Source organism: Rhipicephalus sanguineus, chromosome 5 (genome assembly GCF_013339695.2).
Source record: "Rhipicephalus sanguineus isolate Rsan-2018 chromosome 5, BIME_Rsan_1.4, whole genome shotgun sequence".
NCBI lineage: Eukaryota > Metazoa > Arthropoda > Arachnida > Ixodida > Ixodidae > Rhipicephalus > Rhipicephalus sanguineus.
The window spans coordinates 110,053,103-110,125,191 of record NC_051180.1 but is presented as its reverse complement, the minus strand read 5'-3'; the positions used below and the strand labels follow the sequence as shown (position 1 = coordinate 110,125,191).

Sequence of the window (72,089 nt, the reverse complement as noted above, 5' to 3'; positions counted from 1 at the left end):
CCCAGCGTCAATCTCACCAGGTACATCATGTTCGCAGCGGCAGGTAACCCGCCGGCGGCCTCGGCTCCTGAGGCGAGGCGGTTGCGGAATGCATTGTGCTCGTCTACGATGAGCTGCCGGTCAGCCTCGGAGACGCCCTCGTGCAGAGGATGGCACGACTTCGGGGGCCGCACGCACTGCGTGTGTCTACGGCTGTAGCGCCGGTACAGGTCCGGGCAGGCCGCTGCATCGACGTCACTGTCAAAGTGACGTTGAAACGCGCGTGGGATGAGATCCGTATATTCAATCACATAACGCAACCACGAATATAATGCGGAACTCAGAAAAATGACGTGTCTCACAGGAGTCTTGCTGAAGACAAATACGCTTATCGGAAAGTTGGCTCCAGCAGCATACCGTTGTTTAAGAACCGATGATCCCTACAAGAATTGATGTCCATGTGTTCCCTAGTCCTATTTGGCTAAAATAAGGATGTGGTGATTCTATGAGCGTTAGGTTGTAAAGTTCTGCACTGCTGTGGCTGCAGTGCTGTGGGAGTACGATACGAACTGCAGTGTTACAGAAATACTTGCAGAACGGTTAGCATGCGCGCTCCCTTGCCTCATGTTGGTGATAATGATTGCACGTGCCACTGCATATTGAGAAATACGGACAGCGTGCAGCCGTGAGTGCGCAAAGGTGAAGCGTGCTGCAATTGTCAATGCCGCCCTTTTCTTTTCACCACACTTCTAGAAGCCAGAGGCCTTGTACGTGCGGCTCACATAGGGGAAACTACACGGCAACAAAGGCAAGCGTAATACGCTAAATGATGGATGATCACGAGGAGAAACAGCAGACGGAGGGATGCTAATCGTTATAAATATTTCGTTTTGAAATGTGGTGCCTACGATTGGAGTACAGTTTAAGCAACGACTAATCGCAGTCATCGTCACTTCATGGTGGTAACCGAGCACTTCGTTGAAGAGAAAACACTTACATAACTCCATAGTAAACACCACTCTTTCTTTTTGTTCAAGAGCAAAAGTGATATTTAATATTCGTTTATGCGCTCACATATCCCATTTATCGTGGACAGCGAAACCGCCTTGTGTTCTTTTAAGGCAACGCCAAGCGTTCTTAATAAGAAGAACAACTTTATTAATGCATATGGATAGTCCTGGTGCATATAAGCGTTCTTATAAGTCTAAAGTCCGCCCGCCTGAACTGCGATCTGGCATGCCCGCGTCTCCCAAGGACCTCTGAAAACTGTAGCAAGTCGTTAAACAACAAACCGGTTATTGTCTGGTTCTGCAAAGACGAAGTTCGACTATTTAAATGTAGCAAGCAACGCCCATGCAAAACACTTTTTTGCCCACGATGCTGAGACTCCCGCATTTTCTGTTTGGCTCACCATCGGCTTCACCATATTCCTGGGTTTGCATTGTTTCACTGGTGATCACATTCGCATAACGAGTTCGGCCGATTATAACAATATTGTGGACGCACCACAAATACTGTGTAGTAAACATTTTGGAATTGACAAAAGCAGTGCTTTTGAATGTACAGCAGATGTAGCCTAGATATCATAATAAGTTTAGCTTAAATAACGTAGCAGGTACCGTTTGTATAACTCGAACATCGTTATTAGAATACACCAGGGGTCTCAACACTAGGCCCGCGGGCCGCATGCGGCGCGTGGCTCTACAAGGAAAAAGAAATGTTTGTGACTTTGCTAAATTGCTAAATTATTTACTCGCCTGTCGTGTTTAGTAATGCTTTGTTCGGGTAAGCTACAGAGACGGAACTGGTCTCAAGCATCTTTCTTTTTTTTTTTCGTGAGGCACCCCGTTTTGTGACCATGTGTTGGAGCATAACCGTGGAAGAAAATATCTATATTTCAGAACCGGCGTCCCGATTTGAGTCATTCTGCAGATCAGTATCGATATGTTTCTCGCATCCTGACGCGAAATGTCCTTCACAAATCATCCATTTATGAGATATAGGAATGGGCGTTCTCTCAAATGGCAGCGTTAGGTGACATTTTGTTCAACATCCCCTCTCCCTTCCTTCAACCTTGTTCAGTGTCCCGGGCCTTGCGGCACCAAATTTCGTGACTGCGGCCCGCAAGCTGAGGTGAGTTTGAGACCCCCGGAATAGACGATGGCGTGCTCCCCGCTATATATACTGCTATTGTCGAAGTGTTGGTTGCTTTGCTTTCTGGGTACGAGTTCGCTTAATCAAAAGTTCCATTCTTCAATTTCGATGATTCACATTACCGATTCTAATTTTCTTATGACGATTTCACATGAAAGTTATCCAACATCAAACCAACCGAAGCCTAGTACCAGTCTGCATCAGTCTGGCACATAGCCTGATACATGGCTTATTGGTACATGGCGTATTGGTGCAGTCTGGTACATGACTTATTGACAAGTGAAGCTGTTTGCATTTTGTACATCGTAATCGGGAGCGCGTCTGAGTGTTGCGTACCCGTCGGAACCAGGCAGTAATAGGGAGACCAGGCCAGCCACATTTGCCGCGTCCGCCGCCAGAGAGAAGGTTGACGCAACGCAGAACCACACTGCAGCCCAGGCAGCCACTGGACACCGCGGCCTAGCCGAAGGAGCGTCACCTCGGTGCCTGCGATAAGTGCATAGTAGAGTTGTATGCGAACCGGAATCCACCTTTTACATTTTCCTGTACTCCTCTCTGTTGTTTTGGTAGGGGGCAGAGTTTTGCGGGGTGATCCGGGACAACCGGAGTCGCCAGAACAAAAGCCTCAGAGATCGAAAGACGTGGGGAGATCCTTACCACAGCGTTAATTTCGCGACTTTCCCGAAGGACGCATGCGCCGTGGCACTGTGAGAAAGACACATTGTGGTCATTACACCGTCCCGAGAAAGGTTTAGACCGTGAATCGGTCTGTATGTGGTAAAAGAGCTTTACACCCTCGGTGGGGAGGCTTTGTTGACTAGGTAACACCCTATACGTTTAAGACAGTGGTTCTCAAATGGGGGTCCGTGTACCCCAGGGGGGTACGCCAAGCCATTTTAGGTGGTCCGCAAAAACCCATCCTCAAAAAAAAAAAGAAAAAAAAAAAGCGTTTTTGGAGGCGCACTATGTCCCGTGACAACAGCCCCTTCTGATTTTTAATATGCTTCGCCGCATAACATTATTGCATAGCGGCGGAGCTGACTTATGTTCCCCTTCTCTGTGAGATGGTTTTAAAGCTTTTGGTGCAATTTTCTACGACATATGCACGTCAGAATACTTTGCTAGGCTTGCTTATTTGAAGCGCAAACGTAGCTAGAAACAAATTGAATGTTGCTGCCGACCGCACAACTTAGTGACAAGCTGTTGAGATCGAATTGGCGTGGCACTTTAGTTTGACCACTCTTTGCACGTGTTAATTTATGCCCCCCCCCCCCCCCCTTTCACTTCTACAGGTCCACAAGGGGTCCTCGAAACATCCATGGCTGAGAATCACGGGTTGAAGGGCTTAAGTATAATTCGCACGAAAGCGTAATATACCTACAGCGTAATGAGAAACGCCGTAGTTGAAAGCTGTGCGTTAATCCCTATAATCAGTTTCGCACCACAATATTTTAGGTGCGCGAGAGCGACAGCGATAAATATTAAAATTATTTGATGAAGTTTGTGTGCCTGTATGTCACGGCCGTAATCGCGTTTTCGTTTTCTAGCTGATTTCATCGCCCGAATTTTCCTTTAGCATCATCATGTTTACTCGTCACAAATAGTCAATAAAATGTACGTAGCTATCAACGATTCGACCTTATCCATTGTGAATACGCTAGCCACGGGAGAAATCAGGCAGCATTTATACACACATGTGGGTGCTATAAAATTGCCAATGTGTAACGGCCTATCTTAGCATGGCCTGACTATAAACACCGACAAACCCGGCAGTTCGGACGCCCACATTGCAAACCATTTAAAAGCACCGTCCTTTTCATGACTGCGTCGGTTTCCGGACGAATATTACTAACATATATCTGTCTATAACGTCATTATATACTATGAGGGACATGCTCTCGTGTCCACCCCTAAGATGTCGGCGCTGTGACATGAATATTTGTATCGTCTCCTTTCTCTGGAAGTTGAAATGGTGACGGCTTACAATAGGTACATGATACATACATGAAGCGGTGCAACTGATCATGTTGGATATTTCAAATTAACGTGTGCTGAAAAAAAAAAATAAAGAAAAAGAGCTCACGGAAAATAGTGAGAAGTCAGCCGTCCTTGTAATTCTGCTACATTTGCTATTTGTGATTAATGCGGTGTGTACAGTCACATTGGCGCCCTACGAGAACTCTGCAAGATCAGCCAATTACCTCATGTTTAGACGATGGGGTTTCGTTTTGGAAATAAGTACAGTTCTGAACGAAAATCAGTGTTCACGCGATGCAGTTCATTATGTCAGGAAAGATGCAACGGTTGCTGAAGTTAAGCACGAGGTCTCTACATGTGAGAAGACCCGCGTACTTTTGAAAAAGCGTTCGGAAAGTACGAGAGCCAATTTTAAAAGTGTTCTTGAAAAAAAAAAAGACAAAAGAAGAGAGAGAGATCGCTTTACGTTCACCCGCGTCGCCATTAAAACGTGCAGGCTGTCGACCTTCGCGCTTGACATCAGAAGTAACGGCGCGTGCTGGCATTGCATTAGAAGGAGGCAGGCACGTAGCCAGGATTTTTTTTCGGGGAGGGCCCAAGGCCTAATTATTCGAAAGAAAGTCTTTTCATGCAAAAAGAAAAGAAATTGCCCGGGAACATAAAAGGCTGGACGAATTCCGGGGGGGGGGGGGGGCGGGCCCCCCGGGCCCCCCCCTTGCCTACGTGCCTGGAAGGAGGTGTCACCCTCAGCGAGCACCATGGCGCTGTCGTTAAGGGAACGCTCTAAACCTACCGTGATGAGCCTTTTGCCTTCGTCGCACTCATTTTGATGACGTTTATGAGATTCACAGTACATGTAGGTGTTGACAAAACACGCGTGTTAAAGAATCACCTTTACTCAACCTGAAGCGAAGGCGTTCAAATTAAATACTCCGTTGCTGAACTTCCCCGGATAATGCAGCTGCTGCCAGATTCTTGATAAGGCGAATCGTTTTGTGCGTGGCTTACTTCACAGGACCAGCCTTGTTATCCTGCTACGTCAACTTAGTACAGCCGCAAGGTATCTGCATGGTCTGCAGCCGCGAGTGTTTCCTGATTTTCGTGACAAACAGCAACGAGTTTTCGATCTTTCGAACCATTCTGTGTACCACAGAGTTCTGCTTAGCAACTTTCAAAAGCATTGTAATGACCTGAGGAACTTGATTGCACGTACCACCTCAGCGTTACAATAGCGCATGCATTTTGCTAATGCTTTACAGACCAGTGATTGCAACCAAATGACATATCAGTCAACTTTTCGTGCATTTGGAAAACTTAATCACGTACACATCTGACACCTAGTGTTTTTTAAAGTCCATTTCTTTTTGCATGATGTCCGCAGATGGACACGTCTACCCAGCAATTCAAGGTTTAGGACTATGTCCTCGCCACCGGCATCTGTTCAAGCGAGCTTCAGTGGCCGTACGCGAAACGCGCAGCGTGTGATTGAGTGAGAGTTAGTTCATGAACACAGAACAAAGGTCATGATGAAAGAAATGGTATGTTGAGCAGAAGAAGCAAAGGCTGTGGGACGAGATGCTTCGTTGTGATGCATGCTCCCTCCCTATTTAGGAGATTACGCGCCTGCGCGGCTCTTAAGCGATCTTTTAACTTGGCCGGGGTCCGACAGCTCCTTGTGAAAATGCCCAAAGTGTGCGGCTCCATCTTCTAGAGTGTACATTCATCACCTGCGGTATCTCTGACCACAGGTGATGAGGGCTACTTTTGATTGAGGAATCTAAAAGCTGTCGAGATACGATCAAATCAGGCAGACATTTACGGACGTGTTCTCCTGTAAGATAGTTTCACTAAGCCACTACCGCAATTTATTTATGAGCAGGGCCTTCAGGATTTTATTTAGATACATATATCTATACTGCAGTAAACAATAAGTAAAACAATATTGCTGGCGATGATGCTGACTATAGCGACAATGACGGTATTGATGTAACAAGAGCCTCACACTTGCTTCTACTGTTGAATAGATGTAATCAGTTGGTAAATGTTGAGGTAATTGTGACGTTATACTTGATACCGTTTCGCAGTCGCCTTGTTTGTTTAATTGTTTAACGTGGAAGCCGTGAGAAATGCACGAGAAAGCACACAGTGTAAAGGCATAAAATGCCGATTTTCCGAGCCGGGTGAGTAATCGCCACAAAGCGCCAATAAACCATTACATACGCAGTAAATTTAAAGTGGACGCGCTGTTGTACCCCAGTTCGCCTAAGTGGTAACTCAAATTCGCCGGCGTTATAACTTGCTTATTATTTCCAGTATCCCCTAAACATCGACATAGTTTATCCAAACAGAACATTTCAGACGTTTGTTTTGAGTCCAAGTAGGGAGTTTTAATGCATAGCTGTACCGCTGCGGTCTCTTGGCAGGTAAGCTCTCGCACTGTTAAGCTCGGGGACGCGGGTTCGATACCCGACCACGGCATTTCGATGGGGGTGAAATGCAAGAAAAAACACCCTCGTACTTTGATTTAGGTGTACATTAATGAGTCCCACGTAGTCAAAATTAACGAGGAGTCTCCCATTATATACGGCGTACCTCATAATTTAGTTTCGGCATGTCAAATCCCACAAATAATTATTATGGGACATGGTGGAGAATGCAGAGCACTGGTACCTGCATTTAAGCTCGCATAAAGTTGAGGTCGCGAGAAACTTTTCCAATTTACTGCCGTACCAAAAAGTTATGGCATATGCCTAATCGATATCACTCTAAAGAGGTTCTTTATAAAATGGCCTTCACAGCGGCTTTTTATTTTGTGTTTTTTGTTCCATCATATATCGTTCAGCACGACCCACGAATCGGAACAGTGGTCATTACATTTCTTTTGAGGACTGATTCCGTGTACGTCATCCTTCAGTTACTTCCGAGATTTTCCACGGTTCCGTCTTTATGCGCGGAAAAATTTGCGAGCACGACCGTGACCCAGTTATGACGCGCGGCGGGGCAGCGTCCGATGATGTTCATGCGCGCGTATACACAGGCGTCAGAGCGCAATGCGACGGCGCCCACGTTCAAACCACGCCGGGACGACGACGCTGAAGCCGGCGGCAGCTCCGCCTCATGCTCGCGTGCGCGGCGCACGCGCGGGCGATTTCGGGCCGGCATTTTCCGAGCGGAAACCGTGCGAGACCAAAGAAAAAAAAAAACGGTTTCCCTAAAGCGTGGTGTATACATGGTCTCGCCACGATGCCCACGGAGTGCGTGATAGTACGTTATCGTGTTGTTGTTCTGCTGTCGTGCCTCTTCTTCGGTTACGTATGGCCACTTCCCTTCCCCACTCCCAATTGACGGCCAGAGAAAGCAAGAGAGAGAGAGAGAGAGAGCTTGGCTGAATGTAGCACGGCGGCGGCGGCGGCGGCGGCAGTGCTGCCGCCTCGGCGTCCGTCCTTGCTTTTGTTTACTGTTTGGAAACCGTGTCGCGATCTCGGAGCGGAAACCAGAGCCTCCGGCTGCCCCAGTCCAGAGAGATTCACTCTTTCCTTACATATTCACGAGATATCGCACGAAGGGCACTCTTTAAAAAAAGCCAGATAGTTGCTTGTCCTATTTGTTTCTGTTAGCGTTCAGAAGCACTATTAACTGTCTGGACAGTTAAAAACGTTCCCAAATATACTGATGTAGCAACGCGCTTACAGGTTCGGTTTTCATACTTTGTGGGGTTTTACGTCCCAAACCACGATATGATTGTGAGGGACGCCGTATAGTGGAGGGCTCCGGAAAATTTTTAACATCGGGTATTCTTTAACGTACACCTAAATCTAAGAACACGGGCCTCAAGCAATTTGCCTCCACCAAAATGTGGCCTCCGCGGCCGGGATTCAATCCCGCGACCTTCGGGTCAGCAGTCGAGCAGCCTAACCACTAGACCCCCTTGGCGGGTCACAGGTTCGATTTTCAGCGACTAAAGTCGGCCGCTTACAGAGCTTGTATAAACTCTCGCAAACCATCTGAAATAGAGCACTCGGCTTTGCTCCCGGGATTCCATGTCTTAATTAAGAGATGTCCCAAGATTCCATGTCTCCCGAAATTCCATGACACAAGTCAATAAGGGCGACCTCCAGGGGAATATAAAAGCTTGAAGAGATGAAAAGTAATTCAACAGGGGGTGTCGCTTTCGCACTTGCTCTCTTCTCCTCCTCGCCTTCCGTGGTTGGGGGAGAAGGATCAGGAGTGCTAAGGAAGGCAGTTGCTGCTTTGACGAGGACAAGTCCGCTTGTCGAAACGTCGGCGCCAGCGACATTCCCTCGAAGGATTTATCATCAACCCAAGTCATCATGCGACAAAAACACGAAGTAATTTCTCCTCATCGTACATATAAGATACAGGATACATCATCGTGTCACATATAAATTCACCTGCACGATCAAAGAGGGTAAAAAGTCTCAAGATATTGAGTCTCAAACGAAAAAGGTGTAGTGGAAACGATAATAAGGTTAGTAAAATAATATTCTAAGAATAACTGTGTCTGCTTTGTTACTTTAGACGATATTCTAAGTACAAATTAAAAGCTAGATGTTGCCGACGAAAGTGTTACCTTTGGCTTAAAATTGATGGCGTCATCTCCGATAAAGCGAGTCAAGGCGTTCAGGCTTTAAGCTAAACCCATGTGACTCAAAGTTGGACGGACCACCAGTACATGCACATCAAACTGCGCCACATTGAGCATTTTTTTTTTTGTTAACACGAAAGTGTTTTATGCCGGGGTCCACCAAGACTTCAGTGACGTATTTCAGTCACGGAAATGACGTCGAAAAATTTACACGATCACATGGCAAGAAAAAAGTTCCGTTAACGGGCATCGAACCCACGACTGCTCGGTCCGCAACAACGGATGCCGGGCACGCTATCCACTGCGCCACGGTCACAGACTAGAGGCTTTACAAACGCGCCTTTTATATCTACCACTCTCCAGATCGGCGGGGTGGTGTTGCCCTCTGGGAGCGGTAAAGTAAAGTAATTCGTCATTACTGTGGCCTCCGCTATTAGCATCCGCAACGCGTTACACGTCCGTCCCATTCGGCGCGTTTTCAATACAAGTTCAATTTTGTCAACACACCGCTAGGTAGCGATCGTAGCCCAAGCGTCGCAAAAGCGTTGACCTCGCTCATAGCACCACGCTAATCCAAACCGAAAATAGCCCTGCGACGCACGCCTGCCTCACCTGACTGTAACACCGCGTTCCCCACTCACGCGCTCGCCCCGAGGAAGATTGCGTCCGAGCTACCAGGTCGGCACGACGCGCTTTGCGTTTCCGCTAGTCCGGCCGCGGTGTTCAATCACATTTTAACATGCCGCGGGGTGGCGACCCAGTTCTGCGTCCAATATGCGACGCTCTTCTGGCTATCACACCTCGTTCTCTGATTACGCTTGCACCGTTAACTACTACAGCTACCACAAGGGTCTGTTTAACCATTTAACATGGACGTCAGTCGTCGGTATGGAGACGTACCACCAATCATCAAAGTGGGTGCATCCACGTTAAATGCCAGACATCAATATACATTGTACAAACTCTCTTATATCAATGTACAGTAAACATTCAGTTACTTCTGTAAGGGCACGCTTTACTTTCATGTTATTCCGATTCCTATGCAGCCGAGAGGTTCCGTATTAAGTCCAAAGTCCAAATTGATAACAACGTAGCCCGTGTCGTATCTTATATGTGCGAGTGAAAGCGTGTGAGGGTAGCCGACGATCGCGACTCAAGTGGAGAGGAAACTCGCCGGTTATCTTCGCCCCGCGAAAGGCGCATGGGGTTCTGGATGGGAGGCTGCGTGGTGCTTACAGGAACTGCGTGCCTTGAGCGGCAGTGCGCACCTTCTCTTGACAGGGATCAGTCGACGGCTCATACCTTTGTACATGCTGCGTTCTCACCGCTCAGTTTACGTTGAAGCAACAAACAGCACGAAAGTAGCTTCGCTCGCTGGAGCGGCTGCTCTTCCTCTGCGCCATAATTCTGTGGAGTTATGCCAAGTCGGATGCTAAAAGAGTTAGCTGAGGGGGGGGGGGTCCCATTAGCGCATGGGGGGTCCCGGGTGGGAGACTGCGAGGTTCTTAGAAGAATTGCGTGCCTTGAGCGGCCGTGCTCACCTTCTCTTGACAACGATCAGTCGACGGCTCATACCTTTGTACATGCTGCGTTCTCACCGCTCTGTTTACGTTGAAGCAACAAACAGCACGAAAGTAGCTTCGCTCGCTGAAGCGGCTGCGCTTCCTTTACGCCAGAATTCTGCGGAGTTACGCCAGGTCGGATGCTAAAACAGTGAGCTGCTGGCCTTAATTACTTTGTATAACATTCCAATTTGTCGCTATCGCGTTCATTGCTTCGCTCTTGCGAAGAAACTATGACATTTTTAACAAATGAGCTGCTTAAGCTTGATGTAAAGCCGTGTGGAGCGTGTCAAAAAAATTGGCCGCGTATCTGCGTGCTTCGCTGCAAATGTCGTCTAAAGACGATAGAAGAGGCGCTGCGTGAGATATGAACGCCATCTGGCAATACGTCGGGAAACGTGAATGCTGTGTTGCGGGCTGGTAGTCCCGGCACAGCAGCAGGCAAGACCGGCGGTGACCAACGCGACCGGCGGGGACGCCAGCCAGCCCGAACACGCGGTTTGGCGCGAAGCGCCGAAGCAGAAGAAACGTCCGCACTCAACGAGTACTCTCCACACACTCTTTTAGATGCGAAGTATCTTAGCGGAGCTCAATCCGGTGGTGGTGGTGTGCGGCGTGACCACCCTTACTGCGCATGCGCATTAGTGATGCAGAACTATCGATGGTACTATCGATACTATCGATAGCTGAGTCACTATCGAACTATCGATGGTAAAAGATACTCTCGATAGCACTATCGATAGTAAGTACTATCGATAGTTTGAAATCAACAGCGCGCACTCATTGCAGAATAAACTTGGTTCCCCGTGCGTGTGGTACATAGTGCAGCCGGAGGAGCAGGCTGAAGGGCAAGAAAGTTGACATGCTTGAGTTCTTCACCAGAGTGCTTTGCTGACACATGGTCATAAAGTCAAACTATTCAGCTGTAGCGGAAAAGAAGCCGTTACATGCGGTGGGACTCCGCGGCTTGAGATTTATATTGTATTTCATGATTTCAAAATTAAACAATTATCAAGAACTAAGTTTGTTATTTATAAGATGTAACTGGTTGCTTTTAAATGTTAATTTATCGATGGACATATGCCGCCAATTTCACTGCGCGAAAAATTTCTCTCGCCAAAAATTTGCTCATAAATTAAGCGAAGCTGATAGTAGGCTATCGCGAATATTTTGGCAGTTTGGCCAGCCAGCAACAGCATCGTTATTCGTAACACTATATGGATAGTTTTTCACGTGGCTGTGAGGGTGAAGAATGCTGCAGCAAGACAGGGAAATACGAAGCTCTTTGTTTGGTCGAACTTGTGCCCAGAAAATCAAAACTCAACACACAAGCGATACACGCTGCGCACTGATAGCGGCGAGAACAGTCGCCGGCCGTCGAGTATAATCTGATAATCGGTGGAACGCTTCGTCTTTTATACATCAGTCATCAAACCTTCCAGTGTTATCGCTGGTGCTGGCGTAGGCTATCGAATAAACTTGACTATTCGCGTCCGGTGCTTAATTGTTGCAATGATCTCAAACAATCGCCAAGCTTCTCAAACATTGCGGCGCGGTCTGCGTCAAAAGCTGCTCTGTGGGTGACACCCGAATACATCAAAACAAAGCAATAAACGCGCGTGGCAGTAATATCGCTCGTAATATTACCGATGGTACTACCGATTCGACTATCGATCGTTTATCGATAGTTTGTTTACACTATCGATAGTCCCAAAGAAACTATCGATACTATCGATAGTCAAATTACCGATAGTTCTGTATCACTAATGCGCATACCCTCTCCACACACCTCCTCTCCACTCACCCTCTCCACTTTTCCTCTCCCCTTCCACTCTCCACTGTCCCTCTCCCCTCCCCATCTGCCATACCCCTCTCCCCTCCCCCTTTCCACTGTTCCTCTGAAACGAGGGCTAGACATGCCGAAATTCTCTCCTGCGCAACGCCGCGATGAGCTCGAGCGCATGCGCGTCCCCTCCCCTTCTCTCTCCTCTCCTACGCTGCCCCCCTCTCGACCGCCTGTCGACCGCGTTCCCCGCTCGCCCTGTGAGAATTAACGGCCAGGCTAGATGGAAGATACGACGCGCGTAGCGTCCCTCTTCGCGTTCCACGACGCGAGGTCGGTAGCATGCCCAACGAACGCCAACGGAACGCGATCGTGCAAGTGCTCCGGCTTCGCATCGCCTCATGGTCCCCTTTAGCGGGAGATGGTGTAAAGTTTTTATATTCACGTCGCCTGGGTAAAGCAGGAATGCCAGAGCGGCGTCCCATGGCACTAGTACAGTGCAATACTGAACTGAAACCGAAACACAACAATGAGCTCGCGCAGAGGGCACGGAGGAAGTGAAGTTTCGGCGCAGTCGCATTTTCAGCGCAGCTTAAGAAACTAGGGTCTCTAAAATTACGTATCTATGTATTTTCTATTAAAGGAACACACCACCTAATACTTACCTAGTGATGTTGCGCCTCAGATATGCGTAATGTTTGTTTTTTGATCAACCATGTACACAAGTATGAACCTAGTGAGCCGTTCACGATGGCTGGCCCTTGTGCAAGTGGTTCAACTTTGGCCGAGTGGCTGAATCGAGGTACGTGCCGACAAACAGAAAGACAGACAGAAGGACAGACAGAAAGACAGACCAAAATTTCTGCGTTTAAGTTCCCCCAAGAAAGACTATCGTCTTTAAAACTCGGAGGGTATGCGCCATAGCAAGTGGGTATGTGCCAAACAGCTCCTAGCATAGAATAGCCATGTGTAGTATAATATAGTAACGGAAGTGAGAATGAGGGCGACTGATGTGAGGATGAGATGGAACAAAAGGAGGTGAGGGATGGTAAAGTGGCATAGCCTCGTATAGTATACAGTAGGTACGTACCAAGCGGCTCCTAGCATAGCATAGCCATGCATAGTATAGTATAGCAAGGGAGTGGGAGAGGGTAGTGATAGTGTGGAGGAAGGAAAGGAGGAGGGTAGAGCATGGCATAGCCTTACATATAGCTTAGCAAGGGGATAGGAAAGGGATGTGGGAGTGAGGAGGACTGATCTAAGGGTGGGGAGAAGGAAAAGGAGCAGGTGAAAGGGTAAACCATAGCATAGCCATGTACAGTATAGTATAGCAAGGGGTGGGAAAGAGACGTGAGGGCGAGGAGGAGGGAAAGAAGGAGAGAGGGAAATATAGAAAAGAAGTAAATAAAGAAAGACAAATGAAAGAAAGAAGAAGATGATGAAGAAAGAACTCATTCTGCGTTCGCCAGGTGGTGGCGCTTACTTGCCGGCTCCGCTGTTTAAATTCCACAGGTGTGGAACTGGCTTTAATTTTTTCTGCACACCTGTGGTACTTTGAACAGCATTGTCATTTCATACCAGCGGCAACTCAACGCTCTCGCAACGTACAGCACACGGTGCTCCAAACCTTTCCATTTTTTCTCAACATATGGACAACTTACCGCAGCTTAACACTGTCCCGTAGTACAGTATGCAGTACTCTAAACCATTTCTTTTTTTTTTTCTAAACACGCTTTCGAATAGTAGAGTACACAGTCCGCCATCGGAGAATGTATGGTGTAGAATTGTTTGGAAGGTCTTATTTGCATGCACAGCTGCTTACAGCTCTCCCTTGGCAGAGTACATGTAGTACTCCAAAGCGTTTTCAGTTTTTCTAAAAACACGGTACTTTAAATCGTTCCCCTTTCATCTAAACATAAAATAACGCAAATAACTGAACCTTCAGAATTTGTACTTGACAGTAAGAGAGACAGCTCACCGTTTCCCAGAGTAAGGTATACCAAAGTCTATATTCGTTATGAAAAGTCACAGTTTCGCCGCAAGGGCGAAGCAACGATTGCGGTAGCAACAAATTGGGATGTTATACGAAGTAAGGCTAGCAGCTAGCTTTTTTTTTTGTATAGATGTCGCGTAACTCAACAAAACGCTGGTTTAAGGGAGTACGGGCGCTCCAGGGACCGAAGCAGTTTTCTTGCTGTCAATTTTCTAAACGCGAAGAAAGCGTTGAGAAGCACATCAGGTTTTCGAGCCGTCTCCTGATTTCTGTCGAGATGGCGCTCGCGACCGCACCCTTATGAGCAAAGTTCGAAGTTTATGTTCGAGCGACGCAGCCCCCCCCCTCTCCTCCCCTCCCTCCCACCGAAGCTCCTTCGCCCGAGTGAATGCGGCTGGGGCGTTTTTCAGGAGCCATCGACTACAGACCTTGCACGCGGGGCGATGTTATCGCATGAACCCTTCGTGCGACGGAGGTGATTGGCTCGTTCCATCTCTGTTTCAGGCGCGTTTGTCCCCAGCGCTTGCGTGCTTTTACTCGCACGTAGAGCATATACGATGCGCAGGGCGTGGTATCGATTTTGACTTTATATGGAACTTGATGGCGACGACAACAGGAAAAACCCGCCGAGTGTCTATATAATTGCTATCGCAATAAAAGAATGGCCTTGCGAGTGCCACCTCTTTGGACTCTTTGTGATTAGCATGGGGCTCTCCCATGTATAGTAGAGCGCACAGTATTCTAAATCGTTTCCCTTTTCCAAACGCACACAACGAATTGCCCAATTCTGCAGTGAAACAGCATAGAGGACAACTAGTCCTGCAGTGCTATTGGTCAATGTAGAAGCTATGCCGTATGTTGGCTAGATGATGCATCAGTGTTTGCTATTGTAGGCTAGTTCTTGTTATAACAGAGATCTCTTCTTTTTTCATTCTCACTTAAATGGCGCTCGAGCACGGACAACATAGGCAACAACCTGACTCGGGGCTGTCCGACTTTCTCGGTGCTTATATATGGTAACTCTACGCTGATGCAAATGACACTTGCACCTCGTGCAAACTATACGTTTGCGGACCGTGTTCGTGGGCTACGTCATCTGCGTGCCTCTCGATGAAATGCGTCGCTTCATTTTTACCGGCTTAGCTGAGGTCGGAGGAGCATCAAGCAACCGTGGAGTAAGCTAGTGAAGAATAAGGACTCCGTCGGCTAGATGGTGCCAATGGCGTAGTCAGAGGAGGGCGCACCAGGCCCGTGCACCCCCCCCCCCACCCCCAGAAATTTTTTTCTGCAATGGGATACACAGCACAATAGGACACTCGACCACACTTACCTGCCCGGATCCCACGTCGGATCAAGAGCGTGCCCCACCCCCCGAAAAATGTTTCTGCCTACGCCACGGGATGGTGCCTATGCTTGCTTAACGTGTTATTCGTGGCTTAAAGTTCGAAACATGAAAAGGAAAAGGGAAAAGGAAGTGATGAAAGCTCCATACCTTCCCAGTCCTTTTTTCATGTTTCAAAGTTTTCGTCTGAAACGCAACATGTTAAGATAGTGGAGAATAAAGTGCAAGTGCGTATTCGTTGCCATGCCCTCTTCGCCACGCTGTCATAATGCCACCCTCCCTATCTTTCCGCTTGTTTCTTCTTTCCTTCGCTGCGCCAGCATCATCGCCATCGTTCTCAGTCGTGCATAGATGTGACGTCACGGTGTCGTATCGTTTCGCCGTTATGATGGCATGGCGTCTACCAAGACATATAGGGAATAACTTGTTCCGCTCGCCATCATCACGAATCATGAATTTTTGACGTCAATATACATAAGTAGTATCGCTAGCGTGATGAAATTTTTTGTTCATAAACAAGTAAGCAAGCTGGTAGAAAAGGGTCGTATTCACAGTGGTGGAGTACACTTGTGGCAGTAAATAAAGAGTTTAAGGTCCAAGGCCGGCTAATTCAAGGCAGTCGCTTTTAAATGAGCGAGGGAGCTGAGGCTGTCCGAAGCCACAACCTTGCACGTAAACTAACAGACAATGAAGCCACAGAAAACTTATAAGAAGGTAATTGTTATAGGCAGTTGCTATACTTAACTGAAAGGGAAAAGTCCATGCAGCACCATGCTGCTCACTTAACCCACACTTATACACCACTCCTTGTCTCGAAAGCTTTGCAAGCGAAATCCTGCTACTTCTTGAGGTTTTACGTGCCAAAACCACAATGGAATTATGAGGCACACCTTAGTCAGAGGCTCCGGAGTAATTTTTGACCACCCCTGGGGTTTATTAACGTACACCTAAATCTGAGTACACGGGTGTTCTTGCACTTAGCCCCCTGAAATGCTGGCCCCTGTGGTCGGGAGTCGAACCCGCGTCCTCGAGGTTAGCACTCCAACAGCTTAGCCACTAAGCTACCATGGCGGGATATTTGCAGGTATCTCCAGCTTGTGGTACTCAGTGATGTCTGCCGAGCTCATTCAAGATATCGCGCCGAGCCCAACGCTGCCAAGTTGTGCAATTTAACCAATCCGTTTAATCTAGCTTCCATAAACCGTCACACACACGCCATGCCATTCAAAGTTTCCAAGTGACATCACGAGCGAAATATTATATTGTCGTCTTTCTTTCTTTCTTTCTTTCTTTCTTTCTTTCTTTCTTTCTTTCTTTCTTTCTTTCTTTCTTTCTTTCTTTCTTTCTTTCTTTCTTTCTTTCTTTCTTTCTTTCTTTCTTTCTTTCTTTCTTTCTTTCTTTCTTTTTCATTTTTCTGCTTTGCTTACTCGAGCTCTGGAGCTTTATCCGCTGTTTGTGGCACGGTTAAGTGAAGGGCAAAAAATCCTATGACAGGAAACCTAATGAAATAAAGGTAAATCTGTTTTATCAAAGAAAGAAAGAAAGAAAGAAAGAAAGAAAGAAAGAAAGAAAGAAAGAAAGAAAGAAAGAAAGAAAGAAAGAAAGAAAGAAAGAAAGAAAGAAAGAAAGAAAGAAAGAAAGCCCAGGATCAGTATTTCTGGATCTCTTTCCGTTTGTCTTATCACGATTCAATCGGCCAACTGGCAGCGGTAGTTGGCGATCTGGCGCCACTCGTGCCGAGTTCTCGGCTGACAGCGCGTATCGTTTTCGCGCTTTCTGGCTGCGGTTCATTTTTCACGTTGGGCGCCGGAGCCCGCTTCATGCTCTGGAAATGGCGGCAAGCTACCTTGACCCTCACATGACAGGCAGACTATATTCTTTCTCTTCTTCCTTTTAGTCAGCGAGTTTGAAGGCGGGCCCCTATATCGCCTCACAACTTGACACGAGCCTATAGTCGCAATCAAGCAAGCGCTAAGTTGTTACCGATAAACGACCAGTTACTGCCAACGCGTACCGGCTGGCACGGGTTGTTAACAGCTCGTGTCAACCAGTGCGTGAAACAAGATGCCTAAAAAGAAAACACGTTAATGAAATTGAAAAGAATCACTCTATAACAACGTCGTTTGCCTGTTACGCTGACTTGAGTCAGTAAAGCTTCTGCAGTAGTTGTGAGAAAACTCAAGTGTATTGACTAGCATTCGTTCAGGGCCTATTGTGTTCTGTAGGCATGCTATGGTTGCATTCGTGAGTCTACCAGCCCATAAACTTAATCAGGCTCAAAACGGCCTGCTTGTAATCCACTAACTGAAAGAAAGCGATCGACGTATAGCATCTCTTGAAGGGACACTAAAGAACAAAACGATTTTTGTCGCATATATATAGTAAAGTGGTCTTCCACGATACCAAAAACACCACGCTTGCTGCAAGAAGACGCTTAATAAGCGAGAAAACGCGCAAAAAGAAAATACAGGTGGCGACGCCACCTTGGAATTCTCGCACCATTTGCCGTGACGTCACATATTTTTGACGGCGCCTGCTTGGGCCTACGTAGTTCCTAATCGGTTAAATCGAAGTACCGCCTCTGAGGGTCCTCTGAGGTCCCTCACAGGCGGTACTTCTGAGGTCCTCTGAGGGGACCTCTGAGGGGGCCAGAGACTCTGAGGTCCTCTGAGGGGGCCAGAGACTTGACAAAACGAGTTTGTGGAAATTTCGTCGAGCCCGTGGCGCCAAAATACGTTAAATGCTCTTTGAAATCTTTTACGTCCCGAATTACAAAGTTCGACGCGAAATTTAAAAAACCATACTTTGAACTTGGTTTTTCTCCGCTAATAATAAACCTATGGTGGTGAAATAAACTACACAAGAGTTCTCCGAGCACACTTTATCAATCTAAACCAATTCATTGTTTCTCTTTAGTGTCCCTTTAAAGCTGGTTAAGCTGTCCAAACGTATGAGCAATTAGTTACAGATCCAGAAGACGGTCAGAATGTGTGTTTGACAAAATGGTTGATGATTTAGACTCGAGCATACTGGGTACAGTATGCGCACAAATTGAAGCACGACATCGTTTTTTTTTTCTTTCTTATAGTATAACGATTGCTATTAGCAATCGATCGTGATAACCGCGTCACGTCGCTGCAAATCGGGCCGCTCGCTCTGGCGTAAGTGTTAGAGTCAAAACTACGCCGATATGACATGATCTGTTGACGCCGGCAAGGAAAGTATACGTACATTCAATAGACAAATTTTCGCGTTTCAATCCGTGGGCACTGTACTCTATTAAGAGAGTAGTTAGCGGTCCCGAAAAATACTAACAAAGAACGTAAAAAGCGTTTATGTAGAATAGCACACTGGTCAGAAAAGAGGTAAACTATATAAGAGTACTTTGCCATGGCCGCTACCCGGTAGACCACTACCACCCACTACCTCGTAAAGGACGTCAACTTTGAAGCGATGTATAGTGCGCCATAACAGAATTAAGCCCGCCGATACTTAGTAAGTTGTCTGTGTGCTTCGCTACAAATTTACAGAGTAGTTCTCCCGTATAGATCACACAGAACCTAACAATAACTGTGCTTGCTGCATAACGCACGTTTCCTTTATCTGAAAACATTATGAGGACCGCCTCGGACGTTAACATAACTGGAAAACATGCTTTTCTAGTGGCATATAGGTGACCAGGACTTGGGGCAGGAAGTTCCATGGGGCGGGTAGCAGGCGCACTGCTGCGGGCGCGCGCGCAATATTGCGTAGGTTGTGGGTTTGGGCTTGTTGGCGCCGCTAATCCATAACTTCGTTTTTGCACCAAATCAAAGTGGCCAGGAACACAGAAAACCGAAGCGCGCACAAGCGCTTGTGCACAAGTGCATAGCGTTTGTGCGCGTTTCGTCTTCATGTGTTGCTGTCTTTACCCGCCGCGGTGTTACTGGTAATTATGGTGCTCGACTGCTGACCCGACGGTCGCTGGATCGAATGCCGGCTGCTGCCGCCGCATTTCGATATAGGCTAAATGCGAGAGGCCCGCGTGCTTAGATTTAGGGGCACGTTACAGAGCACCAGCAGGTATAGTAGAAACTACCGGAGCCTTCCAGTACGGCGTCCCTCATATTCATAGCGTGGTTTTGGGATGCGAAACATTAACCGTTATCGTTGTTTATTGCTGTCCACTTTGATTTGGCGCAAAAACGAAGTTAGGAAATATTGCGTAACCAACAAACTTGCGTTGTGGTCGTGTGTTTAAAGGCATCCTCGGCAAATTGCAACCGTGCTAAAGCCTCCACCCCCTCATTTCTGTTCCTTTTATCCTTCGAGGGATGTGCAATGCCCTTAATCCCTCAATCTATTTGTAATTAGAGCATTTAGCGATGCTTGTTAACTCCAGCGGTGCTTGTTCTATTTTAGTTAGTGGAAGAGTGGTAAGCGCGACTAGACAGTGACGAAGAAAGAAAACAGACAAGGACACAGCGCTGTGTCCTTGTTTGTTTTCTTTCTTCGTCCCTGTCTAGTCGCGCTTACCACTCTTCATGGATTCAAACCAACTAGCCCGCCAACGTGTTTTAGTTAGTAGAGTTGCGTATATGCTCCCTACATGGGAACATATATCAAACAGGGGGCTTATGATCAACGAGACCGATAACCCGTATTTTAATAATATTATCTAGGGTTTCGCGTACCAAAACCCCGATATGATTATGAGGGACGGCGTAGTGGAGAGCTCCGGAAATTTTAATACGAAAGTGTTTTATGCCGGGGTCCACCAAGACTTTCATGGCGCATTTCCGTCACGGAAACACGTCAGCAAAATGAACGTCATCAGATGGCAAAAAAAATCACAGCATATCCACGGAGTGAATGATGATGAGTGGGCGAAGCTGCGGAGGTTCATCGGTAAACCCTGAATCTTCCGTGAATTCTGCCCAGTACATCATCACCGACGTGAGATCGGGCGCGTTTATACTAAAGGTTCGATGAGTTATGACGACTTGCAGCTCACTTTAATTTTACATGTACGCTGTGAATTTTCATTGTTTAGAAAACTATTGCTTTAGAAAACATCTGGCGTCTTTCGTTAAGCAGCTGGCGTCTTTTCGTTTTGCTTTAGAAACATCTGGTGTTCTTTCGTTTTGCTTTTAGAAAACATCTGGCGTCTTTCGTTGGTTTATTTCATCAATCAACGGCGTTTTGAACAAAATTTTTATTGTTTAATCACGCACAGGATAAATCTCACCAGGCACTACCTTGGAGGTAAACAATGGCTGCTAATGGGAATGAGAGACAGGAGAAGTCGGCTTTTAGCTAACACTTACACTTCTACTAACGTTTTCTACTGGAACATGCCAATGGCTGCTAATGGGGAATGAGAGACAGAAGAATTCCGCTTTTAGTTAACGCGCACGCTGCGAATTTTTTATTGTTCAACAACGCACATGAAAAATCTCCCACCGGCACCACCTTGGAGGTCAAGATCTGGTACTAGCGTTACGACTGGTTACGCACTACTACTACTACTGCTACTACGACTACGAGGGACGAACGGGTGCCGCCTTAAGGAGCTTCGCCTCTAAAAAAACGTAAGAAAAAGTTGCGTTCACAGGAGTCGAAACCGTGACCTCTCGGTCCACCGATGGCTGGCGGGCGTTTAGCCCACTGAGCTACCGCCAACCACATAACGGAGGCTACATGAACGCGCATTTTATCTTTCACACTTTCCTTTCACAGCGCTATTGGATGGATTGATGCTATGAGCGTTCCCTTTATAACGGGGCGTTGACATGTGTTCCATCAGGCTCAAAAAAAAAAAAAAACAAAGAAAACGCGCCGTTGCTACAACCGTCCCTTTCGGCGCCCAATAGAAGTGTACTTTCGTCAACGCTTTAACACACCGCGAGGTGGTGGCTTTAGCACAGGCCTTTAAAGCCTCGCTCATGGCATCCACCCATATCGAAAATTAGCTCTCCGACGCTCGTCTGGCTGTCACACCGCGTTCCCCGCTCGCCCTGTGAAAATTACCGTATTTAATCGAATTTAGGCTGGCCCTGATTCTAAGCCGACCCCCAAAATTCGCAAGGCCAGAAAAAAGAAAAAAAAACCTTAATCATTGTACTCGAATCTAAGCCGACCCCCCCCCCCCCCCACTTTCTCACATCGTTTTTTTTTTTCGAAAAAAAAAAAACATCGGCTTATAGATTCGAATAAATACAGTAACGTCCAGGCTAGAGGGAAGACACGACGCTCGTCGCGCTTCTCTTCGCGTTTCACGACGCTTTAGAGGAGTGCATATCGAGTATCAGTGTTTATTATGTGCTTGTTGGTGCCATATTCGCGCGGGATTCACCATATGCGGTGTCCACGTATATGTTAAGAACTTCAGCTACCGCGAAGGTTAAATCATGATCATGGGCGTTAGTGGTCGGTACGGAGATGTGCCACTGGGCATCAACGTGAGTGCGTCCACATAAAGCGGTGCTATATCTGCCAAACAGTATACATTGTACGAGCTCTCATATACCAATGCACTATAAACAATCAGTTACTTCTGTGACGACACGTTTCACTTTCGTGTTATACCGATTCCTATGACAGAGGGATCAACCATCTTTTTTTTTACTATCTGGTGTTATTTAACGTGCACTGACATTGCACAGTACACGGGCCTCCATAGCATTTCGCTTCCATCGAGATGCGACTGCCGTGGCAGGGATCGAACCCACGACTTTTGGGTCGGCAGCCGAGCGCCGTAACCACTGGAGCGCCGAGGCGGACAATAACCTGTATTTTCTCAGGTGTCCGGTTTTCAACACTGGTGCAGTAGTTGCTCCTGTTACATTTACCCACGCATTGACGCTCAGCCGAGGCTTTGCTTGGTGGGGGCACCTGGGGTTCGGCTGAGTGCCAATCTGTTTGTATGATAAAGCCTCGGCTTCACAACAGTTGAGCAACAGCTAAGTTCACACGACGCTCGTGTCGCTATAGTCTCTGTTTCTGTGTTATGCCGTGAAACGTCCTCTTTAAAACAAAGAGTCATCGCGGTAAACCAGTGCGGCTTTAACGCGGTGTATATTGCTATGCTTCAGCGCAAATTCTCGCACGTAATGTGGTCGCGGGCATTCCGAGGACACGTGTGGCTATACCACTCCAAAGTCTGGGAGCCAATCCACTGAAAGTCGAGATGTGCTGGTTTCGAGTGAAATGATCCACAACAATAAAAAGGAAACGAACAAGAATAAACGGCTTTATCGATGGACAGTTAGTTTTGTATGTCAACTGACCCTGAACTCGACACAAACCGAGATCCGAACGCGGCTATCGAAAACACCAACAGACAACAAACAGGGAATGCGGCCAGTTGGACTTTTACCCAAAACGGGTTTTCCTACGCTAGAAGCAATCAACAGGAAAACGCGACAGCCTGCAAGCTACACAACGAAGTCAGTCATAGCTGGTGCCAACCGCGATGACAATTGTTAGTGTTTAGGTTCAGCGCGCGCGATTAGATTGCCGGTCTCTCTCGCAGACTCCGAGGGACCTGCGAAGTTGGGAAGTCCCTGCAGGGGCTACTACATGGTGATAACACGACTCGGCATCGAATGGTCGTGATACCGCCGAGTAAATCTGGCAGTTGGCAATGACGGCGGGCTACGCGAGCAGATCGTTTGTCTTCTTCAAATGAAGTACAAGAAACACATGGGCTCCATGTGGTCGGCTGGTGTAGGGGATATGCGGCATTCTGGAGCTGGTACAAGATGTTCAGGGGCAAACAAGCTCGTGTCTATAGAGTGCATTACACTGGATGTGGAATAATAACGCCAAGTGGTCGAAGCAACCTGGATTCTAACGCTATGGCTATAGCGAACTTGTACACAGTACATAAATGAAGGAGCTGATTAAAACTACCAATTACTGCCTCATAAATGTAACTGATAAATTACCAAAATGTGATCAATTACTGATAGGTTACTTTACTTCCAATTTTATGCGATAAGAATATATTCGCCTATTGACGCCAGAAAATCAGTTTATGACGTGATCTGACGGCTCACACTTAGAGAAAATTACTAGTTTGACGGTGCAGTGTATCGTACGAGCTAACGCCGATAAGCGGCTTCTCTTGCAACTGTGACCGGGCTGCTTGTGAACAATCGCGCAAAGTCTGCGCCCGGAATAAAAACCCACGTGAAGGATTGGTATTTATATCGACGTCGATGAGAAACGAATGTACTGCGAATTAAAAAAAAAACACCGCTTATCAAAGGTTCCCACGTGTTTGACCCTGCTGGGACAAACCGGGTTGCGAGACACCGAATGTACGGTCAACCGCACTGCAGGTGTCCAGGACTGTTGCGAGACTGGTACACATGTCGAGAACACACTGTAGCCCGCACACTTCGTTAATCTTCGCCGTATATACGTGAGCATTCGCGACACATCGAACGAAAGAAGATTAATCTTTAGGCTTACCCCTGGCGGCGGCTCATTGTCCTTATCTTCGTCTTCGTTTCAGAGATCGTGTCAATAAATCCTTGCTCGCGGAATTCTCACGCTTGGGCTCCGTTTTCGTATTTCTAACGGTGTCAAAAAAAAATTGCCGCCACAAACAGTTCTATAGTGCATAAGTTCGTTTTTATTTCTTAGATTGAACAATTCCGTGGTGTTTTAACGTGTTTATGTCCTTTTTTTTTATGCGGCCGTTATTGGGCGATGGTGTCATTGAAGTCCCATCTCTCAGAAGCCATCCGAACTAGTGGATGAGATTCATAGAACACCTGCATTTAAATTCAATGAAAAGAAGACAGCTAAAGAAACCACGTTTTCTTGTTCTCAGCGCTCGTTTCTCCGTTGATGTAGACTAAACACGCCTTCTCACTACGAGGCTGGCATACGGTCAGTGTGCCATGCGCTTTGAGTCAATACTAGCCTAGCATACAAGCCGAGCGAGAAAGCGGTGTACAAGAACAGAAACGTGGTTTTACTGGATACTCCTTTTCTACTCTGCCAAATAAACTCCTATCTAGTTTTCACTCGCTGTAATGTTTGCACCGGTCCAGAGGGCCGTAGCGCTTCGTCACTGGGCCTTGCTGGACTCTGGACTTGCTGGACTCTGGTCCACTGCTTTAACGAAGCTCCGCGGCGCGGTGAATTGATGTACTACTTGGACAACGTCGAGATTTTATTTTCCTTTTTTTAACGCAGATACGACGACGTTGGATCTTCGACGTTGGATGCCATCCATGAAAGTCGGAGAAGCCGAGTCGAGAAGCTGTTATGCATGAATGCTGCGATGTATTGCTCGTGACTTCGTGCGGTGGAAGTCACACTTCCACAGCACTACCTTTCATGACATCGATTACTTACTTTCAAATTTGCATTAATATGTTCATATTGTCGTTATGACTATCATGTGACAAATTAATGGCCCAGGATACCCAGGGAATCGTTTGGGTTCACTCGGTTAGTCAGGTTACGCTTCAACTGTGCAGTATGCCCCAGTACTTCGATAAAGCGGATCAGCTTGTGTCATGCAGGGGATTTCATTTAACCATTGAACAGCCGAATATATATGCTGGAAAATATTTAGCTACAAGGCGATTGAGGACAGTGCCTCGTTAGTTGCATGAGGAATGAATTCTAGATATCCCTGCAGAGACCTCTAAGTTAGCAGAGCACAAAAAAAAGAAAGAAAGGAAAAAAAGGCACGGACAAGGGGCAAGACAAACGCTCTCATCTCGTGTAACCTCTTCCGCTCTGTCGTATCTCAGATACTGAACCAACCCGTCCATCAGCGTATCTTGTTATGTTCGCTCACAAAAAGGCATTCGGCATGATGACGCTGAGCCCACATACAGCGTTAAGAATGCCTCGTTCTTGACATTGGCAAATGTAGATAAATATTTACTGTTATATCCTGGGCACCGTTCGATGAAGAATTTTTGAGTCATGAAATGATACCCTAATTTGCGGTATTTCCCTCTGGTGAAATAGCTCAGGTAATACAGGACTAAGGAATAAACTGCTACGAGATTGAAAAAACAGGGATACGTCATATTTGAGACTACAATTCATGAGATGCTCAGGCGGAACAGTTGCCAGCGATGTGTGCCAGGCTACCCTCGCCTGCTCCAACATCACCGCCAGCACCACTAAACGAGGCTCTTCTCCTTGCTGTTTTATCTAATCAACTATAGCTGGGTCCTCCTAAAACTTTGCTCCATTTGTCGAAAAATATTTATTCGGACAGCGAGGTTTCCATAGACTTAAATGCCGAAGGTCAGTGCTTGGTTCCCAAAGGCCTAAGGTCGGTTAACTGCCTGTATTTGTCTGACACATTTGCAGGGGCTATCCCTGCCCGTGTCACTGTGGACGCTTCTAAGGCGGCGCTGGTGTAAGGAAGCACTACAGCCATACATGACCGCGGAAGACGGCGTGACTCTTCTGAAGTGTTTCTCACGACCACTTCTTTGTTCCGTGGCCCCACAAAAGAATATGTCATTAAGGAAGGAGCGGGTTGTCGGGACAAGGCGGAAGAAAAGCTACACGTACACAAAGCTGACCACCAGTTGTTCGCTGCATCCGTCGTACCATCGCGAGCCTCCGTTTTATTCTTAAGAGCCATCACTGCTACGGTTACGTTGCCCAGAAATTGACGTGGCTATGAATCTTCAGAAACCTCTAATGTACCGGTTACAATGCTCAGTAGTTGGCACGGGCTGTCTTTTTATTATTCTTTCTGTCAGGAGTTCATACGTAATGACGTAACTGACAAATACACAGACATCCTGTCTACACAATGTGCCGTTTAGTTTTGGCTTTCAGTCCCGGGGGCAAGGACGTCCCAAATGGGCAATCGAATCGTCCGCATCGTTTTCTAGTTCACGCAGCGTTATCCGTGCAGGGCGGGCAACGTAACGAGGAGGGGCGGGTGTGCGGAAGGGCGATGGGGAGGAGTAGATTTCACCTCCTCACGAGTAACGGTGCAAGCCCCTTGGGGGGTAGGCGTCTGGCCGACTCTTGTCCACTGCCGGCCGCAGGTGTTGCTGAATGGCCGTCCTTGGCCGTGACCTTCCCGGGCTGGAAAGTGCATGATCCGGCTGACCTGGAAACGGACAGACGCGTACCTCTCCCTCTCCTCCTCATCTTCCTCCCCCTCCTTCCCCCCGGGGCGCTCTGCCGACCCAGGGAGCGACGACCTCACCCGAACTGGTTTCCGGAAGCAGCGGTTCCTATCCCTCCCCCCGCCCCTCCCTCCCCTACCTCTAGTCGCCGCAGTTTTTTGTGTGTGTGCACGTGAACCACCGACGCGCCGCCACCAGCTCTCGACTCTCAGCTGCTGCCCCCGACGCTGCTAGCGCATCCGGCTGCAGTGCTGCGCGCGAATCGCAGCAGCAGTCCCTGCATCAGGACGCTGTCTGGGTGTCTCAGCATGGCTCGGACACTCGCCAACCTACCAGCCAAGATGTTCCTATTTCCGTTGGCTCTCCTGGCGATCACTTGCGTTCAAGCACAGGACACGTCTGCCATACTCTCGGGTAAGGTGTCTTGTTTGTGATTTTAGCACGAAATGAAACGTCGCCACAGTATATCAGTTATGCGAAAAGCCGGCTTTGATTGTCGACACCCCAGTTAAAACAAAAACTCTACTCCTCTGGCACGTGACGAAGTCTTCAGGAACACGAAACTAAGCACTAACCATGCCGTCTATGAAGGCGTGCTTTGCACCATAAAGTGAACGTCATGTCCGGTACGTTTTTTGTAGTATTATAGCAACCAGATAATTTGCATGGTCACAATATATGATTATCTATGAAGGCGTAGGCCTGTGTCTCATGCTCGTGATTAGTCTTTCACTCGCCTGAACATGACGTATATCCAATAGTCCTATCAGCTACGATGTTTTGTTATCTAGCGATAAGCTTGCATTATCTGACTTGCGCCGCGATCGCAATAGTACGCAAGATAACTTACTTTATGTACGTTATAATACAATGGGTATGCGTTTTGTCGTTAGTACTTGACGAATCATTCGGGCTTTGAATGTGTGCATGAATAATATATTCCTCACACTGACACCAGTATTTGATACTTTCTCTTTTGCTGCTAGGAATATTGGGTTCCCTTACATCCACAAGCAAAGCTCGGGGGTGTCCAGGAGAATGTGTGCACGCCATCACCGCCCTCTTGTGCGACCAAGTAGTGGACGAGATTCAGTGCGGCGCCAGCTATTTGCGTTGCTGCGTGCCTAAGGAGTTTAGCCTGGGCGGCACTGCAGTCGAGACCTCGGCGCCCTTAGCCGAAGACGAAATGGTTCCTGCCACTTCACCTGCCACTGCAGTTGACGAAGACAGCAACGCCACCGTCCCTACTCCGCTCCCTCCGGTAACACCAGCAGTGGAAGCACCGCCACAGCCGCAGCAGCAGCGCCCGTCGTCAACGCCACCACCACCACCACCATCGCCCACGCAGGTTCCGACGCAGCGTGACGTGTGTACTGGTGTATGCGTCGGCAACGGACTGTCCCAGTACTGCCACCGCGTTCTTTCCTCGCCATCCTGCGGTCCTGACGCCGTGTGCTGCACTTCCGCGGATGGTCCCCCTCAGGCTGAACAACCGCACGACGGCACGCTTCAGCAGCAGCAACAGCAGCCAGATCACTCTCCGTCCCGCGATGCAGCCCAGGAACCGAAGCTTCCGGAATGTCCCGGATCGTGCGTGTCCCCGCTTCTCAGCATCCTTTGCGACCACGTGTCTACGGTTCACTCGTGCCCGACGGGCGGTTCTTGCTGCGTCAGCGCGGCGGCCACGACCACAGAGCCTCCCATACCGGCTTGCGACGGCCGCTGTCTTCCCCCCTTTTTGAGCGGCGTTTGTCAGAAGCCCGCGCAGCTCGTGCTTCGCACTACGACGTGTCCCAGCGGCACCATCTGCTGCTCGCAGCCCGAGCGCGACCAGAGACCCGGAAACGGCTTTTTCGCGACGCAGCATGGGACTCCAATGCGTCAGCAGAGACCGCCGATGCAGCAACAAAGGCCCTTCGGCGCCATAATACCGCAAGAGCGTCCGTACCAAAACCACCCGCAGGCGCACGACCAGCTGAATGCGGTGATACCCGTCGATCAGGCCATGATGGATCAGCTTGCCCTGGAGAGTGGCGGCGGAGGACACCGGCGACCGCAGCACGAGCACCTCGGATCACCGCAGCAAGGCCGACCGGACGGTCCACGCAGGGAACCTCCTCAGCCGCCCCCGCAGGGACTGCCACAAGGTGGTGTTCGGCCGGTCAAACAGGGACTTGGTCCGCCGAAGCGATTGAGGCCGTCCCAACATCACCCTCCTGGTTCCCTGCAGCGCCCGGGTAAGCGTGACGCATGTACTGATCTTACGAAGTGCCCACGGTATCGTTTTCTTTTTCAGTAGACTTAGGGAGAAAATGTTGCAAAAGCCATACGTTCATGTGAGCAATCTTACCTTTCATCATTGATCGATTGCCTTCACTAGTGATTGGGTTCCCATCGCGAGTGTCTGCCGCCTGATCTTACTGTATATGCTACCTAAAGGTAGCATATACAGTAAGTTTAAATGTGGGGTCCTGTCGGCGACGCCTATACCTACACCAACACGAAGCTCCACCCGTGCCCAGTTCGATTAAAGCGCGGTCATATTACTATTGCGAGCATCACGTCATCGGTGAGCGCCTTTGGTGAAGGGGCGCTCAGATTATGCGGTTCGCGCGAAGGTGAAGTAGTATCGCAACTAAGCACGTGCCGAGTCTCGCGTTAGTGTAGGTAGGCATCGCTGATTGCACCGTGCGGCACTCGCTCCCGTGTTCACGCTAAGCGTGGTCACAAGTGTGCATGCTTGAGCAAACATTGAGTTCATTTTCGTGGCTTGAATACGCACTTTTTAAGCTTATTTCTTTTTCTGGAAAACAGAGAATACATTATTGCTCACAACAAGGCCCTTGCCTTCGTGCAAGGAGGTGCAGTATAAACGGCGCCAACTGTACTGCATGTGTTTCATAGAGCTCAGACGTCAACCTTCATCAATATATGCGCGTAAACAATGGAGCAATGAACTTTCCTCGCAGGACCCCGACCTCCCAGTCCCAGCAGCATGGACTTTCAAGGGGACAACCAGCACGGTCCGCCCCCGATCGGCTTGGCTAATGACGAGTCGAACCAGCCGATGCTCAGGCCATTGAGGCCCTCCAACTCCGACGAGAGGCCGGGAGGCGGGGAGTCCAATGCTCTTCCCGCTGCGCCGCATCCACAACATCAGCAGCACCAGCAGCAGCAGCAACAACATCAGAGAGCTCCTCCGTGCCCGGGCAACTGCATTTCGAGTTACCTGCGTTTCGCCTGCTTCGGCGAGAACGCCATCCATCCGAGGCTTTTGTGCCCGCAGGAAGGGCTCGTGTGCTGTGCTAACGTCGCTCAAGTGCAGAGGATTGCGGAAGAAGCCGCGGCCGCCTCCCCAGCTGTCAGTGAAGACCAGTCGAGGCCGGAGAATCCCCCGCCGCCTCCGCCGTCGCAACCCCCGCCACGGGCAGCCTTGAACCCTGACCCGGGATCTCGACCTCCGCCACCGCCACCGCGGCAGGTGCCACGACCCGAGGCTCAGCAGCCGCCCGAGCGACAGCAGCGACCCAAGCCCGCAGCCGCTGCTCCTCCAAGGAAGATGCTTCAGCAGCCGAACCTCTTGCTCCAAGACGCCGAGATCGCGACCGCATTGCCTTCCAGCACAACGAGTAAGTAACACGTGTCCTTTTACTGTAGAGCTGCGTGCGTGCTTGATTTTTGTGTTTGTTTCTTTCGAACGCTCTTGAATCGCCGAAATCGTATTCCTAACGCACAGTCTGAAGTTACATCTGTAGAATGAAAAACCAGGTGGTCATGAACTATGTTTAACTATTAGAAAACAAGTGCACTACAGTTTTTCTGCACCCTTGGATCCTGAGTTCGGTTATTTCACACAGTCCATGCAAATGGTCTTTTTTTTTTGACGTTGCTCTCAATGCATCAGTATGGAGGAGCAAATAAACAAAGCAGAAAGCAAGGAGGTTAACCGGAAAAGTGCCCGGTTGTCTACCCAACTTTGACGGAATGGGAAAGGGGAATAGAAAGATGAGAGAGAGAGCAGGGAAGGAAATAAGTAAATGAGCAGTGAATGCGCTGACGTGTGTGGGATTGCACCGCTAGTCAGAGGCGTTCGCGCAGATTAGGGACAATAGCGAGTTTTAGTATAGCGGAAAACAGCAAACGCAAGGGTTTAGCGTTAGCGTTAGCGTTGCGTGCTCCTAACTGCGCATGAGCAGAACGTAAACGTAGCCCGAGCTCTTACGTACGAACGCTATTTCTGGAATATAGCGTTCAACGCTAACGCACGCAAGAGATCCCGTACGTAAGGCAAGATGGCGGTGCCTGTTGAAGTGAGAGCCGTCCACTTCGAATCTTTGTAGCCGTCGTCCTGCATTATTAAACTTGTTCATTCCCTAATAATGTTCGTGTTTGATTTAGATTTGAGTAATGAGGCTTCGCCAACCGTGTACCGCCGATAAAATAGCTCCGTTTTTGAGATACAATGTGGATTTGCGCTGCAGAAGGCTTAGCAAGATTTGTTTGCAAGGTTCGCTCATGTTTTCTGTAGCAGCGCAGAGATGGCGACGCTGTCTTTAGTCGCCTCTTTCCAAGATACGGCCACAGGTGAAGCAGATACATGTCAGGCGTCGTTTCCCTTCATGCCTTTCGCGGCAGTGCATGAATGTGATGCGTGATGCGTCCCAGCTTAAAAAGGCCAAGTAATAGGGGTGTTGAAGAATTCTCGAACGCGGCATGTCGACAGAAACCAGTGTGTCAGAACTCAACACTTCTGCAAACGCGACATCGAGACGCAACAGTCGTGACTTTGGATCAGCTCGACTTGGTGGCGCTTTTGTGGATTCTACAGTGCATTTAGTGTTTTTATGTCTAGATGGCGCCGTATGTGCTTGCGTTAGCGTTAGCGGGAATGCCTTCCGCTGTACTAAAAGACCACCAGTTGGCACGCAGCGCGTTCTGTTTTAGCGTTAGCGTTGAGACGCACGCTAACGCTAACGTAAGCGTTTATAGCGAGTTTTAGTATAGCGGGAAACACTTACGTTAGCGTTAGCGTGCGTCTCAACGCTAACGCTAAAACAGAACGCGCTGCGTGCCAACTGGTGGTCTTTTAGTACAGCGGAAGGCATTCCCGCTAACGCTACCGCAAGCACATACGGCGCCATCTAGACATAAAACACTAAATGCACTGTAGAAGCCACAAAAAGCGCCACCAAGTCGAGCTGATCCAAAGTCACCACTGTTGCGTCTCCAAACGCAGAAGTGTTGAGTTCTGACACACTGTTTTCTGTCGACATGCCGCGTTCGAGAATTCTTCAAGACCCCTATTACTTGGCCTTTTTAAGCTGGGACGCATCACGCGTCACATTCATGCACTGCCGCGAAAGGCATGAAGGGAAACGACGCCTGACATGTATCTGCTTGATTTGTGGCCGTATCTTGGAAAGAGGCGACTAAAGACAGCGTCGCCATCTCTGCGCTTCTACAGAAAACATGAGCGAACCTTGCAAACAAATCTTGCTAAGCCTTCTGCAGCGCAAATCCACTTTGTATCTCAAAAACGGAGCTATTTTATTGGCGGTACACGGTTGGCGAAGCCTCATTACTCAAATCTAAATCAAACACGAACATTATTAGGGAATGAATAAGTTTAATAATGCAGGACGACGGCTACAAAGATTCGAAGTGGACGGCTCTCGCTTCAACAGGCACCGCCATCTTTCCTTACGTACGGGATCTCTTGCGTGCGTTAGCGTTGAACGCTATATTCCAGAAATAGCGTTCGTACGTAAGAGCTCGGGCTACGTTTACGTTCTGCTCATGCGCAGTTAGGAGCACGCAACGCTAACGCTAACGCTAAACCCTTGCGTTTGCTGTTTTCCGCTATACTAAAACTCGCTAATGTCACGTCGCTTTATGTTTCTCTGTATTACCCTAGAACCAAAGCAAAGACAAATATGAGTTTGAAGATATTGGGTTCCATACACCAACTTTGTATTAGTTTTCGTCGATTTTTTTTCTCACCATCCTTGTTTCGTCGCCAACAGAGAGCTATATAAACGTGGCAACCAAACCACGCAGTTATCTATACCGGATCATTATAGCCAAACAAGTTTGTCGTCCATAGGCCTCTAACGTCCCGTCGTCAGGCCGCCCACTGTGCATAGCGCTGTTACTTGGCTGGTTTCAAACATTCGCTAAGCAAAGCTTTTTTAAGACTCCTTGGTCGGAACATATTTTCACCCTGGAACGTAACAACACACGATATCAGAGAGTTTTAGTGCCGGGGCCCCAAAGCGGCTTGCGTACGTAAGCCCTTGCGTTCTTTTGTATTCTCCGTTGATGCGGCTGGGAGTACAAAGGAACGCAAGAGCATGCGTACGCAGGCGGTTTGGGGTCCCCGGCACTAAAACTCTCTATTGTATACGCTGCAGACGTAGCGACGCTGCAAATGCGTCTCATGTTGTTGCCACACTGTCGCTACTAAGGAGTTGGACGCAACAGTTACTACATTTCCAAGCGTCCTTTGACGTTTATATCAAGACGGCTTTTTTTTCCGTGCCTGTTCCGGCGATGGGGACGCCACGTGACTACGTTGGTACGCCTAAAGGAAAGGGAGGAGATCGTCGTAGGAGAAGGAAGCAGGAAGGTGTGCCTCCCCCACCCCCTTCCCCGCCTGCCATCTAGTTAACAGAGCGCGCAGCATGTCGCGAGTGGGCGTCGAAGAGAGCGTGCGTGCCAAGGGCAGGAAGGGACCCAGTTGTGCTCACGTTTTGCATAACCTGGTGACACACCGTGGCTCGGCGAAAAATAAAATGCGCTCTCCCGCCTCCTTCTCGGCATAGTGACCCGATTTGGGCGAGCACCATTGCGAATCGCGCATTTAAAGAGTGAGAAATGTGAAGGGTTCGCTCCGATACAGGATGTACCTCATTTTTTTTTTCGCACGCTTCATAAGGCCGACGCATGGCTTTCCACGTGCAAGGTAATCCGATAACCAGTATTTTAAGAAGATAGGCAAATAGATACACATACGCAGCATGGATATGTGGGCGAACCAAGGATAGCGAGAAAAACTTCAAGGGAAACCTATACAAAGTAGGTGTATGGAACCCAATATATTCAAACTCGTCTTCGTCCTTGCTTTGGTTTTAGGGTATGATTCTTCCGGCGTTCCCCTGCCGTCAAACGCAGACTTCGGCGCGGTCATCTTACCTCCAGATAAAAACGAAGGAGGAGGAGGTATATACGAAAAGTTGGTCATAAGAAGCACTCCATGTCACCCGAAGTTCTCCGGGCGTGCGGCGTTAAAAAGAGCGGTGCTTAAACACGCTCATTTTGCATTCGGCGGTACCTAATTACCTTGTTTTAACACTGTGAAATACTTACCTTGTTTTAACACTGCGAAAAGATTGAACAAAAATGTGACTGTTATGTGAGCGTAATGTCCTTCCGTAACGTCCTTGATTCTGCTGTCAGACAGCTGTCTGCCTATTAATCATAATTGTTGGGGTTTCACGTCCCAGAACAGCGATATGATTATTAGACACGCCGTAGCGGAAGGCTCCGGAAATTTCGACAACCTGGGATTCTCTAACGTGCACCTAAATCTAAGCACACAGTCCTCTAGCATTTTGCCTCCATCGAAATGCGACCGCTGCGACCGAGATTTGATCCCGCGACCTTCGGGTCAGCCGTCAAGCACCATAACCACTAGACCTTAATCATGTGGAATATTTATTAAGCACTGTGTGCGGTATTGTCAGCTGGGCAGATTGATGTAGCTGTCCGCTGCACCAGTGAAGATTAGTAAGCTCGTTGTTATGTTTCTTTCTTTGACGATGACGGATGCGTTGTTCCGGGCTATGACGTGGTCGCCGTTGCGCGCACGCTTTACCAGTGTGTTGGGACAATGATTGTTTTAAATGCGAAGCATTTCTTAGCGAACTTCTGCGACTTTAAGCGTATCTATCTATCTATCTATCTATCTATCTATCTATCTATCTATCTATCTATCTATCTATCTATCTATCTATCTATCTATCTATCTATCTATCTATCTATCTATCTATCTATCTATCTATCTATCTATCTATCTATCTATCTATCTATCTATCTATCTATCTATCTATCTATCTATCTATCCTACGAATCTGTGCTGTCCTGTCCGTTTCGTTAGTATACGAAAATTGGTATGGCATAACATGACTGTATGACGAACATAAATGACAGGTCATAACATAACAATCACGACAAGCATGTCATGAAATATATGATTTATATCCCATGGTCTTGGTACTCTTGCGGCCGTTTTGTTTATTTGATATATATCAAAATTGGTACGGCGTGACAAGAGTGTATGACGAACATAAGTGACTGGTCCTAACGTGCACATCACGACAGGCATGTCATGTACAACATGATTTATATGACATGGTCTCGGGGAGCTCGTGGCCGTTTAAATAAATGGATATATACCAAAAGTGGTATGACGAAGCATTTCTGTATCTCGAACATAAATGGCAGGAGGTAACATGAAAATCACAACATGCACGTCATCTACGGCATGACTTACATTCCACGCTCAAGGTGCGCTTGCGGCTGATTCGCTAGTTTGATATACACCAAATTGGTATTGCGCGACGTGACTGTATGACGAACATAAACTACAGGTGGTAATATGAATATAATGATAAGCATATCATGTATACGACACGATTTACATGCCAAGCCCATGGTGCGCTTGCGGCCGGTTCGCTGGCTTGATGTATACCAACATTGGTATTGCTCGACGTGACTGTACGAGGAACACAAATGACAGGTACTAACATGCAAATCATGACATGCGTGTCATGAACGACATGATTTACATGACACTGTCTTGGTGTGCTTCCGGCCGTTTCGTTTACTGGATATATACCAAAATTAGTATGACATGACATGAGTGCCTGACGAGCATAAACGACAGGTCATGCCTTGTACATATCGAAATACACGTTTCATAAGCATGTTATGCACCACATTGTATGCGCATGCAAGTCTGACAAACATGCGCTATATAGTGAACTGGAAGTCATCACATGAATGACTTGATGTGCCTTAAAGACAAACACGGCGATGTATGCAGCTCTTTGCTGGCTGCTTCGCATTGCATGGATTCCCACAGTGCGTGGGATCTGCCAGTTCTTTTTACACGTGTCGAGCTTTCGATCTTACGGTCGTCTCTGGAATTTACTGGTTTCTCCGATGTATAGCTGCAGCTGTGTTCAGCGCAGGGAATTTTGGAAACTCTGAGAAGATTTTCGTCGTCAACTAACCAAGAGTTGGTGTTTACAAACATTTGTATCTTGCTAAAACTATCAAAGAATGGAACAAACTTAACTCGGGCATGTTTGGATGTGCCAATTTGCTCGGGAGTTCTGAAAAAAAAAAAAAGAAGATGCAATTTACGTGTTTTATTTCGATGTTCTTTATTTTTGTGCACATTAGCACTACATCGTTTCTATGCTGCGCTTTTCTATGTTATTATATGCTCTTTATGCATTGTTGCTCTAAGTTTGCATTGTGCTATTTGTATTATACTGTTTTGCATGCTTCTATTGTGCCGTATATTTGCTCTCAGTGTTGTAAATTTTCCGACCCTGTAAGAGCCCGAAAGGGCTCGCGGTATTGAAAAAAACATATAACGAACTGTAAAATAAATTCTGACTTAGTAAGTGACCAGAAGTCTTCGTGTTCTTATTATCTTTCTGACCCATTGCAGGGGCCCCTTCTGTGGCAAAGGGCCGCCGCCCGCCGCGCCCCTCTACGTGCGGCGTCAAAGGGGGCGGATCAGGCTCCGGGCCCGACCGGCGTCATGCGGCGCGGATCACGGGGGGCAAGGACTCTGTCCCTGGAGAGTGGTGTTGGCAAGTGAGTACAGTTTGGTTGCGTTGACGTCACTGCAGTGGCCGACATCTTGGAGTACTAGAAGGTCCACAAGCCATACGTGAGCAAGAAACGTGAAAACCAGCGGGGAGAGGCGCGTGTTGCGTCCGAGCGTCGAATCAATAACAGCGATGGACCCGGCGAACAATGGTACTCTTCTATGAGCGCAACCAGATTAACGCAACATACAATTTAATTAATTTCAATTTACGTAATAATTACTACACTACACTTAAATACAGCAATTAATCTCCCCCAGGCTTTACCTGGCCCAATTGTCTGTTGGGTTCATTCGTTTGTGTCTGACATAGAAATGAGCCCCTCGAAAAAAAGATTCTTTCTTGTGTAGGTCTTGGTCTTGGCCCGTGTGCTTAGATAATCAGATCTTAGTTTTGGGACATTAAACGCCAACAATTATATATATATATATATATATATATATATATATATATATATATATATATATATATATATATATATATATATATATATATATATATATACAAGCACACGGGCCAAAGATAATCAGATCTTAGTTTTGGAACGTTAAACGCCAACAATTATATATATATATATATATATATATATATATATATATATATATATATATATATATATATATATATATATATATATATATATATATTATCTTTCGTGCTTCTGTGAGTACGCGTGATAGGTAGCTGCCTTTGGGTGCTAGCACTGCTACGCGGCACCCGTGTCGTCGCGCGAGACCTTTATCTATACGAAGTGGACGATACGGAGAAGAAGGGGAGGAAGAATGTGTGTTTGTGTGAGGAGGGGGGATCGACACTTTCTGCACTTCGGCGTCACTCAAGCTGCCCGGAAAGTGTTTGTCTTTGTAAGTGCGCTATGCGCTTCGCGCAAGCAAAGGTTATAGTGACAAGCAAAGCCTCTCTTTCGCCTCGTTTGCGACGAGGAAGTTTGACCAATAAATTATTTAAAGATTACAAAACTGCACGTTTATTCTCTCGGTTAAGAAGGATATGAACGAGGGGCGTGCACCTCGAAGTGATCGCTAGAGATTTCGATGCATTTGGCGCCATCTTTCCATAATATTGCTGGTTAAAAGAGCGGTGTCTCAGCTATTCCCCTCAGAATAGCTAAACTTTCGTTTTTTTTTTCTGCTCTTATATTCGGTTTTTTTAACGCTTGAAATTAGATGCAGTGATCGCACCTCTTTATAAACACAGCCGTGGCCCTGTATACAAGTCTTACTGAGCCATCGTCATCGTCGTCGTCAGTCCGACTACACCCACTACAGGGCCTCTCACACTTTATCCCGCAAACTTTGTAATCTCATCTGCCCAACTAACTTACTGCCTCCCCCTTGTGCGCTTACCTTCTCTTGAAATCCCGTCCGCCACTCTTGGTCAGTTGCGAATCAACTTGGTCAGTCATAGTCATTCATGGTCAGTTGCGAACTGACCATGAATGACCATGAACGGCCATGGTGACCATGAATGACCAGGAAATGGCCAAGCAACTGACCATGGCGGCCAGACCTGTGACGCAGTGGATGGTGCTAAGAATCTCTGGGTGCGAACAGGCCGCCATTAAAATCTACCTTATTGAGCATACTCACATTATTAAGGCGAAAGCGTTACTTATAGTCGAATACAACTGACCCAAGCGCGGCAGCCGATCGCCTCCGCGACTATAGTCCCGCTCATGCACTCGGCGATATTCTCCGAAGGCGAAGTCACCGGCCGTCCGGCTCATGACGTCAGTCTGGACTGCACCCCCATTGGTGCAGGCGTGGTGTGCATCCGCCTTTGAGGAGGAAATGCTGCGGTCTTCTAAAGTTGTATCCGACTATAGATGCCTTATCAAACGAGTATATATGTCGGCGTCGTCCGAGGCGTCAACAAGAGTGATGCAAAAAATCTGATGACATTACCATATGACGTCATGGAGACGTCGCAAGTCGCCAAAATTTGTGACGTCATTGTGACGTCATGTGATTACGTCATCACATGAATCCGTCGCTTAGTTCAAAGGTGGGCCGATCCTGGAGGCACTGCAAAACCACGTGAGGTTCAGGAAGCTTCGAATGCCTCGAATGCCTCCGCTCACGGGGGCAGTGCGATACTACGTTGGATGCAGAAAGCTTTCGGGAGAATCAAAAGAAGAAGATGGCTTTCTCATGCGAGTCGCTTTAGGCAAAGGAATAAGGAACCATGTGACTTTTTTCACAACCACAACCATTCTCTCACAACCTTTGAAAGCAGTGAGAGCGACATCTCGCCTATAGTGGAAGCAAACTGTTTTTCAGTCATTGTGAACCCAAATTTAAGCACGTTTTGCCAATAAATCATTCGGACGGAACGATAACAAGGTCTCGAGGACCAAACGTAATCTGATACTTCGCGTTCTCTAAAGAGCTCTCGCTTAAAGGCCTCGCGACGTCTGGACGTTAGAGTATGATTATTCCTTGTCTTCTTTACGGAGTCCTGTAACGGAAGCTCGCGATCTATTTTTACTACGTGTTTGTCACTTGGCCATTCAGAGAAGATAAAAACGAGCGTATGTGAAAAAGTGAGAATGCAGATTAAGAGAACTTTGGATAAGCGTCCAATGTGCTCAGAAAAAAAGCTTCGGCGTATGGTTATTTGAAAAAAAAAAAAGACACTAATGAAACACGGCGATAAACACACGTCATAGATTCTTGAGAAGTAAATAACTTGATAAGAATATCTTCGTCTTTCGCTTAATTGCTTTGAGAATTTCTTTTTAACGCCGCAACGTTGTTTCAAATAATGTGTGGTAATGTTATTGTGCGTATTCGTTGCTATTTCTTTAACTGTATGTATAGGACAACAAAACTACGTGCCTAAGTGTATATCGCACATCGATAGAGCAGAATGAATGTATAAACGTTAATCAAGCTGACCTTGTAGTTTTCAACTGACCACGTTACATTATTTGCATACTAGTTTTCTTTATCCGGAATTCTACAATGTGCTTGTTTCCGTTCTTTTTCCTTTAATTTTTGGGACTTTTGTTCACGTGCAATCAGTTTCTAATGTGACAGCCATCAAACATGTCGCTAGCTCCATTCTAAGAACATTCATGCTCTATTATCGTTAAATTTTTAATGTCACTGCGTTAAGAAAATTCCTTGCGACATTCGCAGAGGTGCGTGCATTAGGTTAGAAAATTGGAATCACCGATTCCGCTCATAGGTTCCAACATCTCTCTTAGACAAAGCTAAGCCTGTGCAGACGCAATTAATCCCAGCATGAAAATGGAGCTATTACATGAAACCAAAGCTGTACAATGTTCTCATATGCTAATGATGTAGTAGGGGTAGCCTCGGTACGCCACTACTTTGAACCTACCCAAGAATTTGCAAACGCTATCTAAACATTCAGAGCAATTTTTGTCTCTGTATTTGTTCCTGCAAACGCTTTCCATTACTGTTTCAACGTGCGACGCATGCTCCGACGCCGGCGGCCGGCAGCGAGTTCAGCATTGAGGAAATAATACGGGCTACTAAATGCGAACAACTTTTTTGGTAAACCAAAGGCAATTTTACAGTATACACCCATCCATCCCGACTGATCAGACAGCCGACCGACTGCGTGGCCTCCGCGATAAACTCCACGGATCTCAGAGGCCACGTACAAAGAAGCGCGTGGTTGAGACCTGCTCCACCAGGTGCCCCAACGGTCCCAGCTGTTCGCAAGAAAGCCGCGAGCTCTTTCAGTTAACTCATTCAGTTAATTATCCTAGCAGTTAATTGGCCCTTATCACAACTTTTACTCCGATATCATATGTTGTTGTTGTTGTTAAAAATTTTATTTATTGTCCTATACAGGACGCACAGGGCAATATGTATCCAATACAACTCTTAACTTGTACAATTACGTCCTTTTTATATGAGTTTTTATGCTTTATTGTGGTTTCATAACATTCGAGCCAACGCTCAACTTACGGTTGGCTGGGGGCGAATTCCGGTGTGCTCCTTGAAGAACATAATGTCACTAGGCGCTAGCGCCGTAAAAGTGTTTGACGATCTTGAAGCTGTCCCTAAATGTATGTGTGAGCCGCAGTTATTCATCATCGCGTGTGCTTAGAAAAAGTTATTATATCATAGGCGGTTAACATCAATAACAATTCAGCATAACATTTGCTTACTAGATACTTTTACGAGAATGACAATACAAACTTCAGTTACATGGACATAAATCAAAACATGAAATGACGCGGAGGCAACACTTGCAATCGATGTTTCACACATATACACACACATACAAATTCGTCACAAAAAAATTACACAACCACAATCTCGTAAGTCGCATAAGTGAAACGGAAACTGGATGCGCACCCCCCGCGATGCTTTCGCATCCCATCATAGGTGCCCGTAGGGGGAGATGATGTGTAATTTTTTAGTGGACCGGTGGTGAGTGGTGGCGTTTGCCCAATTTGTATCGCACATGCGTGTTTGTTGACGCACAGTGAAAATACATGGAACCCTAGCCTTATGGAACCCTAGCCTTTCCAGGCGCTCCGTAGCGCGGCCTCATGATTGAGGCTGCTGCTACGGTTTCCATCAAAGGAAGCACCTGCCTCCCGGCCTTTGGGATCAAAGGCCTTGAGGAGGCACTCGTGCTGTTATCCCGTTTTTCACTTGTAAATACCATGATCACTCGTCATTTATCCCACAACCATAGATCACACCACTTGTCACTGCCATAATTTTAGACTGTATACACATTTTTTACGCTTCTTTATAGCGCGTGATTTTAGGCCTCTATACAGCCACAATACACCCTATCATCGTAATCACTGGTCATCGCTAACACCACATAAAAGACATGGCGCTCTTTGGCCACCCATGGCCCTTGCGCCAAAAAACCCCACTAATCAATCTAGCCTTATAAAGCTTCGATGTAAAATTAGAGAACGCCGTCAATGGCCAACGCACAACATCGTGGGGATTTTTTTTTTCGTGACAGAGGAGTTATTTATGCCAGCCGTTGGTTGTAATCCGTCAACAGAAAACTATCATAATCGCGAACCGGCACGCGCTACCTCCTTCCTCTACGTGTTCTTCTACTTCGTTCCCAGAACACGTGCGCCGATTTGTCCGGCGAGGGATGGAATAATTTTGATGGGAGAGAGAGAGAGAGAGAAGGAGATAAATTCTTGGCAAAACAAATTCCTTGACGAGGCGGGATTCGAACCCGCGTACCCACGATCCGAAGGTGAGCGTCGTAACCACTCGGCTATCCAGGTACGCTAGCAGAGCATAACATGGCCTTGTATAGCATAGTATACCAAGGGGTTGGGAAAGGGAAGTGACGGTGAGTAGGAGGGAAAGGAGAAGGGGAGAGAGTAAAACGTAGCATAGAAAGAAACAGAGAGAAATAGAGAGAAAGAAAGGAAAGAAAAACAGAAAGATAAAGAAAAAAGAGAATGAAAAAAGAGAGAGATGTACATATAGACAGAAAGAGAACGAGTTGAAAGGAAAGAGGAAGTGAGAAATAGACAGAGAGAAAGAAAAGGAACAAAGAGAAAGAAAGTTAGAAGGAGCTAGAAATAGAAAGAAATATATCGAGAGAGAAAGAAAGAAATAGACATTAACAAAGACAAAAAGACATAGAAAAATAGAGAGAAGAGAGAAAAAGAAAGAGATGAAGAAATAAAAATAAAGAGAAACAAACATGGCCGCCCAGCTCCGCCGTTCCGGCACCACTAGTGCGGAGCTGTCTTAGTTTTTTTTTAATTTATTATTATTTATTTTTAATTTATTGTTTGCAGGCGGCTTTGATCAACTCACAGAACCAGTACCTATGCGGAGGAGCTCTGATCGGCACGCAATGGGTTCTAACGGCAGCGCATTGCGTCACTAGGTAAGTACAGCACGCATGGCAAGCGGTTTTTGGCAAGCTCACGGCGACGCATTTTCGGAAAGCCAGCATTACTGGCTATATCGATTAATGGCTAAATGGTTATGGCGTGCTGCTCTCGAGCGTGAGAGGGCGGCTTCTATATTCTCCATACTGCGGCTGCGACGTTCCGTTAGCCGAAGAATTCAGAAATGCTAGCGTGCTCGCACTCATGTCCATTGTGAACTACAAGTGGTCCGTGTGATATTTAAGTGCTGGGATGTACGAGACGCATTAGAGTGCTTTCGGTTTAAAGACTCCCTCTGCAAGTTAACAAAAAAAAAAAAAAAACACTGCACGCGACTTGTAAATATCGCGGGTGCTGCTTCCATGCCCTAATTTTAACAAAAGAGATGAGCTAGATGAAATACGTCAGCTTGACGTATTTGTTTAATGCGAATAACATTTTTTGCTACCGACCGTCTGTTAACGTAACCGCTAGTGACGTCACACACACACGTGCGCGCACACAAGCGCTCGAGTCCTCAACACAGCGCATTTAATTTGTAACACCGACTAAGTTTATGGGAGGGCCTGATAGCTACTCTACTTGAAGGTATACGATCAAAAATTAAGGGGTGCGTCAGAACCTCCCCCCCCTCCCCCTATCCCTCTGGATCTTCCCGTAGTTAAAACAAACGCTACAGTTGAGAAAAGAGCCGTCGGATGTTCACATACTCAAGTTCTGCATGCTATACAATATAAATGTTCACACAACAAAAGGCTTCTCAAAGTATAGACGTCTTTCGGCAGCTGCAGTTGCGCGTATTACCACCCTGGCTAATAATGCTGGCTGATTGATGGCTAGCGGTGATTGATGTTCGCTACCGCTGTTTCAACGGCAATGTCGTCTTTATGCATTCAACATCAGTTGAATGGCTCGGCTACAAGATAGGTGGTTTGTTAGGAGAGCGGCGGAAAGAAACAATTACCAAGGAAGGTGAACGGGGATAGCGAAAGTGACAGTGAGCACAATAAAGAAAGGGCTCTTAATTATTTTTAATTTTCGCTAACCAAGGGATTAAGTTAACAGCGTTTGTTACTGCGCGCTTGTGCAGCTTGGTACGCAACGGGGAGCCCGTGTTTGTGCGCGTCGGCGACCACGACCTGGGCAGTGAGCGGGCGCACCCGGGAGCGCAGACGCGCCGCGTAGCTACTACCTACATACACCACAACCACAACGGCCAGACGCTGGACAACGACATCGCGCTGCTCAAGCTCCAGGGTGCCGTCCAGCTCAACCCACGCACCTGCCTCGTCTGCCTGCCCGCCCGCGGAGCGGCGCCGGCTCCCGGGGATCGGTGCACCGTCACTGGATACGGCTACGTGGGTGAAGGTACGCATTCCTGTAGTATTCAAGGGACCATAATTCCTGCCTGCCTGTTTTGCGTGAGCTCGCGTCATTCCAGCGACGCAGGCGGCGCCACGCGGCCCTCCTTCGAAGCTGGAACACGGTGATGTGACCGGCGCTGAACGTCGCTTCGCCTTCATTCAAACATCTTTGCGTTTCTTTAGCGATAGAAAGTAACGTCTGCAGCGAAACTAGAGGGCCTGACGAGCTTCGCTGCTCGACACGCGCACGCTTGCGAGCAGGGGCGTAGGCAAGGGGGGGGTTGGGGGGGTTCAAACCCCCCCCCGAAATTTTTCAGTTTTGCTTGCGTATATAGGCTCGCACACACACAAACGCACGCACGAACATACATAAAGTATGGTTGAACCCCCCCCGAAAAAAATTTCTGGCTACGCCCCTGCTTGTGAGATTGCCTCATCACCGTCTCGTCCGCCATTTTGACCGACCGTGGCGCCGCCTATAGTCGCCGGAACGATCCAATACCTAGATGAACACTAACTTCTCAAAATCGGCATGGGTAGAGAGTGAAAGAGGAACGGAGGAAACAGAAAGTCAGAAGGCAGGGAGATTAACCAAAAACATGTCCGGTTGGCTATACCTGTGCTGGGAAAATGGCAAAGGGGAATAGAAAGATGAGAGAGGAGAGAATGAGTGAACGCTAATAAAGTGAAGGAGAATGTTGCAACAATTTGCAGGCCACATCAGCCGCACTTAAACTGAAAGTAAATCTTGCGGAGGGTGCTTTTCTTGAAGACATTGTTAATTCTTCTGAAGCTTTCTTTCTTTCTTTCTTTCTTTCTTTCTTTCTTTCTTTCTTTCTTTCTTTCTTTCTTTCTTTCTTTCTTTCTTTCTTTAAATTTCAACTGTCCCCCACGAATTCTAAGGCCGGGCGCCGGTACCGCTCGCTCACTACTCGTAGACATCCGCCAGGCATGTCTGAATAATAGTAATAATAATAATAATAATAATAATAATAATAATAATAATAATAATAATAATAATAATAATAATAATAATAATAATAAACCCAAAACAACGATATCACTATGACGGACGCCCTAGTATAGCGCCCCGAATATTTTGACCATCTGGTTTTCTTTAACGTGTACCTAAATTTAAAGACAGGGGCCTCTAGCATGCCACGCATTTTTTAAAATGATTAAAACTCGTTCACATTCCAGTCCCGTGGACCGCAAGCGCTTACCACGCATGCGCTTAGCAAATTTGTTGATATCCACTGTGGTAGAGAGCACCAGACCGTGCCTGCGCAGCAGTGTCAGACACGTGCTTATTTACTCACTATAAGACAAGAAAACGAGAGGCTCGCAAACTGTGCTGAACATACGTGGACAACTGATCCATAAGGATAGCGAAGCGCTAAGCTGAAGAGTAGGTTCTCACCTGCCACTAGCAACGGACGATTTGCGAGTGGTGACCAAAAGCGACTCGAGGCGACCGATCTTCACTTCTGCGTGCAGCTTATACCCCATTTGGCGTAGCGCAACACGACAGGTACAGATAGGAAGGACACATACACAGCGCTGTCCTTCTTCTCTGTCCCTGTCGTGTTGCGCCATATGCCACGCCATATCAATTATGCCACATCAATTACGAATACTAACCAGCTGGCCCGGCAACGTGTCGTGGACGTATATACTCGCTGCTACACAGAATTCACCTCTGTTCGCGTGTTGCTCGCAGTGTCATTGCCCCGTAAAATAAGCTGACGTCCTATTCCTGCGCATGTGATTGGTTCAGAGGTATGCGACCACATTCCTGCGACTGAAAAATCGAGTAGCGAGCGACTGAGCCTAAGCAGTCGCTTTGCGACCAAACCGGTCGGTTATGGTCGCAAAGCGACCGCTTATGCCGGGTATAAGCAGCCGGTTATGGTCGCAAAGTGACCGGTTATGCCGGTTATGCCGGTTACAAGCAGCCGGTTATGGTAGCAAAGCTACCGGTTATACCGGTTATGATCGCAAAGCGACTAACTTGGTTGCGCAACCGTGCTAGCCGCAGGTGTGAACGAGCCTTTAGTTTCTCAACTATTCGGAATTTCGCGGGCTCGTGGAGACGCTGCCGGGCACGTGACGTCGACCTATACTTCTCCACGTATCTTTTGCTTCAGGTGGACCCATCGCGCTGCGTGTTCGTGAAGCAGTGCTGCCTGTCGTCGAGGACCGCGACTGCACGGCCAAGATCAACGCGGTGACCGAGAAGCAGTTCCTGATGCCGGCCAGCTCGTATTGCGCCGGCGGGGAGAAGGGTGACGATGCCTGCCAGGTGAGCATGTGCTTTCAGCGCATCGCGCTGGGTCCATTACAGTGCACGGGTAAAGAGTGATTTACTTTCAGGCATCGGGCTCGGCTACGTTCGAAATAGTAAAACACTGACAACTGACGCTAACGTTTAACTATTTTTGAACATGATGTCCTCCTGGACAAGCTTCCATGCTCTTTCTATGATGGGATATGGTGCTGTCATCCACGATAACTTATGACTTAATTCAAATACCGTAATTGCTCGCGTGGAATCAGCATTAGCTAATGTTTGCCAACTGGTGACCTATGTTGACTGCGGCAGGCTGTTTGCTGGTTTTACAGCAACATCGATCCCATGATTCAGACCCACTTCAGTGATTGATTTGTTTTTCATTCATTAGTATTTCTTGTATTCTTCAGCCGCTGAGATGGTGCCATTAACATACCTATAGTTGTGGATGTACGACGCTCGCAGCTATGAGGTACAAACAATATATGTTTTATTACTTGAACTGCACATCATTCACGATGTGATAATAGCTGTTCGCTTATTTACTAAGCATCGACGACGTTTAGATCTGCATATATGACTGGCTCAGTACTATCTATGCAAGGACTACTGACGGCCTAGTGGGTTCATCATGACAGAAAACAAAAACAGCACTTCAAGACTGAACGCGAGGAAAGAACCACACGTTATGGGACGGTTTTTTTTCTCCGAAAATAGTTCTTTTTTGTAAAAATACTGTGAGATTAAGGCACCTATCATAATCAGTGGCTAATTATTAGTCGAGGCCGAAAATACTTTTCCGCTGTTAAAGTTACATTTCAATGACCCATTAGCAAAACATGTTATGTAACCTTGAATTACCAACTTGATGTCAAAGAAGATTACTTTTAAGGGCTCGTTTTTCGTTGTTAGACACAATATTAATGAGAACTAACAGACAATAATGCCACGGAAAGCATAGGGGATGTTATTTGTAGTAATTAGGACATAAATGTGAAGAAATTAAAGTTGACGAAAAGATGGCTTGCCGTCGGCAGGCACCGAACCTGCGACCTTCGCAGGTTCGGTCTGGCAGACCTGGTGTTCTGGCAGACTTGGTGCATTCAGGTAGTATGCGAGGGATAATTGGTCAGCTGCCAGCTCGTAATAAGTTCACGTGCTACGTGGCGCCAACAGGCAGAAAAAGAGTGTTCCACACTCGCCGATATGGCTGCGATCGGCGCTGACTAACACTCCTGGGTTTAAATGCACATATATACCCCATAAATTGGACGGGAGGATGACCGCCGCCGTAGCTCAGTGGTAGAGCATCGGACGCGTTATTCGAACGTCGCAGGTTCGGTCCTTGCAGGCGGCAAGTTATCTTTTCGTCCACTTTACTTTCTTCACATTTATATCCTAATTACTACAAATAACATCCCCTATACTTTCCGTGGCATTATTGTCTGTTAGTTCTCATCAACTTGATGTCAGTTGTTCATATGAGGATATTGTAGGGCGTCATAATTTATGGCATAATCATTATTAAGATATCCACAAAAAAAAAGCGCCGATATCGAAACCGAACCCTCCGGGCGTGCAGGAGAGGCACTCGCTCTGCTAAGTCAGACTGGAACTTCCTGTGACGAAGACGCGACGAAATTTGAATGAAGGCGCGTCGCAGCAGAATCTGGTCAGGAAAAACGGCAAGTCGTCTGAAACGCACAAGTGTGCCGCTTGTCCTTAGCGTGTGATGTGGGGTGCTTATGCGTTTCTTTCATTGAGCTATGCGCAGAGAATTCCGCCTGTAGGACTGTCTGCAAGAAGAGGCGCCGCAGTGGTCGCCCCGGTGCTTAATGCTGTGCAGTGAAAGAAAAGGTGGAGATTGCGCTTTCCATGCGCACAGGGCGAAAGAAACAGATGAGCGCCAAAGATATATATGACGTAGAGGTCTGGCGGCCTGTTTGTGAGAGTGAGAAGGCTTGCCGCTTCCCACCATAAGATACTGCCGCGGCACGCCTTCATTCGACGTTTATCGCTGCCTCTTCGTCACGGGAAATTGCAGTCTTATGCAACACAGCGGCCGCCACTCTGTTTTGACATCGGGGTCTCTTGAATCAACGACAAGTATATCTCAAATTACGGTCAATTTCTTTTTCTATATATATATATATATATATATATATATATATATATATATATATATATATATATATATATATATATATATATATATATATATATATATACACGAGGGTTATGAGGGTTATTCAAAAAGTAAGAGCCGTTTGGTCCCCCCAAAATAAATATTCCTTATTAAAAGTTTTCATTGGCTGGTTTAGTTTACCACAAAACTACTTCACTTTTCTACATAATCACCGTTAAATTCTAAGAGCTTTTCGTACCGCTGCGCCAGTTTCTTTAGTCCCTCTGCATAGAAGTTCGCCGCCTGGGAATTCTTTGCTAATTGAGTTGGTCGGTAAGCATTTTTAGTAGTTACCTTGCACACACTATGTGATATCTGAGCTTTTCAGTTACAATCGTACAAACTGTAGTGCGGCTGACAAGAGGAAATTCATACGGCAGACGACTAACTGCAGTCATCGATCTAATCGCAGTTTCCGGTCCCCTTGTTGAACAGTTTCATTGTTCTGGATTCTGGCCCTTCCACTCCGCTCTTCGTCGTGCACATTTGTGCGGCCATTTGTGAATTGTCGCGACACCATTTTATGACCTTTCTTTCACTCATCACTTCATGTCCATAAACTAGGTAGAACTCCGCATAAATTTGAGAGGCTGATGATCCTCCTGCAAGCAAAAATCGAATTACAGCTCGCACTTCTCAACAGGCGCGAGCAACGCGATTTTCGCAGACAATGTCGTTTGCATTCCCCGACACGCAAACGACTACTGAGTCAGAACAATAATTTAAGTGCGTTCGCGAACAATTAACAGATGGAGCTGCACAAATTTATTCTGACATGTAAATATTTAAACATCAGCAAACGGCCCTTACGTTTCGAATAGCCCTCGTATATATATAATGATGTGTGTATCGTACGCCAGGGTGTCCCCTGCCGCGAGTACTCTGTGGCGAACGCTGCGGTGAACAACTGGCACCAGTGATCGTTACAATAAGACACCGAATGGGTTGCGCATGGCTGACCGAGCGTTGCGGCCGTTACGTCGGTTGCAGCTGATCCGATCGAGGACGTGTGCGCTGAGGAGGAAAAGAGACACGGGAAGCATGGCTAGGAAATGCGTCTTCGCCGTCCAGTCAGGAAGTTTTATAGACTCCCTCTTCATATACAAACACTAAGTAAGTTTGGACAGGCGCTCAAAATGCTTTCCAATCTCTTACTTCCACTCATACGGGTAGCGAGAAGATTATTGCGATATCAATTATGTGGACAGTCCACGCAAATCTCTGCCGTCGTCATCGCGGCGATATTATGCGTATGTGCACGGAGTCGCCTGTCCGTATCAGTGGAGCGAGCGCCCAGCGCTACGCTAACTCCCTGTGCGATGTCATTACAGACGATAACGCTTTTTACGCCGCGCAGAGTGTTAGAAAACACGCTGTGAGTGTCAAAGAATGATGTTTTAAATGGTTTCGTACACTACAACTCTGTTCAATAACAAAGCGACAACTTTTATTTTCATAAGGGGCTCGGTCAGTTCATAAAAGCGTAAGAAACCCAATTAGACTTGTGCGCCGCCGCCGCCTGTTTTTGCTCACGCCGCTCGCGCCGCCGCCGCGCCGCCGTTACTATTTTCTTTTAAACCGAACGGGGAACATCGACATGAGATACATCACTTCGCCGGGGGAGCTGCTCTCGATTGTTCGTTTCAGCCGCCGTTGATAGGCGGGACCTCGTAAAGTCCATGGGACCTTAGGACCTCGGGGAGCAGCGCGCCCCCTGCTTCCGGTTCTTGTTCTGCAGCATCGTCTTGACGTCACGAAGCTTTCACAATTCTCGACACAAATGAGAGGGACGGAATGCGCTTCAACGCAACGAACGCAACCCCAAGAGATCCGCTTTTGGGCGCGGACCCACCATGGTGGTCTAGTGGTTAAGGTGCTCGACTGCTGACCCGCAGGTCTCGGGATCGAATCCTGGCCGCGGCGGCCGCATTTTCGATGGAGGCGAAAATGTCAGAGGCCCGTGTACTTAGATTTAGCGACACGTTAAAGAGCCCCAGTTGGTCAAAAATTTCCGGAGCCCTCCACTACGGCGTCTTTCATAATCATATCGTGTTTTTAGGGCGTTAAACCCCAACAATTTTTATTTTGGGCACACATCTCGGAGTCCGTGCATGAATTCCGATCGCGTTAGCCGTCGATTTAGGTTTAATGCAGCCGCCCGTCTAACGCACCTTTGAAGATCGGTACGCATTCTGCATCGTTCTCAAACATCTGCGGGACACATTCATATGCAAGTTCAGACTTGACAAGTTCCCGTTTCTTTACATTTCATCCACTTTCTTCTTACGCTGTGAATGTGCTGGCGGGTTCGGTGCGTCGACGTGGTCAAGATCGAGGTGGCATCACGGCTCACTGCCTTTTCGAGTAACTGAATGCGCTCTGCCGAAATGAATTGACATATCATTTGGATTGACACATCGAGAATAGCTCTCCGGAAGTTGACGTCTCCTCCAGAAGTCTCACGAGTACAGCCTGGCCTCAACGCTGCTGCGTAATCCAGCCTTAAAGGGTGACGACCCAACTCGTTGGATGGCATATTCTTGGAGTCTTAGAGCTAGTACACTGTGCATGTATAACTAAAATAGATAGGTAATATATATATCGATGTGTTAGTACACTTTTTTCCTTCCATTCTTACTCGAGTAAATCGATAAATAAATATAGAATAAAGACAATGAAAAACTTAGAATATAACTGAGTTAGTTGGTGGGTGTTCATGTTAAAAAGACAGGGCGTGCAAGCACGGACACAACAAAAAAGTCAAGATAATGAACAGCGATCTGTCGTGTAGACCACCACGCGCACCAGTTTGGTAGATATCGCCTCTTGCGTTACGATAAGCGTTTGTGTCTACCTTTTTTTCCGCCACTGTATGATTTTTCACTCGTCAGCGGTGTTTCTGGTGTCTTCACTACTCTCTTGTGTTCTGGTTTGGACGTCCTGTTTCTTAAAGGGCCCCAAAAACAGCCTCTGAAAATACAGAAAAAAAAAAACGAACGCGTTATTTTCTCTTAGCGTTTCTCGTCTTTTTGATGCACTTCGCGACGCCAGAACCGTGATTCACGTGATATCATGAGGGTACAACTCTCGACTGCCCACCCGCTTCTTTCTTGAGAATGGTGAAACTACACCTCTGATGTGATGTCAGGGATTTTTACAGCTTGAGCTTGTCTCCAATCTGCTTAATGGAAATGTGTATATCGCTTCTTTAATCGCTTGAAGGTCGGCTGTTCAGAGCGTTTAAAATTAAGTAGTCTGTATCAGTGAAGGGCTACATTACATGCTGACGGAACCAATGACTCAACAAAACCCCAATTGGCGTGTCGCTGACGCGCGTGTGGGCGTGCTATTCGAAGTTATAAAGTATGTGTTATATTTTGGAAACTGGAACGTCGAAACGGGTTAAAGAAGAAAAAAAATGCTTCAATATCTGTGGTGTTATGCCGGCATACCGGCAATGAGGTTTCGGCTGTTATTAAAGAGGAAATTTTGTTTTAATTTGCTGCAGTAATAACGTTTCATCGGCAAATGAAGGAAAATGGGGTTTTTGAACAGTACCTCATCAGTGGAAACACGTTAAATCTTCCTATTCCTTCAAGTAGAACTGACGTAGTTGCTTTTCTTATCCCGTGTGAGTACGACGAATGCCAGCGTGTTATTCACACGGCTAATGAGGCATGCCTAGGAGTCTATGAATCTTTAATAAGCAACAACCAATTTATCTAACCATTCCAACCACGTACGCTGTTCAACCGCGACATTCTTTTTTTTTTCTTTTCTAATGTCGTCTTGAATCTTTGTACTGTTTGTTTTTTCAGCTGTCGAATCTGTTTTCTTGTGTTATTTGTTACTAATACCTTACTGTTGTGCATCAGTGTAAAGCAGTGGGAAAAGAAGCGCTGGCGGCTGATGGTTCCTTATAACTTCTTTGCACAAACTTTCATTTCTGGATGGCCGGCCGGCCATGGCGAACTTCGCGATGTGCTGGAAAAACGCACTGCTTTTCTTTACAGGAGCTCCAACAGCCAGTGTTGAAACTAATGTTGACCCGTCTGAAAGCCGACGGTCCGTATCGCGGAGCATAATACACTCCAGAACTTGTTTCCGTGTCAGCCCACGCTCCTCTTCTGCGGCCGTCATCGCTTTCGGTTACAGACAGGCGTACACCTTTATGGAAGACACGCGCGCTCTCCGCAGGGACCTCGGAGCGGGGCTCGCGTTCACGAGATAGCCGCGAGGCGAGGGAACAACGACGGCGAGGACGTAAAAAAGAAGCCGCGGACGAGCATCTCTGCGTGTCCTCCATTTCACGCGGCGCCGTCGAAGTCGGCCTTGTAAACCGCACGTGTCGCGCGTGGGTTTCAAGGCCATCGACGGGGCGCGTTCGGCGCTCCTGTTTCTCTCTTTCTCTCTGGGAGACGTTCACGCTGCGCCGGAGTTTGCGCGTCACAACCGTTGCCGTGTCAACGCAGCCCCGGCCGGCCGATGACAGTTTACTTCAGGGGTCTCAAACTCACGACAGCTAGCGGGCCGCTGTCACGAAATTTGGTCCCACACGGGCCGGGACAGTGTGGATGATGGGAGCAGGGAGGAGGGGAGAGAGTTTGAACAAAATGTCACCTAACGTTTCCATTTGAAATAACGCCTTTCCCGTATCTCATATATGGGTCATCTCAAGGGGACTTGGCGTCATGTTTTGACAAACATGTCAATACTGATTTCCACAATGACTAAAACCTAGGCGCCGATTCTTAAATACAGAGTTTTCGTTTTACGGTGATGTTATGTTTCAACTTATAGTGACCACATGGGGTGCCTCGCGAAAAAAAAAAAGCGGAAAAATGCTTGAGACCAGTCCCGTCACTGTTGCTTACCCGAACAAAGCTCTATTAATTGCAATAGGCGAGAAAATAATGCGAGTACTTTTTAGCAAAGTCACAAAACCCCCGGTTCACTTCGTTGCATCGTCTGGCACGTGCTTACTCGAACACCTCACCATTTCGCAGACAAGGAACTCTCTCCTTCGACACCCCTCACGCTCTATACTGTCACTTACTGTATCTATCCTCCTTCCAGGGCACAGAGGTTTGCTCCTTACTTTCTGAGCTTTTAAAGACCGCCTCTCCTGTTCCCCTCTCACCTCTCACCTCTTTCTTCTTTATTGGAGGGGGGGGGGGGTAACCGTTAATGACGTGCAATCAACCCGCGTCTGACCATGATATTCGCCCTTGTCTGCCTGCGAAAGTGGCGGGTGGAATGTTGTATATATATATATATATATATATATATATATATATATATATATATACATGCTACTTCCCACGATTATCTCCGTTTGCTGGCGGACGCGCGGCCGACCTTTAAATGCACCTGAAATGGTTGGTGGTGGTTGTGGACGTCATCCTCTTGCGAAAGGGAATGTGCTTCGTGCATGTGCGTCGCGTGAGGAGGTCTGTATCAAGGAACCTCGACCCTCGCGTCGACTGCTTTGCCGCTCGCACGTGATGGCATTTAGCTTGTTTTGCGCAGCAAAGGCCGTCATCAGGCCAATTTGTGCTTCCCCGTGAGCAATTGCGGAGGTTCTGGCACATGCAGAGAAATATACGCATATAAGCTACATATGGGGGCGCAGCCGCTGTGGGTTACGTGAATCGCCCTGTGCGTGCTGCTGAGGTCATATGGGTAACTAGAGTACAGAAGATAATGCAACCAAATACACCAGCGTCACGTATTAAAAAGCTTACATGCTTGAATTGTGATACGACCAGTGGGGTTGTGCCAGTGCCGTAGCCAGGAATTTTTTTCGGGGGGGGGGGGGGGGGGGGTAGGGGGCACTTACTGAAAACCCTGACTTTTTGAGAAAACACCTATTTTTATTATTTATTTTTGTTAAAAACACCTACTTCACCAAACTTTCGGAGGGGGGGGGGGGCTCTAGCCCCCCCCCCCCCTCCCCGGCTACGGGCCTGGGCTGTGCTGTTCCGGCAAAAAATACGCTCCGTATCCCGTATCTTAGAGAGGATCGGCAGATGACTCATGTGTAGGTTTGTAAGTGTTGAGCTCTCATCTCAAAGCTTGCTTGAAGGCATAGACAGCACTAAGATCACTTCGCTCGCTCCCGCAGCCGCGTTTCCTAAAGGAGTGAGCTTCAAGCTCATTTTTTTCAGGGGCGGGGGGGGGGGGTTCAACCATACTTTATGTATGTTCGTGTGTGCGTATATACACACGCAAAATTGAAAATTTTCGGCGGTTTTCAACAACCCCAACGCTCACGGGCCACCGGCTACACCAGTGTCGTATATAACATATTGAGCTTAGGAATTTCAAGTTTTCAAGCTTCCCGTTCTCGACACACATGCACATTTCATGCCTGGTCACGCATTTCTGGCATCTATGACGCTCATACAAAACAGAAGCAAGGGCGCTTGTGTTCTAGCGCTGGCACTGTAGTTGGCGATCTTTGAAACCAGAAGGCCACCTGTTTAAACTCCATTGTACATAACCAGGTGGCGGAAGGCCGGTTCGCTGGCGCTGCGCGCGCAAAGTTGCAATTTATTGGTTCCTCAAGCGCGTATTTCAAAGGGATAAAACGGAGCCGTGAAGCGGAGCGGTGGGCGGTATTTGCCCCGCCACCCACCGTGGGGAGAATCCTGCTCACAACACAACACTTCATAATAAGGGTGTGTGCGAAAACGTAACCGTGTGAAGAGAGGCATTACAGTATATCTGAAAACTTCAGACATTTTTTGTTCAGACCAAAGTTTTTTGCTATACTTACAACGAAAACATGGAGATTCTGTCTTCTTAGGAAGCTGCATGCTAAGGTGGTTTGTATAAAATAAGGTTCAGTTACGCGACAAAAAAAAAAATGAAACTAATTTTAGTTCCTAGCAAAAAAAAAAAATAATAAAATTGACTAAGCTGTCGACCTACTGAAAAAAAGGAACAAAATATAGAAATTTGACTTCTTTGGGAAATCCAAACAGTTCTCAGAACTTGCTTCTTGACGAAAACAGGTGTCGCAATAGAGAGCAACTGCGAAAAAAAAAGAAGAAAAAACAAGCAGGGAGAAACCTGACCGATACGAGAAATCTCTCGCATCGCAGTGGAGGATGCCCGACTCCTCTCTTTAAGGGAAACGTTTGATAAAAGCAACACAACGTTGTCTACCATCTCTGTTTCGAAGCTTGATGGACACTTTTTAGCTTTCGGGTCTACTTGGCGCTGCGGGTCTTTATTGGAAAAAATTGTTAGGTTCTCTTTGTGGCACCCTAAGACTTCTAGGTATGCAGAACCTCTAAGGTCTTCTAGGTGTGCAAACAAACGAAGACCTTCAAAGCTTAGAATGGCATAAAAAAGCTCAGCTAAAGTTGGCAGGTATTCATCGTGGAATAAGCTAGGCGCGCAGACGCAAGCACAAGATAAGGGAGGCAGACAACACAAGCGGTGCTTCCGCTATCTTGTACCCTTGTCTGCGCTCCTAACTTTCTCTACCATGAAGAGCTCAAAACGTTCGACATTGCCACATCGCGCCGTCTGCATTCATTATCTTCTCGCTTATCAAATCGAGAACGGGATCGCTGGTAAGAGCGGCGTTCGCTGGCTGTTCAAGCGACACTTCTTGGTTTCCCAAAGGCAGCCCGGAGCGTGCAATGCGAAAATAAAACCCTGTAACCTCGAGTTGGCACTGGCTCCGCGCTCGAGTAACACACGACTGAGATTGACGGAAGCGTGAAGAAAGATAACCTTGAACCCTTTGAGTTTGCCGACGATACGCGACGTACAACATCGCTTTACCCTTCTGCGGCGAACTCCAGACATGACGAAAAAACGTCACAAGAAGCGACAACACTGGAAGGAGTAGTAGAGGGGCGAATCGTCGTACGCTATGTGCTCAGTAATGTGTGTGCGCGCACATTAATGTACACTACTCACGGATTCAAACGCGACATCAAAATTTTTAGTATAACGACCGGTATGCGCAACTGCTCGACATAACCATGTGATGTCGCGACGAATCTGGTCTAATATGTTGATAATGTTGGCTCTGATCTACACGTTCTAGTCGAAATTACACCAATCTGACCCGAACTGAAGACGGTGGAAACAAAAGTTGTGCGTTACTTAGCCCTAAAGTGTCTTGTTTCAATCTGTGAGTAATGTGAAGCTAAAACGTACAATGTAAACAAAACGTACAGCATATACCATTCATTGTTGGTTGCAGATGTTGCATTGATAACATTCACAGTTCAAGCTGCGTAATGGATTTCGATGCCACGATAAAAGTACAGTAAAAGCGGCACGTGCACGCGTTCGCACGCAACACACACGTGGGTGTATGCATACCTTTTTTTAATTAGCTCCAATTTTACACATTCGTAGCTGTTTTCTACTTGAGGAATCTGCCTCGTGTCATTCGAAGACACCTAGTGTTGGGAAACCAAGCTACTGGTTAAAATGCTACTCTTTAATATTATTCGCAGTTTCTGACCATTACGATCTGCCCAAGTATTTTGCAACGACGGCAAGAAAAAAAGAAAAAAATGAACAGAAAAGTGAACAGACAACAAAATGTGCATGTTGATATTATGTGTTACTCTGTACTTCGACGGCATGAGATAGTATGAAGGCGCAACCAGTTTCAATAATTTTTAATAAAAACACTTTGGGTGAAAATATGTTCTCACACGTCACTCGATACTCTAACGTTGTGCAAAAGCCACTAACAATGAATTGATCAAATTGTTTACACTTCTAATTAATAAATAATTATTAAATTATTTAATTAACCCAGTTCTATAGGTGTATTATGAAGTTGCGGCCTTAAGCCTCATGTTAATAAATGTTTGTGAGTGAGAGACCTATTTGAACGAAATTGGAAATGTTTGACTGCTGTATCACTGACTTTTTCACGTAAAAGAATCTGTTCAGTTAAAAAAATGGTAGCACGATGTGATGTGAATGGTAATTTTTCTGACAGCAAAGCACATTTCGTAAGCGTGATTCCAGAGTCAATGTAGACGAAAGGACAGAACAAGAAAACGTCACATTACGCGCTTTTTGACGTCGAACAAAAGTTAATCGATCAACTCACTCGAGTCACGATAGAAAATAAATGCATCAGTGCGGTCACGGAATATAAAGACAGAGCATGACATTCACTAAAGGAGTTTACAATGTGTATCGGTCTTTGGGAACTGTCCGCCTAAATTCTGCTTCCTGTGGACAATTGCGGACACGTTAGCTGTAAGGACGTCTGTCGAAAATGGAAGGCAATAAGATATGTGCAAATAAATAAAAAAATGTTTAAATTAACCCGTCACCCTGAAGTGAACCGTGGATCGCTGCTTAAACAATCCAACGAATAAAATATCGCTGTATACAATGTTGGAACACACCGTAACTCGTCACACTTATTCAAGGCAGGAAATCATACATCTGTTGTACATAATTATACAGTGTGAAAGCCTACACGCTTTTGCCGAACCACGTCACTACAGACAGACTATTTGCACAGGCGGGCATCGTTTATAACAAAAGTCAAGGCATTATGTTCATTAAGTATGTAAGTTACATTTGTTAACTGTTCAGTAAAAAAAAAAAATCGCCAGGCCTGCGCAGAACACGCAGCACAGTCACAGCGAAAGGTGGAAGAGTGGCCTTTCCAGAACCCGCTGTAGACTCTCTTGGGGCAACTAATACAAGTACACATGCAAGGTACCCACTACGCCATAAACCACCGTAACTTTCATGAAGTAGGGAAGCATCCACTATGCCATTATTCGCCATTCTGCGGATAAGCGAGGTACCCGCTACACATCTGCAAGTCATTATGTGCACTTTGTTCGTGCTGTGGCTGATGACGATAAAGAATTATTGGTGAGCCTTTCGTAATGGGTTGGAAGCACTCAACGACCCATTCGTTGCGCGATCCGCATTGCGCGACGCCTGGTTGTTATTTTACTCTTCTACGACGCTATATCACATGTTCACACGATTCCTTGACCGACATGACACCTGTATATGGTATTTTTGCGAAGGAGTTTCAAGCCCCAGCGTGGCTCTGTGGTAGAATACTCGACTGCCACGCAGAGGGCCCAGGTTCAAATCCCACCCGTTGCTGGAATTTTTTTCTCGTTTCATTTTCTTATTTCTCCAGATAGCGGTTACGGACACCAGCGGAGGCGGCGGCGTATAACTACGGCACCAAAATCGGCTTTTGTTGTGATCTCAAATCAGTTTTCGTTGTAATATATAAGGGCCTCAAACACCATCACTGTCACCAGAGCCATGTGCGAGAGCACAGAGCGGCTGCTTAGCAGTGGCTAGGTAGGTGGTGGATGGAAGCAAGGAATAACAGTCACCACCGATGGTATCTGTCGCCAAGGTTGAAGCCATCGCTTCATCTTGAAAAGAGAGGTTGAGGGCACGGAACCTTACCCGCTGGTAGAGGACGTACTAATGCTTGGTTGATGATGATAGAGATAGTCAGCAAGAGCGGCCGACGTTTCTAGAATCTTTTTTTCTCATTTCATATTTTCTTCTTTCGCGCGATAGCGGTTACGGACACCGGCGGCGGCGGCGAACAACTGCCACACTGCCGCTGTGATCTGATAACAGCTTTCGCTGTAAAACATGACGGCATATGCGCATTTGTAGAGTTGAATGGAATAGTCACGAGATTAGTTTCATGTTATCCTTTCTTGTTAAGAGCAGTGATTGTGTGCGTGTGCTCTGTTCCTATCGCTCTTTCTTCTTTCTTTCTAGTCCCTTCCCCCACCCCAAGCGCAGGCTAGCAACCCAGGTATTTGTTCTGGTTAACCTCCCCATCCTTCATTCCTTTCACCTCTCTCTCTCCCTCTCTCTTACACCCTTAAAAGTGGCCATGTAGTACCGGGGCAACTGGCGTCAGATAATTTGTACAAATTAGCCGATCGCGAATGACACATGGAACTCCTCAAGGATTAAGAACTACCAAATATCTTCAAAGGCTCCAAGGCTTTAACCATATGTTACCGGAACGCTTGAACCACAGATATGCAAGAGCTGCGCATGAGACGCTTGTTTTTCGTCTATTACGTATATTTTCGCCTGCTATAGCAGGCGACACCTCTCCTCTCGTCACCACAAGCAGAAAGCGTATATGTATAGGTTTAGTGCCTAGTGCGCAGTTTGGTTCGCCGACAACGCGTTAACTCCCGTGCATTGGTAAACATGCGCGCGTGATGTGGGAGCGATGCCGTGTGAGCAAAACCGTGTATATCTACTATGCATGTTGACCCGGACGTCTCTTCGCGATCTGGCTGGACACGAGACACCTCGCTGTTCCAGCTTCGAGCCTGACAGAGATTTGCGTCTGTCTATATAACTTTCCAGGAATTAGAATAAGATGCGTATATTGCGGGCGGGGAGGAGGGGGTGGGTGCTGCACGTGAGCCTTGTGTCCTCGGCGGCAGCAACGCCAGGGGAAGCGTCCGTCCGGCGACGTCTGGTCGACAGGCGCGACGTCGTGGCGGCATGACTGGCTGATCCATCGCGCACGCCGTCGACGCTCGCCCTGTGCGTCGTGCGAGGTCGACGCCACGAAGGGCCGGGACAGCCCCCGTATCTGGCCGAGGATGCGACCCCGATCTTATCTTGACACGCCGGCTGCTCTGACTCTCGAATGCCGCGGCGCCGAACAACCCGCATGCGCAGTGTCCGCGCACGAGGTTCGAGAATCTCCTTTTTGGCTTCGTGAGAACGAAGCCCAAAGCAGAGTGGAGACTTCGGACACATGTGCACGGAGATTGCGAGTAGAGAAGCGCGAAAGTGCAGAAAATAAAATTCATGCGCACGAAAGCAGCACAAAGCTACGAGAAAAACTCATAATGGTTTCTCATCACGAAAGCTTCGTCAAGAATGAAGTGAATGGAATAAATGTTAGCCCTCATCCGAGGGTCGCACCCTGCACCAGCACCTATCAGGGTTGGCAGCAATATATCGCTTGAGCTAGCCAGGAGACGATACCAGACAGCAGCGGCACGGATCAACTTTTCTTCAATTGCGAAGTCTTTCTTCTTCCTCGTAAAGGACCTGTTTGCTTCATTTTGTAGATTCTGGTTATTCCAGACCTGACGACATCAGATGATGATCATCATCTTCATAATCGGTAGTGACGTTTCCTCCGAATTTATTTGGCAACAAGCACAGACACCCAACTTTTGTGAGGAGGTAATCCTGTTTCAGTACATTTATCGTAACTTATCGCTTGAACTATCGGCTTCACAATGTTACCTGTGGCTATGTGTATCCGTCTCGCGTATATTCTCTCGTTTTTTCTTTTTTTTTTTCGGCAGTGTTTCAGTCGTGTCCTGGCTTGGTAATCTCCACCGTCGGTCAGATAACACTCGCATCAGTTCCGAACCTCAGTTGTTCTGAAACGTGGATGTTCAGTCTTGTCCTTGCTGGTTGAGCGCAGTTTCCTTCCGCTACTGGCAATCTGCAGTGTTGCCTTCAGACTTTTACTGTAAAAGGCACATGATTCAAGCTGCTACAATGTCCCCCCTTGAGTCATCCTACATGCCGTCGCATTAATTCTTGTCTTCCTGCTCTTCTGCCTCCCCCATTGTAAAGTAGCAAACCAGTTGCAAGCTGTTTGATCTCCTTTCCTTTCTCTTTCACTTTCCTGATCTCTTCTTTGCCGTTTCTCTCACTAATCACTCTCCAATTTTTGGGTTTCTGTAGAACTTGTTTACTTATTCGGAGTAGTGATGTGCTAGCTTTACCGAAGGGCATGTACCGACGAACAGAGACGTATGCACGGGGGGGGGGGGGGGGTTAGTCATTTAAGGGTGGCACCAAGTCAGCCCCACACCTTTACTCAGCAGGACCTGTCCCTTCATTGTTTAAATTGTAGCTTTACGGCCATGCAAGTTTTTCACGATAATGGTGGCCAAGGACCACTGATGTTGCATACCAAGAACTCTCTGCTTCTTACCATTACCACAGGAACGCCGGAGAACAAAGGCAGACCATTGGGAAAAACATGTCATCGCCAAATTTTTATTATTGCGTCTATCGCGAAGTTTGTTTTTTACTTCGTATTCGACCAACGAGAGCGGGGAGGGCTGTGGTGTAACATGCCTCCCCCCCCCCCCCTAATGGAGAACCCTGCGTACGCCTATGCAGACAAATAAGCACGATGCCCTTATGCAAGGAAACGGGGCACTGAGAATGAATTTTGCTAGTTTGTTTTCTTTGCATTTTTTCTTTTGTCGTTGAAAGAATGACCGTCTCGCAATTGATGTCATATGTGGGAAAACTTGAAAACAATGTTTGCCCTGCGACGGCATTCCACGTTATCGGTACCGATCCGTTGTTTCACATTTCTGTTACTGCATTACCGTTTCGCGTTGCCGTTATCACACTACCGATCCGCTTTACCGTTAAACTCATCGGACGATGCTTGAAACGAATTAGAAGCTTAAACGGAGTGATGAATGTGAATCATTTAGTGATACACTTATCTCTGGCGAGAGCTAAAAGAACGTGGCGAATAAGTGAAAAATATTTCGCCTCCCGAATTTGACGCGTTGAATACACCTTCAGAGTTCGGCTGAAAGCAGGCTTAGTGAATTGTATTCGGTTAGCGTATTTGAACTTAGTCCCCGAGACGTTGTTTAGTTTTATAGGACTTATGTAACCTTTAGTGCGGAATGTTGCCACGATCGAACACATATCTGTAAGAGGCAAGATGATCGGCCAGAAGCTTCGGACACATCAGGGATGGGTTAAGCGATGAAATTAAAATATATCTGTATTTTTAAAAAAAAAAGGGTGCCCTTATAAGATAAAGTAACAAAATGAAAAAAAAAAAGACAGCGAGCAGTAATCAACGGTACCAAAACACCAGATACTGGCAGGCACATTCGAATAGTTTTAAAGAATAAACCACAAAACCGATTTCTCGTTCTTGCAGTTATCGCTTGTGCGACTTGTGCGACGATTACGGCTCAAAATAACAAGATTACGCATCGTTAAGTGCATAGAAAAAGATCGTGGTTACAACCGCCAGCGATAAGATATTCGCACCTCCCTTCCATAAGAAAAAATACAGGACGCCGAAAGGGGTTCTGGGAAAGAAATGATAGTAGAAGAGGGAAACGCGTTTCATACACTGAAACAATTGACGAAAACTCGGAGAGTTGTTGGCCAGCTGCCGACAAAGATTACGCAGTCGAACTGTGACACCTGCTACTTTTGAAATGGATAACACTCGGAACACACACACGTGTGTGTGTGTGTGTGTGTGTGTGTGTGTGTGTGTGTGTGTGTGTGTGTGTGTGTGTGTGTGTGTGTGTGTGTGTGTGTGTGTGTGTGTGTGTGTGTGTGTGTGTGTGTGTGTGTGTGTGTGTGTGTGTGTGTTTACTTTTAAGTGTGCGTAATCGCTTATGGATTACTGGAGAAAATTATTAACGCAGACGTCTTAGTAGAAGATGCAAGCCTGCAGAACAAGGAAAGGTCGCCGAACGAAGAATGTCGCGCTGGATCCAAGGTTTAGACGAGCGGACTTTCCTTCGTCGGGACAGTGAGGACTTTGCCGTACTGACCAAGGCGAGTCTTGATGCCCTGATGGAGGCAAGTGCCTTGCCGAAACGTGGGCTCCAGGGACATTTCTTGCTAAACGATTTCGCATCACTCGAAGAAAATTAGAGACACACACAGTCAACTCAGCAGGACAATCGAAGCATATGCTTCTGCTCCTGTGCTCAGAGAGAGAGAGAGAGACTCTAAATTACTTCCTGATTAATCTATCTCTTAAGAAATCACACTGCAAATGAATATCGAGGTTTCCGCGCAACCATAGTTTTTAATTTTGCATATTGTTTTATTTATTGTGTTTGATAACGAACAAAAGAGTGAATGATCTCGCAGTTGCTCGGCTGCCGACGCGAAAGGCGCGGTTTAGATCCCGGCGGCGGCGGTCGCATTTCGATGGAGTTCAAATGCTAAAGCAGGGGTCTCAAACACGCGGGCCGCTTGCGGCCCACGGACGTTTCGCTAACGGCAAAAAAAAAAAAAATGTTTGGGACTTTGCTGAATGGTACTCGCGTTATTTATTCGCCTCGCCTTTTGCGATTGATAACGCGTTGTTCGGGCAAGCTACAGAGACAGGACTGGTCTCAAGCATATTTTTTTCGTGAGGCACCCCATGCGGTCACTATGTGCTGAAACATGACCGCGGAACAAAGTCTCTGTATTTCAAAACCGGCGTTCAGATTTGAGTCATTCTCGAGATCAGTATTGGTCAGTTTCTCGAATTCTGATGCCAAATCCCCTTCAGAAATGACTCATATATGAGGTATAGGAAATGCGTTCCTTCAAATGGCAGCGCTGAGTGACATTTTGGGCTCAACAGTATCGCGGCCCATATGGTGCATCGCGTCCATTTTGTGACGCCCCTATCCGCAACGTGACTTCGACACACTTGCTGTGAAGTTGTCTTCGTTACCTCCGTGCAACAGGCCTCAGGCCTGGCCGACCACCAGACCTTGACCGCTGGATTCACGGACCATGCCACCGTTCACTGTTGGGCAACCTATATGACGCAAATTTGTCTGTGTATTTAGAATACCGCTTAGTACTATGCCTAAAGGCAGGCTTTCAAAATGTTACTGTATCTTATTTTTTTTAAGCTGCTTAGGAATGTATATGTTTGCAGATTTACTCTTTACTACTCTCATTATATATATTGCGTTAATGACCTTTTTTTAGGTATTTCGTTACTACTTACTATCTTGTTCCTTTTTTATATTTGTGATGGTTATATGTCCGGTTAAAAATTAGCTGATTGTGAGTCTTTATATAAAATGCTGTTTAGTAATTGCGTCTAACTGTATTTCGGAGCAGAAGCCTCTGTCAGGCTCTGTAGCCTTTTGCTTTTGCCTCGTTCTTTTTTCTGTTAAATGTACAGAAAGGAATAGATAAAAAATCAAATCGAATAAAAAAAAAGAAAAAAGATGGGAGTTGCACATGTAGTACACGGCGTCTCGTTCCATGGTCGCGATGGCGTGGCATCTTTCGCTGCCCACCGGACTCTAGGGTAAGACACCGGAATATCTGCGGTGTCGGGATGGACCCCGCTCAAGGTTCACTGATTAGAGCAGATAGGACGAGGCGATAAGAAGTTGAAAGCTTTGTTTGGACGCTCCGCCCTCGCAGTCTCGCCGCCATAAAAACGCGTGACCCCGTACTCGCGGAACTTGTCCCCCATTGGGATACCAAAATATGCGCGTGTCCGCTCTGCTGTACACTACAAACGGCATCAATCAGCAGTTACGAGGCCAGAGGGCTCTTCGGTAGGAGTGCGCGAACATTACATACGTTGAATTCGAATTGAGGAGTATTAGCTACTGGATTCGTATTTTCTATTCGATAATTCACTGCATGTAACTAATAGTCCTTCCTGTTCATACTGAACGAATAACAGCACTCAGCAGTTCCAGCCTTGAAGAAGACAAGTCCACTTGTCGAAACGTTGGCTCGAGCACCCACCCCCTGTTTACGGATTTTTTCATTGCACTCGGCAGGGTATTCGGGGGAGGAAAATTGATGTGGCGGAGAACTGTTTCGAATTATATTCTGCTTCTGGACAGCTAAGGATGGTGCGGAGGCATCATTTTCACCGCGAATGCACGGAGCAGACTTCATACGACGACTTCTTGTAGCCATTCAAACAAACAAACAAACAAACAAACAAACAAACAAACAAACAAACAAAAATACAACGCAGTCTATGTACGTAGATCTGTTGACTCGATTTATGCAGTTTATTAGTTGATCAATTTTACCATATTTCCAACTCTTTACGAAAGATATGCTGTACCTGCCTCTCTCTCTTTCTCTCTTGCTCTCTCTCTTTCTCTATCTGTACCATCGCATACGGTACGTGCACGATATTAGGGGTCCTGAATAGCGACCGCTGCAGCCGCACTTTTATGGAGTGAAACACAAAGGAAAATGCTTTTATGCTGACACTTATGCGCACATTATGGAAGCCAAGTGGTCAAAATTAGTCCGGATTCTTCCGCCTGCGACTAGCACCGGTCGCGCTACCAAGTTAGTCGCAAAGCGACTGGTCGAAAATGGTCGCGCGTGGCCGCTTTGGCTCAATCGCTCGCTGCTCGATTTTTCTTCAGTCACGCGACTGCAGTCGCAAACCTCTGAACCAATCAGATGCGTAGGAACAGGAAGTTATTTACGGACAATGGCAACGCGAGCGTATGTGAATTCTGTGTGGCGACGGGTATGAGTCGCACGCAGGTTCGAACGTCGGTCGCCTCTTTAGTCGCTTTTTGATCGCCAGTCACGAAAGGTCACTTGACCAGTGCTGCTCGCAGGTGTGAATAAGCCTTAACGTCCCTCATCCGATCAGTGACACTTTCAGCAGTTATGCCTCAGCCAAATTTTTCCGTATGTACTACGTTATATGGCGGAGCGATATGCCTGTGTTCGAGGTTGGCAGATCTCCAACCGAGTCGCTTACGTCTTTGTCTTTTGAAGAGCGATGTCTTGGTATCCCGTGTGTACTGAGCTGTCGCCGCGCAAAACGTTTCCGCCGTGTTATCTCTTAACGTCCCCAATGAGGTACACCGATCCGTCTCGTTGGGAGCTAGACGGTTTGGCGGCAGCTTCCCATCTTCGTTGTCGAATGCCCTTCATTGATACCTTATCCAATAATCGTGCGAAGCACGCCCTCGCTTTGATCAAATATCAGAGCGAACCTAGTCCAAGGTTCGACGGAAACTCGTCAGGCGAGGGTGATACATTGAAGAAATAAAACAGGCACTCGCCATGTCCAAAGAAAAACGAACATATATTGACGTTTCGGGCGTTTCGGGTCTGCTTGTTCACAATAACGAGGGTGCAAGAGGGCGTGACTATTTATGTGTTGGGTGGCGCAGAGTGCGCCATGTATATATCGGGGAGATTACCCCGCGTCCGGTTAACCGCGTTTTTAGTAGTTTGAATGTGTACAGATTCTAAAAGTAGCCGTGTCGATAGGCGCTTCTCTGCCGCGAATATGCTCGCGAAATCCCAATCGATGATGTGGATGATGTGGTCAAGTGATCGTTAGTAGTCAAGTGATCAAGTGCACGTTATTTCGCTTATTCGCCGGTTCGTCAACCTTAATTCCCGACTAGCATCATTCCAAAGTCATCTGGTTTTCAACAACTGCTGCAAATTCCCCTCTCTCGTCGCAAAGTCTCTGCGACTCCCGCTTCTTGTGCGTACGCTTATGAGTTGAAAGACGATTGCCCAAGCGGAGCACCGACTGCTGCAAGCGCGCATTTTAGAGACAAAATCGACGATCAAATAGCTCGAAAATGACGTTTTCTTTGCCCAACGTCGCCTCGAATTTCGTCTCCCGGATGACTTTCATGATGTGCTGCTATATATACACACAAATAGCGTCGCCTACAGTACTCGCGAAATTAAGACGAAATCCCAGGACGGCAAGTTCTCCCTACTGCAACGTCAGAGCTGTGAACCCTCTGGTATGCTGGGCATATGCAACCTGTCTTCGCACAAGCTCGACCCCTCGGAAGTACGTCTCCTCAGCCGTGGCCTGAACTTCAACGTGGGTTACCGACCGAACCTCGAGAAATTGACGCAAGCGGTACGACTAGTTAACCCCCCCTCTACGATATGTGGCACGTTCACGCGTCATCGGGGTCCTCTCAAAGCTGTCAAGCTCTAAGACTGACACGCTACGTGTTGCTGAGAAGACAGCGTTACGAAGGCTTCAGCAGAACAAGGATATAGTTATCCTACCCGCTTACAGAGGGAACGCTACGGTTGTCCTTGACCACTCGTACTACGTCGCCAAGATGGCGTCGTTGCTTCAAGATGAAACAAGCTATGCTAAGATGAGCCGAGACCCAACGGAAAAGATAGAATCGGAGCTACAGAAGCTACTCACGGGAGCATTCAAGCTTGTGGCACCAGAGGGCAAATACTTGTACTACAAGTTGCTTTGCCATAACGGTTCGGCACCTGCAGTCTACGGTTTACCAAAGGTCCACAAGCCCGAGGTCCCCCTCCGACCAATCGTCGACTTCACACGTTCTCTGTTGCACGAATTATGCGGCTATCTTCACCGTGTCGTGCCCCCCCCCCCGCGGCGGTAGGAAACACGCCTACCTATGTCAAGGATTCCTCGCATTTCATTGAACTTCTAAAAGGTGTCACCATCGACGACGATGAGATGATGTTCTCTTTTGATGTATTCGACGGGCACGCATGTGCCCGTCGAATATGCAGTCCGGTGTCGCAAGGATCTACTCGAGAGCAATGCATCTCTGCCTTCACGTACGCCATTTGAGACGGACTGGAATTCTGCCTGAAGAAGGCGTATTTTATGTTCAACGGACAATATTACAAGCAGCGGTTCGGAACAGGAATGGGAGCTTCCGTTTCCGTAGCCTGTGCACCCTTGAGGCACTTGAAAATTCTGCGCTCGTGACCTCGATCAAGGATGTGTAGTTTTTACAGCCGCTCGTGTCTTCTTGAAATAGAGAAAGTACAAATGATGCTACATGTATGTAACGTCCAGCCAGTAATGCGCAGTAAAAATATTCAACTCCCTTATCCCTTTTCTCTGCAGTGTAGGGGTATCATACCAGTTTTCCTAGACTGGTTGACATTCCTGTCTTTCCTCTCTCTCCTGTTCCTTCCTTGACGCGACCCTAATTCTAAGTAAAGTTATGCTGCGATATCATCTGTATCCAATATAACTCCTAACTAGAACCAAAACCATTCATTTCGTACCAGTTTTACCTTTTAAAACACATTTTCTGAATGTTCGGAAAAACGCAAGTAAGTGCTCGACCGGAAGTACTTGGAAGACAAACAGGAGTGTCACTCCTTGTTCCTGTCGCGTATAAATGTCATGTCATAGGATCAGCTGTCAGAACAACCTTGGGCACCGATGCTTTTGCTCTCCATAACACCCTCGTTGCCAATAAACAAGTGTGGTTATTTATTTAAAGACGTTTTAGCATTTGATCGTTTTGTAGCTTCAGTGCGAGATGGGCGGGTTGCCTCGCTGGAGAAGCTGCATGGCTGACGTGAGCTCTTCCGCGTGTTGCGTGCCTTTAGTGCTTCGAGATATCCGCGTGCCGCTTTTGTCAGCTTACCAGAGTCAAGGAGGCCGCGTGAAAAGCTCTCGGGGTGTTTGCTTGAGAAAAGCTCGACGGCGCACAGCGTGAACGGTGATATTTGGAGAACATCATGAACCAGAGGGACAAAGAGAAAGAAATGTGCTGTCAAAAGCCATACGCGCGTATTAACCTGAGACAATGGACAAGCAAGTTAGCAAAGTTAGCAAGAGCAACCACTTCACAAATGGACAATGAATCGCATTTAACAAAGCGCTACCAATAAAGAACGTGCCTCGCATCGGGGCACGTTCTTGATCCGACATAGGGTCCGGGCAGGTAAGTATGGTCGAGTGTCATTTTGTGCTCTTTATCCCTCGGGAGAGAGAGAGAGAGAACGTTTATTTACACCCGTCGAGAATGACGGGGGAGGGAGCTTTGGCCTGTGCCCCCGTTCGTCCCCCTAGCCGTCAGCCGGAATCCCTTGGGACTCGGCGGTGGTCAGGGCGAGACCGATAAAAAATGGGGGGGGGGGGGGGGGGGTTGTGTGCTACCCCCTGGCTACGCCACTGCCCAATGCTCTTCAGTTACGCCCGCCTTGTGCGAGCGGACTTTATTTTATGCCTGCGAACTCCTTCATTTCGTCGCCCGGCCTAACTATCTGCCATCTTCGTCAGCGAGTTTATATATAGTTTAGTTTGGGCGGAAACAGAAACGAATGCAGGAACCCTTGCCCTATCGGGAAAATGGAGACAAGCTTTGGCGTGGGCGTGCCTAACTTTCTTTCTTTCTTTCTTTCTTTCTTTCTTTCTTTCTTTCTTTCTTTCTTTCTTTCTTTCTTTCTTTCTTTCTTTCTTTCTTTCTTTCTTTCTTTCTTTCTTTCTTTCTTTCTTGTCATGGGTTCATACCCAGGCAACAATGAAATGTGGCAACGTGTAGTGACAAGTCACCTCGATAAAATATCAGATTGCCGCATCAGAAACGCCGACAAGCCCAGATCGAGAGATCATCAATTATTGGAAAACGGCGCATACAAATACTGAATTATACTGAATTTTATGAATGGTGAATTCCGGAACCGAATAGAATAACAATTGAATAGCGAGGACACCGAATCGAATACGAATACTAATCGAATACTATTCGAATAGCTTTTGAATAGTAAGACAACGATTTTCAAAGCAGCCTTAGAATGGTAATGTAACCATTTTCGAAACAGCCCAAGAATTCCACTACATCTATATTTAAAGCAGTTATTCACTAGATTTAACAAAGGAACATTACGATTACTTTTAACCGACAAAAAATATCCCACTCTTGTAAACTGAGGCAAGCACGTATAGATCAGCAACTAGAGCCTTAGATATATTTTGTAACTGCAGGTTGAAATACAGGAATGATTATAGTATTCAAGGCGGCACGTTATTAACAGCTTTTAGATTAAACTCATAAATAAATATTAAACAATATTCATCAGTGAACATCATCATGAATGCCATGCATGATGATGATAGTGGACTGATGACTCCGTCGCTTCGGCAACACTTCTGTCTTAAGCAAAAACGCCTTCATCCCGTAATCAAAATAGGGTCGATAGTCGCGTAAAACCTTGGGCTGCATGAATCCTGGGCAATTCGATGATTAAAACAAGACACGTTGGCCTTGTCTGTTCCAACATTTTGTTCCCCTGAGGTTTTTTTCATCGGTGCTCATTATTCGAAAGATATTCGAAAAATATTCAGTATTACTAATATGCACTATTCGATTTATTCGATTCAAGTACCTAATCGAATAGGACGCTATCCGAGTCGTTATTTGAACATTTTTAATATTCGCTCACCCCGAACGAATACGCATGTGGCCGCCGCACCTTCCAGGGCCGTATTTCTTTGCACTCGCGGGCGTGACATTTTTCGCATACGATGCCGAAATCTGGGAGTTGTAAAAGCCTCGCTTAATAAAATAAAGCGGCAGCGTCTAAGTAGGGAAGATTGGCTCTCTGTCTCTGCTGCATTCCAGATTCTACGCATGGGTAACTTGAGCGTGTTTTGATGACCTTCAGTGCCACGTAGCTTTATCAGACGGTTGTTTTATGAACTATATCGCGCCCGCGAAGCGTTTCGCTCTCATCTGTGCAGACACGAGGCGAAGCGCCGGTTTGGCAGTTTCGCAGACAAAACTTTTTTCAAAAACTGCGCTGCTATAGATTGTGTGCACGTTACAACTTTCCGGTCACGTAGCCTTCGCGTGATGTATCCTTGACAGAGCGAAGCATGTTGGTAATCCATTTTACTATCTTAGCACACTTGTTAAACAATACAGATGACAGAAGAAGGACATGGACATAGCGCTGTGTCCGTGTCGTGCTTCGGTACTCTGTCTTGTGTGTACACACGCGCGCGCTAAAATAGTAAAACAAAAGAGGGATACACCCATTACAATTCAGTCGTCAGTCAATCATGAGGGTGCATTAGAAAACACGAACAGCGCTAGCAGACGCTGTCGACCTTGCGTACGAAAGCAGCGAAGTGAAGATTTGGTTCTGAGAATAGCTTGGTGGAGTCGACCCTGATGTTTTTATGAGACAATGTTTATGACACACACGAAAAGTAGCGCTGTGTGTGTGTGTCTTCGTTGACTTTCTTGTGTCCTGTTTCGGGGCACTACCGTAATAATCAAAAATAATAAGTTACCCTTCCAGTGAACCACAGCATCTTCGTTTTCAATGCGCTGCAGGGTGACGGTGGCGGGCCCATGGTGTGCCTGGTGGATGGCTTCTACGAGCTGGCCGGCCTGGTGTCCTGGGGATTCGGCTGCGGCCGGCCCGACGTGCCGGGAGTCTACGTCAAGGTGTCCGCCTTCATCGGCTGGATCAACCAAATCATCAGCGTCAACAACCTTTAGCACCTCGTCGTTCCCGAGACCAAATCACTGGCTTCCTCCCCGGTTGCCTCCACGTGTCCGCAAGCGCAGACACTCCTCACAAATCCCCGGTATACGAGTTCCTCGGCAGAACGCGACGCGGTCTTAGTGCACCTGCGTTTCCGGCAGACAACGTCAGGCCACAAGGCTCCAAGGGACGAGTATTCAGCGAACTTAGTACTAGCACTGTGCACAAAGCCAGAAACGTTGATGACCTTGAGGTTCCTCTTAAGCACGCGTCGCGCACTCTCTTGAAATTCTGCGGTCATGTGCATGAGGGCTGAAACTTCATCTTAATTGGACCTGGTACAAAGTTTTCATCCTTTCACGCCGTATTCACTTTTTTTTGGAGGCGGGGACATGTGGTCAGGATATCTATAGTCTTAGAAACAACGCTCCCTCCCTCGACATACGCAATGCCTTCACAGGGCTTGTGGTTGTACCTGCTGATGATGCCGCAGTGAAGAGCCAGAAATTTCTTTACGTTTATTCAGTCATTTCTCGTCATCCTGTCAGAGTCAGAAATACAAACAAGACAGGCGTTCAGAGGAGAATGGAGGCTTGACGGAATCAAAAGTCGTCGAAATTTGTAGTGGAGACCTCATTAGACAAGGGGACTTGTCTTCGCCGAGGCAGCAGCTGTTGGGGCCCTGACCACGAAGTCATCTTGTCTTAAGTAGGCTTCAGTGCTGTTGTCTGTTTGACTACTCCTCAAAACTTTCATTTATAGACTGAAAACATTTCCGTTCCTTGCACACACTACAAGGATAATCTCTTCTATTGTGTTGTCGACGAAATCAGTGGTCTTGCGGATTCAAGCTAGTCCCATGCCAGTTGAACTATATGCATGGGTTTTGCGGAACATTGCAGGTTCTCATAAAAAATGGGACGTTTGTC

At 47.0% G+C, this 72,089-nt stretch overlaps 1 protein-coding gene and 1 long non-coding RNA gene across 2 annotated transcripts in view; one reads left to right on the top strand and one right to left on the bottom strand.

Annotated features, from left to right (window-relative positions):
• The window catches only part of LOC119394134 (uncharacterized), a 4,420-nt gene extending 1,752 nt beyond the window's left edge, over window positions 1–2,668 (bottom strand). The window contains exons 1-2 of the long non-coding RNA XR_005184059.1: window positions 2,470–2,668; window positions 18–237 (exon numbers count right to left, since the gene is read on the bottom strand). This is a non-coding gene — a long non-coding RNA (uncharacterized LOC119394134). The remainder of the gene's footprint in view (window positions 1–17; window positions 238–2,469) is intronic.
• Window positions 2,669–26,730: 24,062 nt separating this feature from the next.
• On the top strand, window positions 26,731–71,412 carry LOC119394901 (protein masquerade-like). The gene is made up of 8 exons (XM_049416012.1): window positions 26,731–26,918; window positions 27,491–28,741; window positions 29,474–30,133; window positions 36,244–36,392; window positions 42,195–42,286; window positions 43,381–43,658; window positions 45,802–45,956; window positions 71,007–71,412. The coding sequence occupies exons 1-8, from the start codon at window positions 26,813–26,815 to the stop codon at window positions 71,172–71,174; spliced, it is 2,859 nt and encodes a 952-aa protein (XP_049271969.1). The 5' UTR covers window positions 26,731–26,812; the 3' UTR covers window positions 71,175–71,412.
• Window positions 71,413–72,089: the final 677 nt, after the last annotated feature.

Excerpts from the sequence above, each read along its gene's own strand:
- LOC119394901 (XM_049416012.1), top strand. The coding sequence starts at position 26,813 with ATGGCTCGGACACTCGCCAACCTACCAGCCAAGATGTTCCTATTTCCG. Across the intron at positions 42,287-43,380 it reads GCAGCGCATTGCGTCACTAG|CTTGGTACGCAACGGGGAGC; the intron begins GTAAGTACAGCA and ends GCGCTTGTGCAG. Across the intron at positions 45,957-71,006 it reads AGGGTGACGATGCCTGCCAG|GGTGACGGTGGCGGGCCCAT; the intron begins GTGAGCATGTGC and ends AATGCGCTGCAG.